Consider the following 72089-nt stretch of genomic DNA (forward strand, 5'->3'; position numbering starts at 1 on the left):
GCACACTGCACCATAGACCAAAATACCCCTTTCTCTGCGCTTATGACCGCCACAACGGGGCAAAGTCGCATCATAAAAGTGATGCTTGCATCCCCGAAGTTATACCTGACATCATAAACCAGGTTTTGCTCTATGTACTTAAAATTTTACTTTGTATTATGACCGCAGCCCTTAAAACTCGACTGACGCCACAAACCACCGTCAAAACCTCTATCCAATGTACTAAAACTAGCACCAACCACTACTGCACTTCACGGCCGCACCACCGGAACACGCCGTATCATAAACCAAACCTACGGACGTGTTTCGCTCTCGCGTTGCCAGCGTTCAACTGCACCGTGAAGCCAGCATCTGCTTTTCCTTAAATCAACTTCTATTTCATTTCTGCACATTTATCTAATGAACTAATATGTGAATATGTTCTGTTAACTCAAAAGTATAATGAGAACTAAACTACATACAGCTCACACACTCTATATTAAAGGGTATAATGTGATCTACAGCAGTATTCTAATTCAACTACTTTGATTACATATATAAGGTAACATATAATAACAGAATAATCTAATATTGAACATGGTGGTATAGAAAAGTCTTAGACATGCTCTTGGCAGACAGGGGAGGTGTGTGTTCAGTGTTTGCTATTATTTGCTCCACTTTTGTTCTGAAACACACAACTTCAGGAGACATTGATGGAGTACCGTTGAGGACCTGGAAAGTGAGGACAAGAATCAAGGAAGTTAGCATGATTATCCACTTGAATGCGTTGAATCTTTCTGACCAGTTGATCACCAAAAGGCAGATCACACGAAGCCCTGTTTAACAGCTCGTTTGGAAGTACTGTTAGTTTTTCAAAGAGCAGCAGGATTGTGGGGTCGCAAATTTTAAAGGCTTTGCAGAATTTCTATAGGCTGGAAAGATGTTGATTCAGGCTTTTGGAACACAATTGAAACCAAAACACAAAATCTACAGGAGATGAGTGAAGTGTGATGCCAACAGTTTTATTGAACATACAAGATTAACAAAGATTTAGAAGAAAGAAAAGCCCACTAGGGTGTTCGCCATAAGTACATGCAGGCCAAACACCAATCAAGATAAATAAAGATGAAGACTCCCGGGACTCTTCTGAGGTCCTTTTACAAAACAACAGCTGGGTATCAACAGGTGTTCACATAACAGTAGTGCAAGCTATGTTAAAAATATGAATAATAAATGACCTAAGTATATGGGTCACAAACAATACGAGAACTTGAATCAACCGCCTAACATTGTCATTCCCTAAAATATTCCCTTTCCATCTACAAAGCACTTCCCATTAATGTCAATCTAGTGTATAAATTCATTAAAAACAAAAACAAAATCCCAACAGGAGTTCTGGCAGTGTGCAAGTTAGCGAACAGTGTACAGTTAGTAAACTGTCTCATGCTTTAAACACCTTCAAACTGTGAACTTCAGAGAAAAAACTGATTTCAATAAAGGCTACCGCATGTACACGGGTAGTTTTTTTAAACTGATATTTCCAAGTGTGATTCTGAGAAATAGTTCTTTTATGTCAAGACCCAAAAATATCTCAAGCACTGTTGAGGCCATGCCAAAGAAAATGAAGAAACTTCAGTAAAGACAAAGCCCATAAACAATAAAAAATGATGTCAGAAAATGTGATAAAGGTGCAAACATTTCATGTTGCGAGACAAACACTTTTTCTTGTCCATGTGTGAAAAAAGAAACTGAGCTTCTGAAAACCTTTTCAGAAGCTCAGTTACGTTCTGGTCCCGGCAAGTAAATAAACGTAACAAATAGTTTGCCCCACTCACTTCCCACCCACGCACAAACCCCAACAACGACACCTTTTTTAAGTATTTAAGCAGCCATTTATTTTCATCAGCAGTGAGCAATGCCAAAACAATAAACAAAACTCCCTATAAAACAATCCCTAGTCTTCCCTACACCAAAATAAAAAGAAGCCAAAACAAAAGACAAGTCACTTACCTAACTATCTAACGAAAAACAGGAGAAAACTTGTTCAACAAAAGAAAACGGCTTCTCACGCCTACTAGGCTGCGACAGTGAAAGTTATACAGCAAAGATACAAAAAAAAAGTGACCGCCACTTGTTAACCTATTTACAATTATTTACATGGCAAGGCTAGAGGTACACGTGAATACTCCAGCCTGCACTACAATAACCACACACACAACTCCGTGATCGAGTCAACGGGGTTCCCCAAAAAACACTGCCAGGTGTCTGTCATCCGGACGTTAAGTACTGGAGGTGGTCCATCAATTATCCAGTCCGAGGATAGGTAAAGACTCCACCCGGATACTTAGCAGCCACGCCCAGGTGTCCACCTCCTAGGAGAGAAAAAAGGGAAAATACCGCCACCATCCTCCGGTGGGAGGCACAACACCAAGGCCTAGGCAACCGGGGTGCAACGCAGGAAATAAAAATAAGGAAAATAAAACCACGAAGGCCCTCCACCAAAATCCCAAAACGAAAGTGTCTCAAAACGAAAGTATTTACAACAGACTATTTATTCACAACAAAACACCAAACTATTTACAACACGGGGGAGATCGCGACCATGACATACTGAAACACAAGGCTTAAATACATAGAAGGAGCAATCAGGGAATGGACCACAGGAGGGAAACACAGCTGGGGCAAATTAGAACTGACGAGACAGGGAAAACGTAAACTGAACACACTAAAATAACACAGACTTTCAAAGTAAAGCAGGAAATACATAACAGTCACGCAAAAACAAAACACTGACACACCGAAACGTAACATTTCCCCCTACCCAAAAATCAAACATGTAACCCCAAGTGAAATGTTTGATCAAACAAACGAAGGCTGAAGTGAAGGCAGACGAGGCTGATGGAGGCTGGAGCGGTCCCACGGACCCTCCAGCAGACGACGAAGGCTGGGGCGGTCCCACGGACCCTCCAGCGAAGGCGGATGAAGGCTGGAGCGGTCCCACGGACCCTCCAGCGAAGGCAGACGAGCAGCCCACCAGCTGCACACACGGACACGCAGCCCACCAGCTGCACACACGGACACGCAGCCCACCAGCTGCAGAAGGCTGGAGCGGTCCCACGGACCCTCCAGCGACGACAAAGGCTGGGGCGGTCCCACGGACCCTCCAGCGACGACAAAGGCTGGGGCGGTCCCACGGACCCTCCCCCCCAGCGAAGGCGGATGAAGGCAGACGAAGCTGATGAAGGCTGGAGCGGTCCCACTGACCCTCCAGCAGACGACGAAGGCGGGAGCGGTCCCTCGGACCCTCCAGCGAAGGCGGATGAAGGCTGGAGCGGTCCCTCGGACGCTCCAGCGAAGGCGGATGAGCAGCCCACCAGCTGCACACACGGACACGCAGCCCACCAGCTGCAGAAGGCTGGAGCGGTCCCTCGGATCCTCCAGCGAAGGCAGACGGAGGCTGAAGCGGTCCTCGGACCCTCCAGCGAAGACAGAAGGCCGAAGCTGTCCCTCCTTCGGACCCTCCAGCAATCCCGGGACCCTCCAGCGAAGACAGACGGCTGAAGCGGTCCTCGGACCCCTCAGCGATCCCGGACGAGCCCCCATATGTTACACCCCGGCCTAGGCAACCGGGGTGCAACGCAGGAAAATAAAAATAAGGAAAATAAAACCACGAAGGCCCTCCACCAAAATCCCAAAACGAAAGTGTCTCAAAACGAAAGTATTTACAACAGACTATTTATTCACAACAAAACACCAAACTATTTACAACACGGGGGAGATCGCGACCATGACATACTGAAACACAAGGCTTAAATACATAGAAGGAGCAATCAGGGAATGGACCACAGGAGGGAAACACAGCTGGGGCAAATTAGAACTGACGAGACAGGGAAAACGTAAACTGAACACACTAAAATAACACAGACTTTCAAAGTAAAGCAGGAAATACATAACAGTCACGCAAAAACAAAACACTGACACACCGAAACGTAACAGAAGGTTTTTTTTCCGAATGCTCATTTTTAAATGATCCAAACACTGTTTATGTGATCTGCCATCACCATTTTCTAAGAATGAAACTTAGCATGTAGGATGGTTTCCGAAATGCATTTTCAACTGTACTAAAGTAATACAGAATGTGGCTTCTCACCTGTGTGAATTCGCATGTGCATATTCAAGTGACTCTTCCTAGTAAATCTTTTCCCACAGGTGCTACAGCAATGTGGCTTCTCACCTGTGTGAATTCGCATGTGTATATTCAAGTGACTCTTCCTAGTAAATCTTTTCCCACAGGTGCTACAGCAATGTGGCTTCTCGCCTGTGTGAATTCGCATGTGCATATTCAAATTAGATTTTACATGAAATCTTTTCCCACAACTACTACAGCAATGTGGCTTCTCGCCTGTGTGAATTCGCATGTGCATATTCAAATGACCCTTCACAGTAAATCTTTTCCCACAACTACTACAGCAATGTGGCTTCTCGCCTGTGTGAATTCGCATGTGTGTTTTCAAATTTGATTTTACATGAAATCTTTTCCCACAACTACTACAGCAATGTGGCTTATCACCTGTGTGAATTTGCATGTGTCTCTTCAAGTGACTCTTCCTAGTAAATCTTTTCCCACAGGTGCTACAGCAATGTGGCTTATCACCTGTGTGAATTTGCATGTGCATATTCAAGTGACTCTTCCTAGTAAATCTTTTCCCACAACTACTACAGCAATGTGGCTTCTCGCCTGTGTGAATTCGCATGTGTTTAGTTAAGTCTGACTTCCAAATAAATCTTTTCCCACAGGTTCTACATAACTTAGCTGTCTTGGAATTTTGAACTGACAAGCCTGATACGATTTGCTCCGACTTATTTCTGTGTGAGTTACCATCCTTGCTTTCATCCTCATCTGTGTCAGAAGAGTTGTGAGAAAGGCACTGGTCACAGCATGGTTCTGATTCACTGTGGTCACTTTTTTCACGAGATGGAAAATTTGCAGTCTCCTGCATTAGTACAAGCGGTTTTTCCTCTTCAGTGGTACTGAGTTCCTCCTGTTCCCCTTTAATCTGTGAAGGATCCTCCTGGCCTAAACTGGAGTTCTTCTCCTGGTTACAGACCTGCTGATTTGTGAGCCCCTCCACATCCTTACAGTCATGTTGTGGAAAATCTGAAGGGACAGATCAAAAAGCATACATTTTTTGCCTTAACCATTAGCAAATCTCCACATGGTAAGCATGTTGCTTAGATATACCAATGAAAATCATGTTGTGGGGAGAAACAGTTTTGCTGACTCAGTGAAAACCATTTTGGCTGCTCATTTACAAACTCTACAAATAATATAAACAGACCATCTACGATGAGAAAATAAAGACGATATATAATCAAACAAAACAAAGTCGTATCCCTGAAAATTTTTAATCAAAGTGCACAAAACATTTAAAAGTTTATTTAAAATTAGTTAAAAACTTTACAGGACACTCACTGCAGTATTTTTTTGTTTATTTTTTAGATTAACCATTCATTACCTGAAAGTTGGGGAGAATGGCAGGTAGAACCTTCACCTTTCAGGTCCCTCTTCTGTGAAAACAGCTGCCAATTTGGATTCGGAAGACAGATACCCTCTCTACTTTTAAGATTAGGCTTAGGTCAGTACTGTTGGGGCAGTTAGCATTCTCTTAAAGTCTCTTTGTATGTTTTCCTGTCTGGTGGCCTCTTGTTGGTTTACATTATGGTTAACACTAGAAATACTGACTTTTTTCTTGGTGCAAGTCCCTACCACTAGATTTACTAACCCCGTGCAAATTTGCGTAAATTCCCTGAACCTAACACCTACTAGCACCCCCAATATATATATATTAGGGGTGCAACGATACACAAAATTCACGGTTCGGTTCGGTTCGATACTTTGGTGTCACGGTTCGATATTTTTTCGATACAAAAAAAATGTTCATGCCTTTTTAATTTGTCATTTATTAAAATTATAAATATATATTTTAACTCAAAAGTACAGTTTTTAAATTTAACCCTAACCCTTGTGCGCGTTTTTTATTTTGACAGCGAATGCGCACCTGTGGACCACTTATGTGCAGCCCTGGTTATATAGCTCGTCATATTGCAGCCACAGAAATTATTTTGTCCATGAAACCATAAAGCTGCACTTTCTTTTTGCCTTATAGTCTGATTTGTCATAACTTCTCCGTTTTGTGGTAAGCTTTTATTTGGCTGTCACTTCTTCACCCTGACCTGTCTTATTTGGCTCAGCAGAACTGAAATGCTTTTACACGCGCACTCACATAAGCTCAGCGATTCTCTGCGCGATCAACCTCTCACATGTTTAAGCTGCGGGAGATTTCACTTGTCATGTTTGCATAGTAAGCTAACGATTAATAAGACGATGTCAGAGGAATTGGTGAGGAATCACTCATCTTTGGAAAAGAGAGTTTATTACAGAGAAATGGCTCTTTCCAAAATAAAAGCTATACTATCCGCTTCTTCTGGGCTATATTCTCAGCAGCATAAGGAGAATCATGTGCTAACAGCTGTCTAAATGACTCGGCTAAAGTTAGTAGCATGCTTGTTGTTTTTGTCTTTGCACTAGGATGATGTCGGTGTAAATGTGCAGTCATATTCGTTGTGTTCCCACTAGTGCTTTCAGGTTAATCTCGTTCAAATGACCTTAACGCCACAACACGGCAAATCTCCGTTAACGAGCTACCGCCGATCGCTCCGTGCATGGGGCTAGACGGCCAACACGTTAACGAGCTAACTGCGCTAACACACTAGTTCACACCCATGTAATTGAGCATTGCGTGGCACATCCAACATACTGTTTTACTTTAGTCCATGACTCGCTTACCTTCAGGGTCATACGTCACATGAAAACCAAAATAATTCCAAACGCCAGATCTGAATGAGGGTCAATTTGCCTGTTGCAAGGAGAGCTTAACTTCTGTCTCGCTAGCTTGCCCTGTGCTCTTCCTTCTGACTATGCTGTCTGTGTGGAGCGCTCAGTGGATCTGCGCTCGACAGTGCAGCCTAGGCGGAGTAGTCGAACGCAGATCCACTGAGCGCTCAACACAGACAGCATAGTCAGAATGAAGAGCGCAGGGCAAGCTAGCAAGACAGAAGTTAAGCTCTCCTTGCAACATGAACCTCCCCCACCCTCATTCAGATCTGGCGTTTGGAATTATTTTGGTTTTCATGTGACGTATGACCCTGAAGGTAAGCAAGGCAAGGCAAGGCAAGGCAAGGCAAATTTATTTGTATAGCACAATTCAACAACAAGGTGATTCAAAGTGCTTTACAGAGACATTAGAAACAAAAACAAATAAAAAGCATGATTTAAAATTGATTAAAACAAGCAAACAAACAAACTAACTAAACACACACATTTCACACCTGTTCGCGCGATCTGAACCCTTATCGTAAGGGGAGCTACCAGTCCTTCTGTGGACGAGCTACTTTCTATTTTAAATTCCCTGAATTTAAAGTACTCTCTAGACCCAGTCTAGACCCAGTTGGGGAGCTACCCAGAGCTCTAATCCCACACCTGTTCGCGCGATCTGAACCCTTATCGTAAGGGGAGCTACCAGTCCTTATGTGGACGAGCTACTTTCTGTTTTAAATTCCCCGAATTGAAAATACTCTCTAGACCCAGTCTAGACCCAGCTGGGGAGCTACCCAGAGCTCTAATCCCACTTAACAAACAAACAAACAAACAAAACAGTATATAAAATCAAAACAGATAAAATCAGAACAGTAGATAAAATCAGTAGTTAATGTAAGTTTTGAAATTTAAGCTTAACTAATTAACAAACAAACAAAACAGTATATAAAATCAAGACAGATAAAATCAGAAATAGATAAGATCAGTAGTTAGTGTAAGTTTTGAAATTTAAGCTTAAAAGTGTGGATTTGGTGCTTTATTCAAATGCAGCTGAGAACAGGTGAGTCTTCAACCTGGATTTAAATAAACTGAGTGTTTCAGCTGATCTGAGGCTTTCTGGGAGTTTGTTCCAGATATAAGGAGCATAAAAGCTGAATGCAGCTTCTCCGTGTCTGGTTCTGACTCTGAGAACTGATAAAAGACCGGATCCAGATGACCTGAGGGATCTGGAAGGTTCATACTGGGTTAGGAGGTCACTGATGTATTTTGGTCCTAAACCATTCAGAGCTTTATAGGCCAGCATCAGAACTTTAAAGTCTATCCTCTGACGGACAGGCAGCCAGTGTAAAGACCTCAGAGCTGGACTGATGTGGTCCACTTTTTTGGTCTTAGTGAGGACTCGAGCAGCAGAGTTCTGAATGAGCTGTAGTTGTCTGACTGATTTTTTAGGTAGACCTGTAAAGATGCTGTTACAGTAATCAAGCCTACTAAAGATGAATGCATGGACTAGTTTTTCCAGGTCCTGTTGAGACATCAGATCTTTTATCCTTGAAATATTCTTGAGGTGATAGTAAGCTGATTTTGTTATTGTCTTAATGTGTTTTTCTAAGTTTAGGTCTGCATCCATCACTACACCCAAATTTCTCGCCTGGTCTGTGGTTTTTAGATGTATAGATTGAAGTTCTCTGGTGACCTGTAAAATTGCAAAGTGAAAGCAAAAAAACAAGCGCAAATTCAAACGGGATTTCAATATGTCACATATTGACAGTGGCTCACCGATGCCAATGACATAATTACCCAGCTACATTTCTGAAAGAATGCAAAAGCATTGACATATATTTTTCCTTCCTACAATAGCCCGACGGGCAGGGCAGAGATAGATTTTGGTAGCCCGACTGAAAAAATTGCTAGCCCCAGGATGTCGGGCTAGCGATTTTGCGAGCCCTGTATCTGATTGAGGAATCACTCATCTTTGGAAAAGAGAGTTTATTACAGAGAAATGTCTCTTTCCAAAATAAAAGCTATACTATCCGCTTCTTCTGGGCTATATTCTCAGCAGCATATTAAACATATCAGGTCCCCATAAGGAGAATCATGTGCTAACAGCTGTCTAAATGACTCGGCTATAGTTAGTAGCATGCTTGTTGTTTTTGTCTTTGCACTAGGATGATGTCGGCGTAAATGTGCAGTCATAGTCGTTGTGTTCCCACTAGTGCTTTCAGGTTAATCTCGTTGAAATGACCTTAACGCCACAACACGGCAAATCTCCGTTAACGAGCTACCACCGATCGCCCCGTGCATGGGGCTAGACGGCCAACACGTTAACGAGCTAACTGCGCTAACACACTAGTTCCCACCCATGTAATTGAGCATTGCATGGCACATCCAACATACTGTTTTACTTTAGTCCATGACTCGCTTAGTGGAGCTGTTCTCATCGAGACGACCCCTCCTAACTACAGTTTTATCAGTGAGGCCAGGGTGAGCAGGAGAGGAGGAGGGGTTGCTGTCTTATTTAATGAATCATTTCAATGTAAGCAGCTATCTCCTGGAAGTTTTCAGTCTTTTGAATATGTGGCTTTACAGCTGAAGGCCCCGTCCAAAGTTGTGTTTCTTAATGTTTACAGGCCTCCCAAATACTGCACAGACTTTTTTAATGACCTCAGTGAACTGCTGTCTGTGATCTGTGTTGATTTCGACTGTGTAATTATTGTTGGGGATTTTAACATCCATGTGGACAACCCTCAGGACAAAGGGACTAAAGACCTGAGTAACACTCTGGGCAACTTTGGGCTGACTCAGCATGTAACAGAGGCCACACATAATAGAGGACACACTCTTGACCTACTGATCTCCAAGAGCCTGAGCATTTCAAACATTACTGTGTCTGATGTGGGCTTATCTGATCATTACTGTGTTTTCTTTGAAAGTAAAATCTCAGCCCACACAAATACAGTGGGGCAAAAAAGTATTTAGTCAGCCACCAATCGTGCAAGTTCCCCCACCTAAAATGATGACAGAGGTCAGTAATTTGCACCAGAGGTACACTTCAACTGTGAGAGACAGAATGTGAAAAAAAAATCCATGAATCCACATGGTAGGATTTGTAAAGAATTTATTGGTAAATCAGGGTGGAAAATAAGTATTTGGTCAATAACAAAAATACAACTCAATACTTTGTAACATAACCTTTGTTGGCATTAACAGAGGTCAAACGTTTACTATAGGTCTCTACCAGGTTTGCACACACAGTAGCTGGTATTTTGGCCCATTCCTCCATGCAGATCTTCTCGAGAGCAGTGATGTTTTGGGGCTGTCGCCGAGCAACACGGACTTTCAACTTCCGCCACAGATTTTCTATGGGGTTGAGGTCTGGAGACTGGCTAGGCCACTCCAGGACTTTCAAATGCTTCTTACGGAGCCACTCCTTTGTTGCCCGGGCGGTGTGTTTTGGATCATTGTCATGTTGGAAGACCCAGCCTCGTTTCATCTTCAAAGTTCTCACTGATGGAAGGAGGTTTTGGCTCAAAATCTCACGATACATGGCCCCATTCATTCTGTCCTTAACACGGATCAGTCGTCCTGTCCCCTTGGCAGAAAAACAGCCCCATAGCATGATGTTTCCACCCCCATGCTTCACAGTAGGTATGGTGTTCTTGGGATGCAACTCAGTATTCTTCTTCCTCCAAACACGACGAATTGAGTTTATACCAAAAAGTTCTACTTTGGTTTCATCTGACCACATGACATTCTCCCAATCCTCTGCTGTATCATCCATGTGCTCTCTGGCAAACTTCAGACGGGCCTGGACATGCACTGGCTTCAGCAGCGGAACACGTCTGGCACTGCGGGATTTGATTCCCTGCCGTTGTAGTGTGTTACTGATGGTGACCTTTGTTACTTTGGTCCCAGCTCTCTGCAGGTCATTCACCAGGTCCCCCCGTGTGGTTCTGGGATCTTTGCTCACCGTTCTCATGATCATTTTGACCCCACGGGATGAGATCTTGCGTGGAGCCCCAGATCGAGGGAGATTATCAGTGGTCTTGTATGTCTTCCATTTTCTGATGATTGCTCCCACAGTTGATTTTTTCACACCAAGCTGCTTGCCTATTGTAGATTCACTCTTCCCAGTCTGGTGCAAGTCTACAATACTTTTCCTGGTGTCCTTCGAAAGCTCTTTGGTCTTGGCCATGGCGGAGTTTGGAGTCTGACTGTTTGAGGCTGTGGACAGGTGTCTTTTATACAGATGATGAGTTCAAACAGGTGCCATTCATACAGGTAACGAGTGGGGGACGGAAAAGCTTCTTACAGAAGACGTTACAGGTCTGTGAGAGCCAGAGATTTTCCTTGTTTGAGGTGACCAAATACTTATTTTCCACCCTAATTTACGAAGAAATTCTTTACAAATCCTACCATGTGAATTCATGGATTTTTTTTTCACATTCTGTCTCTCACAGTTGAAGTGTACCTCTGGTGCAAATTACTGACCTCTGTCATCATTTTAAGTGGGGGAACTTGCACAGTCGGTGGCTGACTAAATACTTTTTTGCCCCACTGTATATTTCTACTTGGAGAAATTTAAGGGGCTTATCCCTCAAAACTTTAAATACAATAAAGTTGCAAAAAATAGTTTCCCACCACAGGAAATTTATTTTGAGTGTCTTCATAGTTTTATTTTGGAGATACAGCAATTTTTATATACTGCAGGAAAAACAAAAAACAATCCTATGATGCAAATTTGCAAAGAAAACAGCATGTGCATCATTTCACTGTGGGAAGTGTTACGAACAGCTGATAGGAACGGCAAAGCGTGTTTCTGGAATATTATGTTTTTGTTCCTGCAAGCGCTTTTTATGCAATTTTTGCAAAGCTATATGTGGAACGAAACCGTGACCGAGGACAAGCTGATGGCATCAGATGTAAGTACAACTCCTCCGGTTTCATATGCAAAACAAATTATTGCGCTAGCTTACACGGTTCAGGTTCTACAGGGATTTAAAAATAGTTACGCAAAACGGAGCGTGCTGCTCTGACCGGCTTTAAAGGGTTAACAATGACTTTAAAAAAATAATATAAAATAGTGTGCAACACCACTGAAGTTTGTTTTTTTTAAACTCTCTTTTCAACCAACGGCAGTCACTCTCCAAATAACTTCTGCTTAGCTTTCCGAGCTTCCCTCGGGTCCTCTTAATCAGCGGTCTCCAACCTTTTTTGCGCCACGGACCAGTTTATGCCCGACAATATTTTCACGGACCGGCCTTTAAGGTGTCGCGGATAAATTAGGGAGGGGCTAATAATCGGCTCAGTCATTTTTAATGATCGTTGAAGGCCCAGATCGTAATCGTGATTAAAATTCGATTAATTGAGCAGCCCTACGTACTATGGCAATGACAGACCTTAGCAGACTCTGTGGGTCCAGCACGAGTGAAGCACGAGCGATTTGCTACTGCACTGGGCATTCCAATGTCCTCCTCTACCCACACAGTGCCGTCTTTTGCCGTGTGGCTCAGACTGGGCTTCCCAGTACCACGGTGCCTCTTCCATGGAGGCATGTTGGGTTCTTGTTCCGTCTCCTTTTTAGATTCTTCTGAGGAGGTATCAGTGGCCTGCTGGACAAATGAAACCTCTCCTCCATCAGAGTCTGCTTCATCCATTTCCTGAAGCAAGGAAATGGATGCGCGCCTGTTGCGCGCAGATGTTCTTCCTGTGAGGCAGTGATACAGAGGCCATCCTGATGTGCCTTGTCAGAAATGCGAAGAAGAAATGATTCTCCAGCCTGGGCTGTCTGCTTTTATGCACAGCACTGTGCTGAAGTAATGCAATGCCACTCCCTCACATACACAGTCACAATGGAAGATCTGTGGTGAGAGTCAAGGAACTGCATTGCTGAATGCTGCAAACAGACTATGACACAGACAGACAGACTGTGTGGGAGAGTAACCTAAGACAAAAGGCAGAAAGATGAAGAGATGAACCAACCTGGAACTGAGGGACAGAATTAATTTTTTATGTTTTGCTATTTTTACATGAACAGGCAAAGGAGAGAACATGCAACGCTGGGGAGATCACACATGTCACTCATGTCATTGTATTAGCAACTTTTCATTCTGTTTTCACACAATTTTTTATAAATAAAACAGACTTGTGTTTCCATATATTGTGAATGTGTCTTACACATTTGCAGGTCAGTCAATGTGTGGGATATTTTGTATAGATACGGCAGGCATTTCTGAAGGTTGTAACACAGAGGTTTGGCCTGCCTTGGATCTGAGCTACTCTGAGTAAACGTGCCAGGCCTCAAAGATAATGGGTGGTTTGCACAACAAAAGCAGGAGAATTGAGCTGACGACCTTTGAAAATCTCAGTAGGGGTGAATAACACCTTGGGTTAGTAAATTTAGTGTAAAAAAAAGTAAGAAAAAATAAACAACATCATTTTAAAAAATGTTTGAAACTCAAGAGGTCAGAAATTTCACCAAGCTGTGTTACGGCTATTCTTCCCATCCCATGCAAGGACACCTGGATTGGCTGGAGGACTGTTTACTTAGCCTGATAGGCCGAAGGACACTGTCTCAGCTAAACTATGGACACGCAGACACACACACTTACACTGATAAGCACTCACTCATCCCCTCTCCCTTTCCAACGCCTTCGATGCTTGTGCCCTACCGGGGAAGATAGCAGTCAACTGGACCAGCACAGATGCTGCAGGACCGGATGCGCTGTCTACACCGGCTCTCTCTTACCCTTTACCCGCCCCTGTTGCTTGTCTTGTGTTTCTATGGTGTATTGATAGTCATGTGCTTTTGTGCTGAGGTATTTTTTCTGTTATCAAACTGTTCTCCCACTAGGAGCTCAGTCTGAGTGGAGTTTTTTTTCTCCTCCTCTTACCTCATGTAGTGTATTTTCGTTGTTTTTTCCTATCAGCCTACCTTTCTGACATGTTAGATTAGATTAGATAGAACTTTATTAATCCCTCGGGTGGGTTCCTCTGGGAAATTCGATTTCCAAAAAAGCACAGCACCGACAGAAGTTACAGAGTTACAGAATATTATATATATATATATATATATATATATATATATACACACACACACACACACACACACACATATATATAAATACAGAGACAATATAAATAAAATATACGAAGGGGATAAATAGAATAAATAGGAATAAAAATAAAAATACAAGTGAATTGCACATTTCAAGTATTGAGTCTATTGCACCGTTGACTATTTACAAAAGTATTGCACAAAAGGTATTGCACAGTGAGGTGAAGAGGCACTACAGCTTAGTTGTTCCCCCCTCCTTTGTCCTCCTGTTTCCCCTCCCTCTCCCCTCCAGGGAGGAGTTAAACAGTCTGATGGCGTGTGGGACAAAGGAGTTTTTAAGTCTGTTAGTTCTTGTCTTTGGGAGAAGCAACCTGTCACTGAACAGACTCTTCTGGTTGTTAATGGCCGTGTGCAGAGGATGCCCAGCATTGTCCATAATGTCCATGTCTGCCCAATGTGATGTTTGTGTAAAGTTGGTCAGAAGGTTCCTTTGTAAGTGCGCATGCGCCATTAGCGTGCTGCCTGCTGTAACCCTAATTTCCCTCGGGATGAATAAAGTATTCTGATTCTGATTCTGAAGCTGAGCATTTTTAAAATCAGGGTCACACCTATACTTCTCTATAGCTCGTAAACATGAAGCAAAGACAGCGCTTTGTATGTTGCAGACATTCATCAGCAGCTGCTTAAAACAAATCCTCCGTATCCAGTGGCCAGAGAGGATTACAAACTGTGGACAAGTACAAACCAGAAACCAATAGCAATACAGTTCTGAGAGAAAGTGGTGCTGGATTGGCCACACAATCAGGAAGTCCACCAATAACATCACTACACAGGCCTTGTGCTGGAATCCAAAGGGAAAGAAGAAGAAAGACCCAGAAACACATGGCACAAGGACACACCTATCATAGTGTTGTGTGGTTTGCTAAAAGCTTAGTTTCAAATCGATATATTTTATTTTTAAATTGATCGTTCAGTCCTCATGGGGATTGTTATGTTATCCACAAAAGGTTTAGTGGATGTACTCAGTCATAATGTACAGGGGCGGCTCCAGAATTTTTTCATATGGGTGGCCATATGGGGGCCACTGAAAACATTGAGATGGCACACCAAAAACATAATTTAAAGTTCTTTTTTTTGTTTTATTTTTTTATATGCTGTTGTCAAATATAGGTCACTTGAAAAATGTGGCCAAAAAAAGAAAGAAAAGTACATGCCTAGTTAATTTCCTGTTATTAAATTTGATATTCACTGTAAGTGTGCCTGCAGGTGCAGGGGCGCAGCACAGGCGAAGGAGTGACGACTGCAATTTGGAGGGACAAACAAAGTGACCATATGAATGACAAATATGAATATGGAGGAATAAATAACAAGCTGACGTTTCAACTCATTGTAGGGTGTCTTCCTCTCTCTTGTACTCAATTATTTTCAACATAAGACAGTCCTGACAGGGGCGACACTGGGAGGGCTAGACATTTTGGCTCTTAGAATATTACGTCAGTTTCCTTATTGCAGTCGGTCTTTAAATTCTTCATGTGCCTCTATAAAGTATATTGGAGGTCTGATTAGGACCCAACATGAGTTAGATTTCTTAATACAAAACTGAATCTATCTATTAAAGTTTTGCATACCTATTCTGTGCAACTTTACTTCAGGGTTCCACATGATGCCCAGCTCCTGCCCGGTCCAGATGATGATGCCTTTGGTTTCCTGCTTCAGTGCAAGCTGCTCTCCTTCCTGATTGGTGGAGATTTCCTCCTGTTCCTCTTTAGTCTGTGGAGGATCTGTGTTCTGCTGGTCCAGACTGGAGTTCCTTTCCTGGCTACAGACCTGCGGGTCATCCAGATCCTCATTTTCCTTACAATCATGTTGCTGTGGGAGATCTTGATGGACAGAACACACAAGAAAAAAGTCACACTGTGAGCAGGTCTCTCAGATATGTGAGCGATATTTAAATATTCTCTCTCATGCAGCGAACAGAGAAGAATTCTGTTTACATGCAGAAAGTCATCATTTATGAGGCGTACAGCTCACTACTCCAACTTGGTCCTTGTGGCCAATAATCCACAGTTTTCATTGTCTCAACATTTTTCTACATTCTGCGTACAGTTCTGGGCTAACATGACTTAAATCTGAAACAGAAAACATGTCTCCAGTGAGGCAGTATCCCAGGCGGTAATGCACGCCATGTGTCTTTGTGACATTTTGTTATAAGTCATATTCATTTCTATATTATGAAATCTGCTTATTACACTTTTACATACCAAATCTGGTCAGCCGTGATCCAGGTTTCCACAACAAATCCAGCTGTTCTCCGGTCCAGACATTAATCCCTTCATCCTCCTGCTTCAGTGCAAGCTGCTCTCCTTCCTGATTGGTGGAGATTTCCTCCTGTTCCTCTTTAGTCTGTAGAGGCTCTGGGTCCTCCTGGTTGAGACTGGAGCTCCTCTCCTGGTCACAGAACTGCTGATCATCCAGACCTTCGTGTTCAACAAAAGGACACAAGAAAATAGTGACTAATGTGATGATAAGAAAGCTCAAGAAGGATGAAAACGGTCACCTATTGAGAATTTAGCTTGCGTTTTATGTTGCCACAGAAACATTCACTGATAGTCATTTGTTCACTGGATGATGTTGATAACCTTACAGCTGTCTGGGGTCTGATTTTTAGATGTGACTGCCAGTGATCATCACACACTGTGAATAAACAAACAAATGAACAGCAGCATGATCTGAATATGATCATGAAAGCTTAAAGTATTTTACGACGGCAGGTAAGATATGCTGTTAATGCTAATCTTTTAACATTTTACTAATAAATATGATGCAAATCTCATGGTCCACTACATTCCAAAGATGCTCTGTTGGGTTGAGAGCTGGTAACTCTGGAGACCCGAGTACAGAGAACTCAATGTCATTTTAAGGGAACTGCATATTTTCTCTTTTTTGGACTACTCTCTGTAAATCATGCAGATGTTTGTGCTGGAAATTTAAACAGATCAGCAGTTTCTGAAATACTCAGATCAGCCAATGTGGCACCAACACCCACACCATGATCAAAGTGATTTCAATCACCGTCACTGATCGCTATATGCTGAAATGCATGGACTGCTGCCATCTGATTGGCTGATTACATTTTGGATTAAAGAGTAGTTGAACGGGTGTAGTTAACAAAGTGGCCGTAAGTATGTTTACATAGATGCAGTGTTAGGGAGTAACGGCATACATGTACCGGCGTTATGCATTTAAAATACAAAACATGAGTAACTGTATTCCGATATCCATCCATCCATTCGCTTATCCTTTTCAGGGTCGCGGGGGGCGCTGGAGCCTATCCCAGCTGTTATAGGGCGAAAGGTGAGGTACACCCTGGACAGGTCGCCAGTCTGTCGCAGGGCTAACACATAGGGACAGACAACCATTCACACTCACATTCACACCTAGTGGCAATTTGGATTATCCAATTAACCTATCCCCACAAGCTGCATGTCTTTGGACGGTGGGAGGAAGCCGGAGTACCCGGAGAGAACCCACGCAAACACGGTGAGAACATGCAAACTCCACACAGAAAGACCCCGGCCTGATGGTGGAATTGAACTCAGGACTTTCTTGCTGTGAGGCAACAGTGCTAACCACCGTGCCGCCGATAGTTACCGATAATTTGGTAATAATTAGAATACAGTTACTTCTAAATAAATGGATTACACGATGGTCTTTTCCTGTTTCATATGTCAGGCTATACCCTCTCTAATTTTGTTGATTTCACGCATTACCGGAAACCCAAACAAAACACGCAACAAGAAGCTCTAGTGTAAGTCTCTTGGTAATGTTGGTGGCGTCAGTTATACAATGGACCCAGAAACCGAGCTGCTCTCAACTATAAAGACTCCACCCGAAAGAAACATCTGGAAGTACATTCTTTTTTTAAAGACTAACATTAGCTAGGGCTGTGCGACATGACCAAAATCTCATATCCCAATATAAGACGTTTCTCGTCTTATATTGTAGTTTTATTTTATAGTGTTTCTGTGTTCTGCTGGTCCAGACTGGAGTTCCTTTCCTGGCTACAGACCTGCGGGTCATCCAGATCCTCATTTTCCTTACAATCATGTTGCTGTGGGAGGTCTTGATGGACAGAACACACAAGAAAAAAGTCACACTGTGAGCAGGTCTCTCAGATATGTGAGCGATATTTAAATATTCTCTCTCATGCAGCGAACAGAGAAGAATTCTGTTTACATGCAGAAAGTCATCATTTATGAGGCGTACAGCTCACTACTCCAACTTGGTCCTTGTGGCCAATAATCCACAGTTTTCATTGTCTCAACATTTTTCTACATTCTGCGTACAGTTCTGGGCTAACATGACTTAAATCTGAAACAGAAAACATGTCTCCAGTGAGGCAGTATCCCAGGCGGTAATGCACGCCATGTGTCTTTGTGACATTTTGTTATAAGTCATATTCATTTCTATATTATGAAATCTGCTTATTACACTTTTACATACCAAATCTGGTCAGCCGTGATCCAGGTTTCCACAACAAATCCAGCTGTTCTCCGGTCCAGACATTAATCCCTTCATCCTCCTGCTTCAGTGCAAGCTGCTCTCCTCCCTGATTGGTGGAGATTTCCTCCTGTTCCTCTTTAGTCTGTAGAGGCTCTGGGTCCTCCTGGTTGAGACTGGAGCTCCTCTCATGGTCACAGAACTGCTGATCATCCAGACCTTCGTGTTCAACAAAAGGACACAAGAAAATAGTGACTAATGTGATGATAAGAAAGCTCAAGAAGGATGAAAACGGTCACCTATTGAGAATTTAGCTTGCGTTTTATGTTGCCACAGAAACATTCACTGATAGTCATTTGTTCACTGGATGATGTTGATAACCTTACAGCTGTCTGGGGTCTGATTTTTAGATGTGACTGCCAGTGATCATCACACACTGTGAATAAACAAACAAATGAACAGCAGCATGATCTGAATATGATCATGAAAGCTTAAAGTATTTTACGACGGCAGGTAAGATATGCTGTTAATGCTAATCTTTTAACATTTTACTAATAAATATGATGCAAATCTCATGGTCCACTACATTCCAAAGATGCTCTGTTGGGTTGAGAGCTGGTAACTCTGGAGACCCGAGTACAGAGAACTCAATGTCATTTTAAGGGAACTGCATATTTTCTCTTTTTTGGACTACTCTCTGTAAATCATGCAGATGTTTGTGCTGGAAATTTAAACAGATCAGCAGTTTCTGAAATACTCAGATCAGCCAATGTGGCACCAACACCCACACCATGATCAAAGTGATTTCAATCACCGTCACTGATCGCTATATGCTGAAATGCATGGACTGCTGCCATCTGATTGGCTGATTACATTTTGGATTAAAGAGTAGTTGAACGGGTGTAGTTAACAAAGTGGCCGTAAGTATGTTTACATAGATGCAGTGTTAGGGAGTAACGGCATACATGTACCGGCGTTATGCATTTAAAATACAAAACATGAGTAACTGTATTCCGATATCCATCCATCCATTCGCTTATCCTTTTCAGGGTCGCGGGGGGCGCTGGAGCCTATCCCAGCTGTTATAGGGCGAAAGGTGAGGTACACCCTGGACAGGTCGCCAGTCTGTCGCAGGGCTAACACATAGGGACAGACAACCATTCACACTCACATTCACACCTAGTGGCAATTTGGATTATCCAATTAACCTATCCCCACAAGCTGCATGTCTTTGGACGGTGGGAGGAAGCCGGAGTACCCGGAGAGAACCCACGCAAACACGGTGAGAACATGCAAACTCCACACAGAAAGACCCCGGCCTGATGGTGGAATTGAACTCAGGACTTTCTTGCTGTGAGGCAACAGTGCTAACCACCGTGCCGCCGATAGTTACCGATAATTTGGTAATAATTAGAATACAGTTACTTCTAAATAAATGGATTACACGATGGTCTTTTCCTGTTTCATATGTCAGGCTATACCCTCTCTAATTTTGTTGATTTCACGCATTACCGGAAACCCAAACAAAACACGCAACAAGAAGCTCTAGTGTAAGTCTCTTGGTAATGTTGGTGGCGTCAGTTATACAATGGACCCAGAAACCGAGCTGCTCTCAACTATAAAGACTCCACCCGAAAGAAACATCTGGAAGTACATTCTTTTTTTAAAGACTAACATTAGCTAGGGCTGTGCGACATGACCAAAATCTCATATCCCAATATAAGACGTTTCTCGTCTTATATTGTAGTTTTATTTTATAGTGTTTCTGTGTTCTGCTGGTCCAGACTGGAGTTCCTTTCCTGGCTACAGACCTGCGGGTCATCCAGATCCTCATTTTCCTTACAATCATGTTGCTGTGGGAGGTCTTGATGGACAGAACACACAAGAAAAAAGTCACACTGTGAGCAGGTCTCTCAGATATGTGAGCGATATTTAAATATTCTCTCTCATGCAGCGAACAGAGAAGAATTCTGTTTACATGCAGAAAGTCATCATTTATGAGGCGTACAGCTCACTACTCCAACTTGGTCCTTGTGGCCAATAATCCACAGTTTTCATTGTCTCAACATTTTTCTACATTCTGCGTACAGTTCTGGGCTAACATGACTTAAATCTGAAACAGAAAACATGTCTCCAGTGAGGCAGTATCCCAGGCGGTAATGCACGCCATGTGTCTTTGTGACATTTTGTTATAAGTCATATTCATTTCTATATTATGAAATCTGCTTATTACACTTTTACATACCAAATCTGGTCAGCCGTGATCCAGGTTTCCACAACAAATCCAGCTGTTCTCCGGTCCAGACATTAATCCCTTCATCCTCCTGCTTCAGTGCAAGCTGCTCTCCTCCCTGATTGGTGGAGATTTCCTCCTGTTCCTCTTTAGTCTGTAGAGGCTCTGGGTCCTCCTGGTTGAGACTGGAGCTCCTCTCATGGTCACAGAACTGCTGATCATCCAGACCTTCGTGTTCAACAAAAGGACACAAGAAAATAGTGACTAATGTGATGATAAGAAAGCTCAAGAAGGATGAAAACGGTCACCTATTGAGAATTTAGCTTGCGTTTTATGTTGCCACAGAAACATTCACTGATAGTCATTTGTTCACTGGATGATGTTGATAACCTTACAGCTGTCTGGGGTCTGATTTTTAGATGTGACTGCCAGTGATCATCACACACTGTGAATAAACAAACAAATGAACAGCAGCATGATCTGAATATGATCATGAAAGCTTAAAGTATTTTACGACGGCAGGTAAGATATGCTGTTAATGCTAATCTTTTAACATTTTACTAATAAATATGATGCAAATCTCATGGTCCACTACATTCCAAAGATGCTCTGTTGGGTTGAGAGCTGGTAACTCTGGAGACCCGAGTACAGAGAACTCAATGTCATTTTAAGGGAACTGCATATTTTCTCTTTTTTGGACTACTCTCTGTAAATCATGCAGATGTTTGTGCTGGAAATTTAAACAGATCAGCAGTTTCTGAAATACTCAGATCAGCCAATGTGGCACCAACACCCACACCATGATCAAAGTGATTTCAATCACCGTCACTGATCGCTATATGCTGAAATGCATGGACTGCTGCCATCTGATTGGCTGATTACATTTTGGATTAAAGAGTAGTTGAACGGGTGTAGTTAACAAAGTGGCCGTAAGTATGTTTACATAGATGCAGTGTTAGGGAGTAACGGCATACATGTACCGGCGTTATGCATTTAAAATACAAAACATGAGTAACTGTATTCCGATATCCATCCATCCATTCGCTTATCCTTTTCAGGGTCGCGGGGGGCGCTGGAGCCTATCCCAGCTGTTATAGGGCAAAAGGTGAGGTACACCCTGGACAGGTCGCCAGTCTGTCGCAGGGCTAACACATAGGGACAGACAACCATTCACACTCACATTCACACCTAGTGGCAATTTGGATTATCCAATTAACCTATCCCCACAAGCTGCATGTCTTTGGACGGTGGGAGGAAGCCGGAGTACCCGGAGAGAACCCACGCAAACACGGTGAGAACATGCAAACTCCACACAGAAAGACCCCGGCCTGATGGTGGAATTGAACTCAGGACTTTCTTGCTGTGAGGCAACAGTGCTAACCACCGTGCCGCCGATAGTTACCGATAATTTGGTAATAATTAGAATACAGTTACTTCTAAATAAATGGATTACACGATGGTCTTTTCCTGTTTCATATGTCAGGCTATACCCTCTCTAATTTTGTTGATTTCACGCATTACCGGAAACCCAAACAAAACACGCAACAAGAAGCTCTAGTGTAAGTCTCTTGGTAATGTTGGTGGCGTCAGTTATACAATGGACCCAGAAACCGAGCTGCTCTCAACTATAAAGACTCCACCCGAAAGAAACATCTGGAAGTACATTCTTTTTTTAAAGACTAACATTAGCTAGGGCTGTGTGACATGACCAAAATCTCATATCCCAATATAAGACGTTTCTCGTCCCGATAATGATATATATGACAAAATAGTGCTTTTTCTGTAAATTTTGTGAATATTGGGCAACTTGACTTTCATGAAGTGTTTTCAGCTGGGTGTCGTGTACCTGGAGTCGAGTATTTTGACCAATGCACTATATATTTTTAGATATATGTTGTAACGGCCGCCATTTTCTTTTTGAGTATTTATTACACGTGGGGGAAAAGCCTGTTCTAACGTATGAGTCTAAGGTTTATTTTGAGCACCTGATGGCTCTTTTTTGCTTCTCATCTATAAACTCTCTCCACAAACTTTCACATGATTCATGCGTAGGTGGTCGAAGAGGTTTGTCGTGTTTGAGTCCGTGGTGGGAACCAGTCTGGGCATAATTTCCATAGTACAGTTTTCTGATCCGTGTCAGACTTTTCATAACCAAACCATGTCCATGCAACAGGGGGAGCCCCTCATTTAGGAATAACATCCTCAATTTGTTTTGACTGGTCCTTCTGTTTGGAGCTACCAGGTTCTGCCTCATCTTTATTGATTGTACAGCCCTAACGTAAGCCTACTACAACTACCTTGTATTAGTTTATGTAGCTATCTAGGTTATGTCTCACTTCAGAATCTTCGATGTACTATTGCTGTGTGACTCATTACTATTACTGAAGGCTGCATTACAACCTGCTACTTGCAAATAATTATGTGCAGTTCTGAAAGCAAACAGAAAGAAAACCTATTACTGATACAGAAATTGTGTTCTATACGAGATCGCTGCAAAAACTGCAGCCTTGCCTAATGTCCACCCTACTGTTACTCATTTTACATCACGATTTAAAAATTTACTTGAGATTGCTTTCAGAACTGCACATGATTGTTTGTAGCTAGCAGGATGTTAATGCTATGAATCAAGTCTAACAGTCTTTAGTCTATGAAATAACTTTAGCTAAAGCCAGCTAACAATGTTAGCTCGGTGGCTAGTAGCCTTCAGTTATAGCAATAATTCACACAGCAATAGTACATTCAAGTAGTTGTAACAAGCAAGTAATAAAGTAATCCGGACCAAAGTATTCAGAATACGTTATTCACATTGAGTAACTTAATGGAATAGTTACAAACTCCATTTGGGCCATGTATTCTGTAATCTTTCGTGGAAAACATTTTAAAAGTAACCTTCTCAACACTGCACAGATATAACTTCATACACTTTACTGTGGTGTATTACTAGTTCAATGCATTTAGATCATGCCCACGTGAATCACACGATGATCCCGCAACCCTCACACCTCCACACCTGTATTGTGTGACTTTATCCCGGGTCTGATATCAAGCAGTCTTAGCTGACGGATCTCTTCCTCATACCGGACGATCGTTTTTTCAAACTCTGAGAAGATTTCTTCTGCAGCAGAAGTTAATCTCTCCTTGATAAACTCTCTAAGATTCTGAACTGAAGACATTATTGCAACAACAACCGACACGGCCAAACCAACATCTTCAAACTTAATTCAGGATCGCGATGTGATCTCTCAATGGCGCCATTGCTGCTATTCTTCTTCTACTGAATTTACGGTAGGCTGGAGGTATAAAAGGCGTAATACTGCCCTCGTCAGGTCTCCTGATTTCTCTAGTACAGACTCTGCTTTGTCTTTCTACAAAGAGTTGATGACATTAAATACAGATGTTTTAACAGTGCTTGAATGTTTTATTTTGTTTACTCTAGCCTCCAACTCAAACTTTGGTTGCTCCTATGCCCACGTCACTTCCTCCACCAATCAGAATGAGGGTCCGGGTTCAGGAAGACGTCTTCCTGATCCCAGTTCCACAAAGGTCGGTGAAAACTTTTAAGTTTGAGCAGTATATAAAAATAAATCCCAATCTGATTGGTATAGTGTTTTTTTGTTGTTGTTGTTGTTGTTTTGTTTTTAATTTCTGTTTAATCGCCGGTCATTGCTCTGCATCCCAGTGAGGCCAACTCCTGCTCTGTGTCGTGGCTGTGTGAGCAGGCAGCTCAGCGTTACTACCAGAAATGTGGCCTCCTGCCTCGTCTCTCTCTGCAGAAAGAAGGCGCTCTGCTCTCCCCGCAGGACCAGCTACTGGCCGTCCTGCACACAAATGAAGAGGTGAGGTGACACTGAGGAGAGCCAGAAGTGACCATACTTGGACCACAGACAATTTAAAAGATGCTGAAGACTACCATGATTGGTTGATGAAGTCTGATCACGAGTGTTTAAGACAAATGTTGTCACTGTTGCTATCTTGGATTTTTTTTTAAAAAAACCCACAGTGACAAGAGGATGGCTATGACTGTGAAACAGCTTGCATGTCAGCCAGTGAGCATACTCCTTTTCTTAGGCAAAGTATGGCCCAAATTCATAAAATAGACTTTCTCATAGACACAGAGGTCTTTTTTAAATCACTGATAGAAGGAATGGAGGTTCTAGGTCCTTCCACAATGACTTCATCTTTCATTACCCAGATGAGGCGTGCAGGTTTTAGACTGTATGATTCTGGTAAGAAGGTGAAGGGCTGATTATGTTAAGCTGCCTGAGAAACTACAATCTGAGAAACTGTAAAGATTAGAACCATTTCTATTACCAGACTGGATGCTGACTTGCTTTTGGAGCCAGCTTCCAGAAGACACTGAAGGAATCACAGTTTTTGGGATTGAATCCTTGGCTTCACTTTCCTGCACCAGTGCAGGATAACTGATGGGTTTGTATTGCAGGTTCTGGCTGAAGTTTGCTCGGATCTCCCTCCTCTCCCTGAGCGATACAAGAAGGCCTGTCAAAGTCTGGCAGTGGGTGAGCAACACAGAGGTAATGCATTATAAAACGCACACAAGTGCATTTTTGTATTCTGTTATGAAGTACCATCTCTTTCTACCTGTAGATGAGAACAAGCGTGTCTCCCGGCTATGAGGTTCGGGACCGGGGTTCCTCCGTGTCAGGACTCCAAGTGTCTCGGTTTGGCCGCCTCTTCCCTCGGCCCGCTCCTCCGTGCCCTAAAACTTCAGGCCAGCCTCACGGAGCTGCGAATTTCTGGAAACCGTATGTCTGACGACCTTCTCCCTGAGCTGATTGCCACAACGCTCACATGCCTCGTCTGCAGCTGCTGGACATTTCTGCCAACTGCATTACAGGGGACGGCCTGGAGAAGGCTGTAAATGCTTTAAAGGGACAGAGTGCACCTGCATTCCCGGTAAGGGCCTCAGCTAGCCAATAGTGGCAGCTCCAGGTTTACCATCTAACCTGTATTTAAGTACCTCTGGTCTTAATAACTACCTTAGATCTTAATAACAAGCTAACCTGATTCATATCAATGATATCTGTCAGAGAGAATTGGCTCTCGTGATCATTTGCTTTTTCTGCTCGTTTCCACTCAAAGTGCCTGGAGGAGCTGGACCTCAGTATGAACCCACTGGGGGACGGCGTGTCTGAGTCTCTGTCCTGTCTGCTGTCCTGCTGCCCTGTGCTAGCCAAGCGGTCTCTGCAGGCCTGCGGCCTCACTGCTCGTTTCCTTCAGCAGCATCGACTGCTGCTAGCCAGCGCGCTCACAGGTGACTCTAACAAGCAGCTGACTGAAGCCTTAAGCTTCACTGAACTCCCACCCATAAGCAAAACTGCAACTAACTTTACATCTTCTGAACGTTCAGGCACAGGCCATTTGAAAGCAGTGTGCCTGTCCCTCAATCCCCTAGGCTCCACCGGCTTTGAGCTGGTGTTAAAAAGACTGCCCCTCCACTGCCTCCCACACGTGGACCTGTCAGCTGTCTGCAGAGGGCCTGCTGATTACCCGGCACTGGAACACCTCGCCAAAGTCCTGTCACAGGTGTGCATGCAAAAATCATGCAATGTCATTTATTGTCGAAAGATATAATTGTGCAATCAGGTTAAGACTTTTGTGTTTTTGCAGGACGAGTGCTCTCTGACCCACCTCAGCCTGGCTGCAAATGGGCTGACAGACAGCAGTGTAGCTACCTTGGCGAGGTGTGCGTGTGTGAGAGTCAAGACCTGGACAGTTTGTCAGAGCTGGTCCAGGATATCCGTCTTTGCTCTCAGGCCCTCAACAAGCTGGACCGACAGACCTTGAAGCAGAGCTGGGACAGGACTCAGTCACACGGACACTTTCTCTGCCACCTCTACTTGAGGGTGGCAGGTGTGTTCATAATAAATAATTAATAATGAATTATTAATTTCCTAATAATTCATAATAAAAGTGGTCATTTTTATAAACATTTTGTTTAATGAGGCTACACCAAAAAGAAACAAGATAAAAACAAAATAAAGTGACATGGCGTCCACCGACAGTCTGTGGATAGCTTGTGTTTTATGCATTTTTGTCTGCCTTATTTATACATGTAAAGCTCTGTATCTGTATAAAGAGTTTGTGTTAGTGTGTGAGAGGTTTTGTGTCACAATGGTCCTGTTTTGGAGGATTTGATTAAAAAAAACCAAACATAATTAAAGTAACCAACGATGCTATACGTTGACATCGTTCTTTCACTGTAAGACTCAGCAGGCTATGGTGAATAATCACAGCGATTTTCAGGTCTCTGAAGAAATCTATCTAGGAGCTATGACAGTGTAAAGACACCCTGCAATTTTAAATGTGTGGCGACATTTGAATGAGGCGCATACCAGTAGAGGGAGCCAACGCACCACGAATGGTACACAGCCACAGATGCGCTAGAAAACTGAGAGAGGCCGACAGTGATCGCTTACTTTTTGTAAGGGGCTTGTTGAGATTAAATAGAACAAGTTACAAAGCATTAAAACATGTTAAAAACACAACAGCCTTATTAAACGCAGAGTAGTTTGGGCCCAGAAGTAGGATTGATCACGTCATCACTTAAAGACCGGATAGACACACGGTGAAGTTACTCATGTTTACTGTTGTTGCCACTTTCTAAATGTAGCAGGATGAATATTATATGTACTGGTTGATCCCACTTTTTTGAGGAGAAATAACTTTGCTCGTTATCAAATTATCAGTATCTCTGGAAACATTTAATACATTGTGATGGTTTAAATGCTCAGTCGTTTTCTCTTGTAGAATTCATATTCATAATAATATTTAGACAGCGGCACTATAGGTGTTGGCAGTTTTTGCAGTTTTACAAGCCCTCACGGTAAAAATATGGAATTAAATGTCACTAATGGGCTCTTCTCAAAAAAATCAGCGTCTGTGTCACACTGATTTTGATTAACTGACTTATTTTATTGTAATCAAACCTATTTTGATATTGTTGTCTTGTTTTTCCTTTAGCGAGGTGGTTTCCTTCCAATTGTAGCAGTACCAGTACGTCTGCCAGCTCCAGGTAGAGCTCCAGTGACCAGGAAGACCTCAGCATTCACCAATTCCTGCTGAATTACCGCAAACAGAAAGAACTGACAGAGGGCATTGGAATAGAGGATGATTATAACACTGAAGACCAAGGTAATAGGTCTGTCTAAGGGCCAGTGGAATATAAGCTATATGTTGTAGTGGTGATTATTTTAGATTAGGGCTGCCACGATTAGTCGACTAGTCACGATTACGTCGACTATCAAAATCGTCGACGACTGATTTAATAGTCGACGCCTCGTTTGAAGCATCACAAAAGACGCAGGAATAAGTAGTAGGATTTAAGAGTGTAATAACGGACTGAAATAGAAGATGGCAGCACTGTATGTACAAGGATGCCAGCTGCCGTTAAACCCCAAAGAAGAAGAAGCTGTATCCCAGAATTCATAGCGCAGCGCAGCTCAGTTTACAACAATGGCAGCAGCTAGTTAGTTTTAATATTACTCTTATTATTCTTTCTGGGTCACAAAATAAACGATTAAAATATTTTCAGGCGAGAATGTAGCTGTGTAAACCTCAAATATTTGCTCAGTTTATCAAGACACCACACGTTTTCGGAGACGTCTGTTACCCACTAGTTCGATAGCTAACTGGGGGCAAGGCTCACTAGGGCTGTATCCCAATTCAGGGTCTGCAGCCAAAGTACGCAGCCTCAACGATCCTCAAGGGCCGCGTACTTAAAGACTGCTAAGGCCGGAAGTGCGAGGCTTGTGAAATGGGACGGTCTAGCCCAGGTTTCCTAGCAACCATGATACTAACAGCTGGAAACGTTTCATACAGCTTTGTTTGACAGAAATGAAGGAGAAAATCTTTTGTTCATTTGTTTGTTTGTTTCTACATGAGCTTTGATCATTCTCTGTAAGATTAAGCTCAGCTATTGAACGGCGTATATTTTAAAGTAAAGGCTTTAAAACCAAGTTAGTACAAACGTCACTAATGTCACATAACTTTGCCGACATGTGGCCAACAGTAATGTTTTAATGTTCTTCGTTATTAAACATTTGCACATAAATAAGTGACATAATATTCAGTACTTAAAGTTTACTCTTCGGGCGCCCCTCATCCGCTGTTTTTTTCGGCAAAATTATCCACACCCACCGCTGCGCTATGCATTCTGGGATATGTTGGGCCAACGAAGTCTACACCGCCACGTCCTTAAAATTCAGGGAAATGAAGGACGCATTTGAGGGCCGCATTTCGAGCAGCCTTCGAATTGGGACAGCCTTCGTCGCGTCGCGGTGACGTAATCGGCCTTAAAATGCGGCCTTTAAGGCTGCAGACCCTGAATTGGGATACAGCCTAGTAGTGATGTGCGATACCACTGATTTCCTTTCCGATCCAATACCAAGTAATATTCAGGGTGGTATCGACGATACTGATCCGATACCGATACTTTATACAAAAACGTATTTTATTTATTGTATCTCAAATTATAGCATCATAATGATTACAGGATATCAGATTACTTGTTCTTATCACTTAATAATGCAGAATTATCATGTAGAAATAAAAAAAACTGAAGTTGTGCGCTATTTGAACACCTTGCCTGCCTGCAGCACTAAAGGACTCCATGAGAGAGGTCTGTCTCGCCCTAGCAGCACCTGTCCCCTCCTCCTCTTCAGTTCGTCTCAACATACGCGCCTCATATTCTGTGATATGATTTACTCTGAGGTGTTTGACAAGGTTAGTGATGTTGCCACAACCATACATGCCAACCCTCCCGATTTTTCCGGGAGAATCCCGGAGCCACCATTCTCCCAAATTTCCACCTGGACAACAACATTGAAAAACCATATTGCAGCATTCATAGCACGGCCCAGCCAATTCCAGTTTACAACAATGGCGGCAGCAACTTAGTTTTAATATTACTCTTATTTCTCTTTCTGGGTCGCAAAAAACAAAAACAAAACTTTTAACATATTTTCAGGTGAGAATGTAGCTGTGTAAACTTCAAATATCTGAGCCGATCGACACATCGTCTTCAAACCCCCGCGATCTTTCACCACTCGGGTTAAACATGATATATAAGTCACTTTGATAACTTAAAAATGTTATTGTTTGGCTTTTTCAGTGTTTTATTTGTTCGTGAGTAAATCGGTTTGGCTGAGATTAAAGTTATTAGATTAGATCAAATTAAATTTAACTTTATTAATCCCTCGGGAGGGTTCCTCCGGGGTTTTCACACAGCTGAATAAACATCAAACAGAAAACTAATTAAACAAAGTGTGAGACGGTCGAGAGTTTACACCAGCGCCCGGTTATATTTTAGATAGCAAGGAGCAGACGGCAGTTTCACTCCACCGAGGGAACTCATGACGTACTACCCGGCTTTCTTTAGACCGCGAAGGGCGGGTCCTCAGGTGGAAGCAGCCTCTGAATTTCGACACCCCCGCTGTTTCCGGGCCGGCTAATAATAACGGTGACATTTAACGTATTTTATCCGATAAATAAACCCTGTAAAATTTATTTATCACCCCCCCAACAGCCCTTTTGAATGTCTCCCTAATTCTGAGGTCTCAAGGTTGGGAAAGTATAGCCACCACACCTCACTGTTGGAGCACTTTTTTGCCACATGTATTGCAAACCATGTCTCAGCTGTTTGTGGAGGTAAAATACGTCCGCACAATTACGCTCTGCCATTGTTGTGAGTGCGCGCGCCAAGGGGCTGCGAGACATTTATACAGCCGTATTTCGCACATGACTATGAAAGGCGGAAGAGGAAGTAGTTCCTTTGAATGTAGACAATCCGAATGTTATAGTTTCTTTCCACTGTGTTGCTGTTAATGATAAACTACAAATTTACCCTAAATTACTAAAAAATATCGATATTTTAATGTGAGAATCGATTCTAGAACATAAATGACTGGTATCGGAGGAATCGATATTTCAGGATTGATCCGCACATCACTACAGCCTAGAGCCTGTGAGAACACCGGACTCCTGCAAATCGTTTTCAAACCCTTTCGCTACTCAGGTTAAACATGATATATAAGTCACTTAGATAACTTAAACATGTTATTGTTTGGCTTTTTTTGATAATTTTATTTATTCCTGAGTAAATCGGTTTGGCTGAGATTAAAGTTATAGTTTTTACACAGCTGAATAAACGTCAAGCAGACAACTGATTATCAGAAGTGTGAGATGCTCGAGAATATACTCCAGTGTCCTGTTATATTTTAGATAGCAAGGAGCAGACGGCTGAGTTTATTAAACTTCACCGAAACAATCTGCAAATTTCATTAAAATTTAATAAACTATCATCTTGTCTTTATTTTTAGTTAGCACAGACCTTAAACACTTAAAGCTGTAAGCTAAAGATAGTTATATAAGAGCAGATGCTGCTGGTGGAATAAGCTGTACGTTTTACGTCCAATGGATGCATGATCTGATTAGTCGACTAATCGCAAAAATAATCGGTGACTAGTCGACTATCAAAATAATCGTTTGCGGCAGCCCTATTTTAGATTCAGAGTGTAGAGGAGATGGATCATTGTAATTAAGAGTCATAGAAATCTGAACCTCACTGCTAAACTGGCGGTCTAACTGTACATGTGCTCCATTGCAGAGGTCCTTCCCCTTGAGTGTGAGGATGTTGAAGATACTGGTAGTCCTGATGTGAAAGCAGAGCTTCCCTCCCACCTCAGCATCACTAAGGATGTTATGGAGCGCTGCATTCATCTGCTGTCTGATCCCAGCCTCAGGCTCCGACTCAAGGTACTGTATCAGTAGTTTTATGTAGAGTCAACTGTTGGACTAATAACAAAAATAATCATTCTTGTGAAGGTAGGACCGCCAGCGTTGGTACAATTCATCCTGTCAGAACTGTGTGGAGGACTGTTCAGTGGTGTAATGCTCATCAAGGAAAAACATTCAGTCTGGTCCAGGAGTGAAACAGAAATAAGTCTGTGCTGAAGTCGTGCCTGCTCAGGAGTTTGGGCTCTCAATGAAGACCTCAATAATTAGTTTCAGCTCACATATAATCAGGATCAAAACAGAGATAATTGTTAGGTGTGTTGTGTTTCTTTGTCCTTAGGTACTGGACGTGCTGGAGTTGTGCGTTCAGGTGCTGAATGACAGGGAAAATGAACTGCTGCCTGTGGCTCATCACTGCTGGCCAGCACTCCTGCAGAGACTCACAGCTGATGACCCATTAGCAGTCCTCAGAGCCTTCAGGGTAAGTAAAACAAACCTCTCTTTTCATTACGTGAGTCAAAATTATTCAAGTCGTCTTTAGTTTTAAACTCTTAGTAGTAGTGATGGGCAGATGAAGCTTCATGAAGCACTGAAGCTTTTCATCCAATTGGTTCACCCCAGTGCAAAGCTTCTTGAAGCTTCATTTGCTCTAGTAGGACACCTACTGGACGTAAAAATATTAGTTGGCATGAATTTGAAGAGTGTGGCCTTTTGCACACAGCCTGTAAATGTCAACAACTAAAGGAGTGTGTAAAACATGTATATTGTAGTGATGGCAGCATACTGTGTATATTTATACTGGCAGTATGGAAAATGATTATTTGGAAATGCTTAAAATGGAAATGATCATTTACTGTGAGGTGTGGTTGGGGGTGTGGACAGTGGTTGTGCTTTTGTAACGTTGAGGTATGGACAGCTACACACTGAGGCTTTGAGCCTCAGTCCTGCCTGTTCACATTTTATTCTGTAAAAACAAAATTTTCACTGCTTTTATGACCTTTTAGTGGGGAGAACATAGCTAGGATTTAATGATTTCACAAATCTTTTGAATCCTTTGTCCTCCACAATGCTAAATGGCTGGGAGTCCTCAATCACCATGCTAACCAGGTCTTCATCTATTTGAGATTGTTCTCCTGAGGAAAGACAATAAAGACAAAGCACAAATATAAATATCACACACGTAACTTATTACAGTTGTATAATATTGTTATATCATTTAGTAACATTACTGCATGCTATATTATCATGACATTTGATGGCTCACCTGGTCTTGCTCCACAATCGGTGTTCCCCTTATTCTCATGCAAAGCTCTGTAGTGCCTAAGCATGGATGAGGTGTTGTTGTTATAGCCCAGCTCCCTGGCACATAGCAAACACTTCACCTTGTACAAAAGTACAGACAGCTTAACATAAATTGTATTGCACCATCAGTATTATGAAAATACATCTTCTGTGGAAATTTACATACCTTGTTGGGAGATATAAGATCAAAATGTTCCCACACAGCGGAGGACATCCTCCTCTTCTTAGCTGGCTCCATTCTCTCCTGACTTTCTCTCTAAACCTCCAAACTCTCACTAACCGCAACTCTCCATCAAACACCCACATTTTGAATGAAGTCTGAGGGGTTTATATCGCTGTCATAGCTCGCGGCAAAGTTCGAACCACTTCATGAACCAGTCACGTGGTACAGCCGGGCAGCGAGGCTTCGGACGTCATCATTTTCAGCTCTTCCCATAAATGAAGCAAGCCTCGATACGCGCATCGCGGAAACGCCCCCTCCATTACTCGACACAAGCTTCGAAGCCTCGATACAGAACGTCACATCACTACTTAGTAGTCAAAAAATGAAAGATGGTGCCCAACAACAGGCTTATTTCATTCAGAAATAGTTCTGTTATTTTCTTTTTTGGGTTGTAATGTGAAGACTCTTTAAACTAACATTTCTTCTATCAGCACAGAAAGATCACTGTGTGGATGCCTTCTTAGAGGCTGCTTTTCAAACTGTCTCAGAGAATCACAAAGTAGGACTTTGTGATAAATGAAGCTGATAGTTTTTTGTGATCTTTGGTGCAAGTGTCAGCTGATTCAACTTGTCGGTGTAAATTAGGCTACTCGTCAGCTCCTGTCATCAGCTGGAATATTTTTAAATTCGTTATTCATATTTTCATTGATGAACTGACAAATACAGACACGTTAAGTCTGTAAACAGTCATTTATTCACTCAGAGCTGCTGCTGGGAAATTGTTTCATCAGCTTTTGGATATATACGAGTTTTTTAAATACTACAATTCATCCAGGAGTATACAACGGTAAAGTTTTATTGAATTTTGACAGCTTGCTGCTTTTGTACATTACATTTTTGTACATTACATGCCAGGTGCTGTTTGTGCTGGGTGAAAGATGTGGGGACTTTGTGAGGAGAACTGTACCTGGGCTCTGGCAATGATCAAAGCAGCCACAACATGGACAAATCAGAGCAAGACAACTATTCTTAGTATGACGCCTCACTTTATGGAGATTGGTGCAACAAGAAGCCCATTTATGTAAAACCACATTGAAGATAGATTACCTCTTATCTTATCTTATCTTATCTTATCTTATCTTATCTTATCTTATCTTATCTTATCTTATCTTATCTTATCTTATCAAAGCCTATTTGATTACACGGCTGTAACTTTCTTGTAGGAATAAACTTAATGGTTCTTCTTAAATGAATGAGTTATAGTCAGCTTTCTTCCTGTGATTGAGACAACAGCAATACAAGTTTGTGTCTGTACTTTAGTACAGAGATGAAGACGTCTCTATACTAAGGTTAACAATTAGGTTGTTAGCCTGATTTGACATTAAAGCTGTGTGTGGGGAGATGCGTCGTCAGAAAAAGCCAAAAAAGTCAAAGAACTCATTGAAACTCTTTCACCACCAGGTGGCAGTCTTGTATAACAATGAAAATCAACCATTGGTATCATCGTCAGGGCATCTCTGTTTTATTATAAAAACCTTAAACTGTGAAACAGTTTGACATCCTAAATGCATGACGGTGATGTTATTACTAAAAATGCCTCTTCACTGTGGCAGCTCTGTCATTCAACATATTTTAAACATGACTTTGATGATACGGACCACAGCCAGCTGTGCCAGCAGGATGCTGCTCAGGTCCAAACTGCACACACAGCTACGACTGCAAGCAGCTCTTCTTATACCCAACTGAGAAACGTGATTGTTCAATCAGCGAATCATGAGGTGACAGCGAAGGAGGCCGTTTAATTGATAAGATCAGAGAAGTTGTTGTTGTTGTTTTTGTTTACTTTGTGCTCAACATACTCCCATTAGCATGTTGAAAATATTCAAGGCCTGCAGGCTTCTGCCATTACATTCCCAATTATGCAATTATGAGCTGCTTGTGTAATTTTTGGTCACCTGCGCAGTGTATTAACACAACTGATCTGAAATCACAGAAAAACAAAAAATCCGAGTAGTAGTTAGTAGTACCACAGACACGTTTAGTGAATTATTTTCATAACTTGAAATGCAAATATAAATTGTAAATTTTGAAAACTTGTGCACAAACTTTGTAAATAAAGTTATATACAACTATTTATCTAAAAATGCAGCCAGTGCATGTAGTGGGGTTTTTTTGGACAACCATTAAAAAGTACTACGATAGCTAAAATGAGAGAACGATCAAGTGTCACAATAAGATGCCACACAAATTATTTGTGCCTGTAAAAAAATAAAAAAATAAAAAAATAGTTTGTCCGCCACAAGACAGAAGAGAACTCCACAGGGATCCAGTTTTCCATTTGGAGACAGTGTTTACATTGCAATCTGCTTTTGTGACATTCATTAGTACCCTCACCGACACTCAAAACAAAGCAACGAACACACAACACACTAACTATAAGCTCCACGCTAAACGTCACAAATCTTTCACATCTCAAAACTCTCTCTCGCTGCCATCACTCCCAAAACTTTCCCCTCTTCCTAAACAACCAAATCTCACGTGTTGCCATTTTTTTTATTGCTCAACATGGTACATTTTTCCACCAATAGGAAAGAGGTGGCTTTTTTTTTCTTTCTTTACTGTTTCAAGTAATAATTTTACACAGGTAAAACCATTACTTGAAAATGATTACAAACACTGATGTGAAGCTATTGGATGCCTGACAAAGGATAAATGGGGACAAAATACAACACGTGGAAATAAAGACAGAGCCTTTAATGGTAAAATAATGTCTTATCACATTATAATTAAAAATCAGAATAATCAAATAAGTACAGTTGAAGATCACATGAAGTTGTCTAAGGAGCTTTGAAAAGAAAGCAACTAGACTTTGAATAGTGGGTTAAAGACCCTCTTAAGTGACCATCCCCACTAGCGTTTAAATACACGGGACTCTGCACCATTTGGTCTTAGAAGAGAAGAAGCCTTCTGAACCAGGTGAAACATAGAGGAGTCCAGTTGTTGTTTTTTTCATGCTCTTAGACTACTGTGACCTGGATGACTGAGAACCTACACTGACATTACATGAAGCTGTTTGCTGATTACATAAATTTTAGTTTTAACCTTTCGGGCCCTACATGGTCAGGCTCCTCAGTATATGTCTGACCTGCTGAAACCTCATTCATCTTCCCGAGCTCTAAGGTCATCAGGTCAGAGTCTGCTAGCTCGTGGTGATCGGGCCTTTCAGGCAGTGGCACCACGGTTGTGGAATTCTCTTCCACTGTTTTCACACTGCACTGACTCCATTGTTTCTTTTAAAAAGCAGCTAAAGACATTTTTATATACACAAGTTGTCAACTAATTAGTTGTTTTTATGTTGTTTTACATTGTTATTTCTTATATTTTCATTCTTATTCATTTTCATTCTCTGTATTGTGAATCACTTTGTGATTTTTATCTGTGAAGCATGCTATATAAATAGATTTTACTTTACTTTTACTTACTTACTTTGCCTTTGTACATAAAAAAACAAACAAACATCCAAACTCTTGCTAACGATAACCATCTTAGCTCTTATCTCCTCACTTTCAATTTTTGACAATTGTTTTGCTTACACCGAAGTGTTGTATGTAATATAGAATATATACAATACCAGTTATTGAACATGAACTGTTGTGCACATCAATTCATGACACAACAGAATGACAGCAGGAAGCCACATACCAGTTACAATACCAGTTATTGAACATTACAGAACATTACAGAGTAATAAAATCCAGCCTCCAATAAACAGATTATCACAGTATGTTGCTTTAATACCTAATACTCCTCTAAACCTGGCTTGTTAGGACATGTCTTCCATCACCCTAACAATGATTATGTGTAATATGACAGAGGGCTGTCATACAGTCCAGTACAGCGATCAAGAAAGGTAACAAATATGTAGTGTTGTCTCCCTCTAGTGGCAGGAAATAAGTCTTAAAATAGCATGTGCCAAGACCTTTTTGTTTTTTCCTCTTAGTCTTCATAGGATTAGTTTGCAAGTTCACTGTTTAAGTTTTTATTGTGAAAATGAGATAAATGCTGAAAAATAGTGGCAAATAAAAACTAGTCCCTTTGGCTAAAATAACATCAGTTGGTTGGTGCACAGCAAGAAAAAAAAAAGGTGTGTGTGTGCAGGGGTGTAAGGCCCCGGGGCCAAGCAAGGACTAATCCGGCCCAAAGGAAAATGTGAGGGAGAACACAAATGTTGGACATTTAACTGTGTTTTATAAGTTTTGCATTTTCCTCTGCTGATAAAGACCTTCCTCACAGCTATTTAAATTATACCAAAGTAATAAATAAATGATTAAATGATAGAAATCTTCCTGTTATTTCACAACTATAGAAATTTCAGATTTTACAGTGATTAAAAGCTTTCTCTTTTTTAATTATAATGAGATATCTCTACCACATCAAGGCACAAGCAATAGAAAAAGCCTTGTTAAAGGGATACCTGAACTTTTACACGTGTATTTCCTACACTTTATGCCCCCAAAACGACTTAAAACTATCTGTGCACAAGTAGTACACAAGAGCATTGATACATTTGATTTTTAATATTCTTTTATTGTCCGCAACTCATAAACTATACTAAAACATAATGACAGCATAACCTTTTTGTCAGTTTGTGCTCATGTAAATGTGTTCATATACATTCAAGTGGCTTCAAAGTGCTTTCTTCAAACATGACACCTGACATACAAAAAAGTGAAACAATATTTGCACATTTAACAATATCCAGACCACTGCTGTGCTTGTTTTGGCTCAGCCAAACAGTTAAGGTGTGCTTTACATCCATGTCTGTCCACTCATGATATACTATACATATGTAGTTAGTTATGGCTAAAAACTCTCCTTTGATTACTGACTTGCATTCGCTTCATCAATGAATCAGAGTGAACATTTGTCCTAGATTAACACTGTAGGGTCTTTACCTTACAATATGACGTGCCTTGATAAAAGATTTGTTGACAGTGGTGCTATATGAATAAAACTGAACACATCTAAAAGTCTTCCGGAAATTTGGCTTTATTAGAACAGGATGGATTGATGACCACAGCCCTCTCAGCACAGGGCTGACAGGACTTTTCCCCATATAGTAAATAAAACACAAAATAGATTAAGACAGAATACTATACCAAACTTAAAGACAAAAGGGCATTAACTGTTTTATCAGCTCTTGCTTTTCAAAGACAATGAGGAGCAAAGTACAGTTAGAAGTGTTTGTTCTGATGGAGACTTTTAAACTGTAAACAGCGACTAAGTGAACAAGAATCTGTGTCCACGAATCCTGGGCAGTGACAACACTTAAACACCATCGTCCAAAATCCTCAGTGCAACCCCTTATCAAAAAGTTTGACATATTTTACAACCATTAAATGTTAGAGAAGCCTCTGAAAAAGAGGTCACAGTTACTACCTGAGCAAAAACCTCTGCTTATGCTCACAGACCCTAAATCGTAACAAATAAGACAATAACAACAACACGAGTGATGACAAAGTGACACCAAAGGTTGGTGAAGAGCAAGCATGAAGTGAGACATTGTGTGCACACTTTCTCTTTTAAAAAGTATAATGCTAACTCTTTTTGGAGCTGGGTAGGTATACTACTGTATATGCTGAATTTACCAAACATGCTCAGCTGCTGGAAATTGATAAGCAAAGTGAGAGTGAAGACGAGGTGAAACCAAAACAATTAGCTGAAAGAATCTAAAATGTCCTCTGGGTTGTTCAACATTTAGAACAACTCCCTAAAATGTTTAGATCACAGATTCTGTGGGTTTAAGATTTGTGATCATTTCTGTGAGGAAAACAGAAGAAAAATGTTTCCCGTGTGAGCTTGGCTACTATTGCCGTGCGAATTGTGAAGACTGTTATTTTTAGATAAACAGTCAAAGTGTCCCAGTGGAGGAAAGCATAGCTGTGACATGTAACATTTTAAAGCTTGTCTTTATTTATTTTTAAGACTGTACATGCCACATTAAAGACCCATGTATTTTGAACATGCGTGTGCCATGTGTGTGCATTCAACCTTTGCGTTTGATAACATTCTCCCATTTCTGTTGTCGGAAATATTTATGGTAAGTCCTCATTTGAGCATGAAGCTCAGACGGACAAGGTACGGCACGTTTTTCTCTTTCTAAACACAGGATCTGGGAGGCCTCCCCGTGCACGCATGATCTGCCTCTCCCCTATACCCTGCCCCAATTTATATGTTTATATTTAGGCCTGATATTAATTTCCATCACCACCATAGCTTGGAGTTATTTATTTTTAGACAGCAAGGAGCAGCTTGAAGTGAGCTGTGATATGTAAATTGTTGTGATCCATTACAGGTGTCTCAGCGCCCACACATGGGACACATGGTCTGATGTTTAGAGAGAAGAAGATGAAAAGGGTTCAGCCAGTTTGGCAGAAATCTCTGCACACGAGTGTTTATGGAAGCTAAATTTGATAACAATGTATCAGAGCTGGAGGTAATTCAAGTTTTGATATAAATATTTCTTGTCACCACACCAGACTGCAAAGCAAGTTTAGCACAGCCAAGGGTTTTCTTTCTTTTTTTCTTTTTCTTTTTTTGTTAGCTGGGATAAACCCCAGTCAGAGCTTCATGAAGACAGTTTTAGCAATTTGATCCATTCTTTGCATAAAGTGGAAAAACCAAGTGCCACCTTCAGTCAAGAGCAGGGGTGGGAATTTAATTTACCCCAAAGGGAAACTGGGACTGTTGTGGAGGGGCACACCGATAAGCTAAACTCAATTCTGCTAAATACTAATTTTATATCTTTCTAAAACTGCTACCGGTAACTGTAGATGTTACAGTTTAGCAATGGAAAAGTGAAATGGGCATATTAAATGGACATATATATATATATATATTAGGCCTGGGAGCTTGAGGGTCCTGCGCAGTATCTTAGCTGTTCCCAGGACTGCGCTCTTCTGGACAGAGATCTCCGATGTTATTCCCGGGATCTGCTGGAGCCACTCGCCTAGCTTGGGAGTCACCGCACCTAGTGCTCCGATTACCACGGGGACCACCGTTACCTTCACCCTCCACATCCTCTCGAGCTCTTCTCTGAGCCCTTGGTATTTCTCCAGCTTCTCGTGTTCCTTCTTCCTGATATTGCTGTCATTCGGAACCGCTACATCGATGTCTCTTTCAAACAGGTGCCGGTCCTCACCTCTGCAGTGCTGCCGTCTCCTGTAGCGCTGCATGGTTCTAAGCTAAGTTTCCTTTCCTTTTTCTGTTCTCTCAGATTTGTCCTCAGGTTAGAAGTGTCTGTGTTGTGCAGCTGGTCTGGTCTGTCTCTAGACAGTTCAGGCTTCACCCACTAGTTAAATGGTGGAGGCTCACAGCGACATACTCAACACACAAGTTTCTGAACTCTGCATGAGGGTTTCTCCGACGAAGTGAGGGCCGTGAGGCACAGCTCCCCGTCCCCCGGTGACCCTGCTAGGTCCACCTTCTTAGGGAAACCCTCTGCAGAGGAGCTGACAGAGCCAGGAACTTGTGAGTTGCGTGTGTCCACTCAGGCATCATTCATGCTTGTTCTGTAGGCAGTTCCTGTCAGAAGGAGGAGGCGCAGCAGGAGCGTCGGGGGGCGGAAGACGGTGCCTCAGTGCCTCTCTCCTTCTGACATTGTTAAAGAAAACACAACAAATTTATAATTATGTAGATAATTACATGTAGATAATGTCCTCAAGTTCTGTATAACCACTTTTTCCTCTCTCTGTGTTTGTTTCTCGTTCGTTGTTGTGTGTGTTTGTGTGCATTTGTCTCTTTCAAACAGGTGCCGGTCCTCACCTCTGCAGTGCTGCCGTCTCCTGTAGCGCTGCATGGTTCTAAGCTAAGTTTCCTTTCCTTTTTCTGTTCTCTCTGATTTGTCCTCAGGTTTGAAGTGTCTGTGTTGTGCAGCTGGTCTGGTCTGTCTCTAGACAGTTCAGGCTTCACCCACTAGTTAAATGGTGGAGGCTCACAGCGACATACTCAACACACAAGTTTCTGAACTCTGCATGAGGGTTTCTCCGACGAAGTGAGGGCCGTGAGGCACAGCTCCCCGTCCCCCGGTGACCCTGCTAGGTCCACCTTCTTAGGGAAACCCTCTGCAGAGGAGCTGACAGAGCCAGGAACTTGTGAGTTGTGTGTGTCCACTCAGGCATCATTCATGCTTGTTCTGTAAGCAGTTCCTGTCAGAAGGAGGAGGCGCAGCAGGAGCGTCGGGGGGCGGAAGACGGTGCCTCAGTGCCTCTCTCCTTCTGACATTGTTAAAGAAAACACAACAAATTTATAATTATTTAGATATTTACATGTAGGTAATGTCCTCAAGTTCTGTATATATTTACATTTAAAGGATGATCATGGTGTTGATGATGGCGTTAAGCCAGAGGACAGTGTTTCAAATGTTGTTGGTAAATCTTCAGTCACTAAAAGCTCATCTAGTGGTAAAGTGAGCACAACTTCTTCTGCCAAAATCAAGGCAAAAGCAGAAAAGGCAGCATTACTCGCTTGTATGGCAGTCTTAAAAGAGAAGCATGCTTTGGAGGAGCAAGAGCTAAAGCTAAGGAGGAAACGTGAACAGCTTGAGCTTGAAGCGCTGCTTTCTGCCTCTTCTGCAAAGTTAGCTGTTCTCCAAGCTGCTGAAGTTCAAAGTATATCTAACATATCGTCCAATGCTATGAATTCATATTATGAAAGGGAAATCAAGAAAACAGCTGCTTCAGCCACAGTCAAGCCTAGTACACCAGTCAATGAAGATAAACCTGCAGTGCAAATAGTACAGACTGAAAGCAACATATCTGCAATGATCCTGCCAGGAACGGAAATTGAAGGTGAGCCACAAGCTGAAACGGTCATCACAATGCAATTTCACAATGTGGATCCTCCATCGCCCAGGTCAATTCCTACAGCGGCAGAAGGACGGTTGGAGGACATTTGTACCATTTTACAAAGACAAAATGAAATAACTGCAACCCTTGTTCAGCATCAGCGTGCATCGTCATTACCATCCAGGAAAATACCTGTATTTGATGGTGATCCTCTTCAGTATATCTCTTTCATTAATGTGTTTGAACAAGGAGTGGAAGAAAAGGCCAATAAGAGGGACTGCTTGTATTATTTGGAGCAGTTTACAACAGGACAGCCGAGAGAGCTGGTACGCAGTTGTCAACATATGGCTGCAGGACAAGGCTATATACAAGCAAAGCAACTGCTCAAAGAACACTTTGGAAATGAATATAAAATTGCAACTGCTTATATTGACAAGGCGTTATCTTGGCCTGCAATTAAAAATGAAGATGTGAAATCATTGCAAGCATATTCTCTTTTCTTACGTGGGAGTTGTAATGTCATGGAAACATTGCAACATATGCAGGAACTGGACATGCCAGTGAACATGAAAATCATTTTGTGCAAGTTGCCATATAAAATGAGAGAGAAATGGAGAGCGTTCGCATATGATATATTGGAAACCTCTAAACACAGAGCTCAGTTTGAAGATTTGGTTGCATTTATTGAAAAGCAGGTGAAAATTCTTTCAGATCCTTTGTTTGGGGACATTCAGAATGTAACGTCAACAATCCCTGTCTCAAAGGTTGACAACAGACTGAAGTCACAACCAAGCAAACAAATTAAAGGGAACAGCTTTGCTGCTACAGCCACACCCATGATCATGAAAAAAACCTACAGTACGGAAAGGCTGATTACTACAACAAGCCATGACTTTACAGTAAAGCCATCTTGTGTCTGCTGTACTCAATGACACACACTGGAGGAGTGTCAACAGTTTCAGCGGAAGAAGCACAGAGACAAAATGCTTTTTCTAAAGGAGAAAGGGCTGTGTTTTGGTTGCTTAGGTGCTGGGCACATAAGCAAGGACTGTGCTAAGCGTTTGATATGTAGAACGTGTGGTAAAGGTCATCCCACTGTCCTCCATATTGATAACGATGGTGTAAGCCCTGAATGCTATGGAGAGCCCTCCTCTTCAAAGAATGTAAAAACTTGTGGTCATACAGGGGCCGGAAGAGAAAGCGGTTTGCTTTCCATTCTGCCAGTTCAAATAAAGTCTGTTAAAGGTAGTCATGTCATACAGACATATGCTTTTTTAGATCCTGGCAGTTCAGCTAGCTTCTGTTCAGAGCACCTCATGCAAAAGCTAAATCTTGTGGGCAAAAGAACTCACTTCCTGTTACAAACGATGGGTCAAGAAAAGGTCGTCTCTGCCCACTCACTTACTGGTCTTGAAGTTTCTGGTTTAGGCAGCAATGCCTTCTATGAACTTCCAGAAATCCTAACACAGGAAAGGATGCCTGTCACCACGGATAACTTTGTAAAGGAAGAAGATCTGATCAGGTGGCCATATCTGTCAAAGGTTCAAATTCCCCACATAATGGCTAATGTGGACCTGCTGATTGGATGCAACGCTCCCAAGTTATTGGAACCATGGGAGGTCATTCATAGCCAGGGGAATGGCCCATATGCTATAAGAACAGCATTGGGCTGGGTCATAAATGGGCCCATGGAAGATGGTAAAAGCAACTTGGACAGCGAGCACCCACCAACAGTTGTAAATAGGATATCTGTTTGTAAGCTGGAGGAGATGCTGAAAAGTCAATATAACTATGACTTTAATGAAAGGGTTACAGAGGAAAAGGGTTTGTCAAGGGAGGACCTTAAGTTCATGAAGATCATGGAAAAATCTGCAACAATGGAAGACGGACACTACTGTTTGAAGTTACCTTTTAAAAAGGATAACATAAAGATGCCAAACAATTTCTCCATAGTTAAACAAAGATTGCAAAGTCTACAACGAAAACTTCTCAACAATGAACAGTTGCATAAAGAATATAAAAACTTTATGGACGAGATGATAAGTAATGGATATGCAGAGCAAATACCTTCACAGCAGCTGTCTTGCGAAAATGGAAAGAAGTGGTACATTCCTCATCACGCAGTTTACCATCCCAGAAAACGATCCATAAGAATTGTATTTGACTGTGGGGCATCATTCCAGGGGACATCATTAAACAAGCAGCTCTTACAAGGTCCTAATCTCACAAGCACATTGCTTGGGGTTTTGCTTAGATTTCGACAGGATCCAGTCGCATTTATGGGTGACATAAAGGCAATGTTTTATCAAGTTAAAGTTGCCAAAGAAGACAGAGACTTTCTGCGTTTTTTATGGTGGCCAGATGGAGATCTGAGCAAGGACATAATTGAGTTTCGCATGACTGTTCATCTGTTCGGTGCAGTATCTTCCCCTAGCTGCGCCAGTTTCGCTTTGAGAAAAACAGCTGAGGACAATAAGACTGAATTCCTAGACAAGGTATGTGAAACGCTGAAAGAGAACTTCTATGTGGACGACTGTTTAAAGAGTGTGGCCTCCACCTCAGATGCTGTCGATTTGGTCAAAGATCTTTCAGCACAGTCAAAGGGGAGGATTTACACTGACCAAGTGGGTCAGTAACAATCGCACCCTGTTGCAAAGTATCTCTGAGGAGCAAAGGGCTAAAGACTTGAAAGAATTAAATCTTGACAGAGACAAACTTCCGGTAGAAAGAGCTCTGGGCTTGCAGTGGTGCGTGGAAACTGATACATTCAACTTCAAAATGGATATCCCTCAAAAATCCTGTACTAGGCGTGGAATGTTATCAATATCAAGTTCCATTTACGATCCATTGGGATTTCTTGCACCAGTCCTGCTGCCTGCCAAAGGAATGCAGCAGGAGCTTTGCAAAAGGAAACTGGGATGGGATGAACCAATACCCCAAACCATGTTGCAAAAGTGGAAAGGTTGGCTCAGTGATTTGCAAATGCTTTCCCATTTCAAGGTTAAAAGGTGTATACAACCAAGAGAGTTTGGACCTCTCTCACATGCACAGCTACACCATTTTTCAGATGCTGGTGAATCTGGATATGGAACCGTGTCATATCTGCGCATGCAAGATAATAGGAAATCCATCCACGTCGCGTTCTTGATGGGCAAGGCAAGAGTAACACCTCTAAAACCTGTCACTATTCCACGTCTGGAACTAACAGCTGCTGTAGTTGCCGTCCGAGTGGATCTCATGTTAAGGGCTCAGTTGAGAATGAAACTCGAGCAATCTATATTTTGGACAGATAGTACATCTGTATTAAAATATATAATGAATGAGGATAAACGATTCCTTACCTTTGTGGCAAACAGAGTCTCATTCATTACAACTGCAACTAAACAATCACAATGGAGATATGTAAGCTCGAAGAAAAACCCAGCAGATGATGCTACAAGAGGGCTCAAGGCTGGGAACGTTGTTCATAGCAGCCGCTGGATCGAAGGACCAAGCTTTCTGCAGAAGCCGGAAAATGATTGGCCAACCAATTTAATGGAATGCTCCTTAGAACCAGAGGACCCTGAAGTCAAAGGTGAGGCCACAGTAAATGTTACTCAGGTAAAAGACTTGCTAGATGCTACATGTCAATTGATGGTGTACTTCTCAGACTGGAGAAGGCTCAAGGTTGCTGTTGCTTGGTTCCTTAGACTGAAGGAAATCCTTCGTTCAATGAGAAATAAGAAAAAAAGACCGCAACCTTACTCAGATAACCCAATTTGTAAAGGTACTACAAAGGAGAAAGTAAAGAAAACGCAACTGTACAGACTATCTTCAAAGGATCTTCTGGAAGCTGAGCTTGCCATTATTAGATTTTGCCAGCAACAACGATTTGGAGAGGAGGTTGCTACGTTGTCAAGTGGGAAAGGTTCTGTGAGCAGGCACAGCTCAATTTATAGATTAGATCCTTATCTTGACGATAAAGGCCTCTTAAGAGTTGGGGGACGACTGACAAAGGGCTCCTTACCAGAAGAAATAAAGCATCCCTTTGTTCTTGCAAAGGATCAACATGTAGCAAGTCTCATCCTAAAGCACATTCATCAACAGCTTGGTCATAGCGGTCGTAACCACACCTTATCCACACTAAGGAGAAGATACTGGATCACAAAGGCCAACTCAGCTGTAAGGAAGGTTATCGCAGAATGTAATTTTTGCAGGAAATATCATGGAAAAGCCTTGGAGCAAAAGATGGCAGATTTACTCAAGGAAAGAATCTTGCCAGATAACCCACCATTCACCAATGTCGGGGTTGATTACTTCGGACCTATTGAAGTGAAAAGAGGACGAGGTACAGCTAAACGCTATGGAGTCATTTTCACCTGTTTAGCCAGCCGAGCAGTGCACTTGGAAGTGGCTAGCTCTCTAAACACAGATGCCTGCATTAATGCTTTGCGTCGTTTTGTGAGTCGAAGAGGTCAAGTCGCTCACATCCAATCGGACAATGGAACCAACTTTGTCGGAGCAGACAGAGAGTTAAGGGAGGCTCTTGAATCGCTGAAACATACCCAAATAGCGGATGCTTTGCGACACATTGGAATAAGATGGAGTTTTAATCCGCCTGGAGCATCACATCATGGTGGAATTTGGGAACGGATAATTCGTATGATCAGAAAGATTCTGAGATCCGTTCTTCAGCAACAACAGTTGGACGACGATGGCTTAAATACGGTTCTATGTGAAATTGAAGCAATTTTAAATGACAGACCCATCACAAAGCTTTCTGATGATCCAAAAGACCTAGAGCCACTTACACCAAATCACATCCTCCTGATGAAAGGAAAACCATCTTTACCACCCGGACTATTTGACCCTCAGGATATGTATCTGAAGAGAAGATGGAAACAGGCTCAGTACATCTCAGACCTTTTTTGGAAACGATGGATACGCGAATACCTGCCTTTGTTACAGGAGAGACAAAAATGGAACCAAAAGAAGAAGAATCTAAAACCTGGAGATATAGTCATTATAATGGATTCTTCTGCACCGCGTGGTTCCTGGCCACTTGGAAGAGTTCTGGAAGCCATTTGTGACAAAAAAGGACTCGTGCGATCTGCACGTTTAAAAACAAAGACTAATATTCTGGAAAGACCTGTAACCAAACTTTGCTTGTTACATGAGACTGTAATCTAAAAGTGTGTTACTTATGTTTATTTATGTGAATGTATAGGTCTAAAGTAGACTCTATTAGTGGCTCCTTATTTTCTTTGTGATTAGAATTGCCATGTCTGATAGCCATTTCAATTAGGGGCCGGGGTGTAGGAGCCATTCTTGGGTTAATACCTTATGTGGTCACTAGAGGTTACCTTTTTCTGTTTTGATTATGTAATGTAAAGGTATTTAAGGTAGACGCACGTAATCGGCGTCAGGTGTGTCATTGAGAAGGCAAACAGTTTGTGACCGTTGCGCTGTTATGCTATGTCGATACGGAATAAAGACCAAAAATGACAAGATACATACTGCTGGATTTATTGGACTGTGAACATTCATGCATACCAGTGACATCGCGTCACCCCCGTTAACGACCACCTCAGTGGCTTCAAGCGTAGGCTTAGCCTCTACACCAAGGAAACTTAAAAACTCCTGAAGACGCCTGGAGACGGAAGAAGCCCCCCCACTCGGAGAAGGAACACCGCTGCGCCTTTTTCTTTTATCAAATCAAATCAAATCACTTTTATTGTCACATCACATGTGCAGGTACATTGGTACAGTACATGTGAGTGAAATTCTTGTGTGCGAGCTTCACAAGCAACAGAGTTGTGCAAATACAATAACGTAAACAAAGCAAAATACAAGGATGGCTAATCTGAAACTAATAAATATATGTACAATATATAATAGTATATGCATTTCTGGATGTGTATACTAAATGTTTTTCTGTGTGTGTGTGTGTGTGTGTGTGTGTGTATACACATTTTTACAAATTAAATAGAGTAAAAATAAAATAAAATATATAAAAATATACAGAGTTGAGACATGTGCAAGACAGTGGCATTACTGTACAGTGTGTAGTGCATAATGTTGAAGTTCCAGTAGTGAAGCTGAGGTGTCTATGATGTGTTTTAACTTCCCGTTCAGTGTTCTCGTTTCTAAACACTACTTTACCCAGAGTTTGTACAAGGCTTCATTCTCACCCCCGAACAGTTAATAAGGTGATAACGAGCAAAAGAAGTTGATAGAAAAGTTAACATCATTTTATCCGTTAGTAAAAATCAGTGTGTTTGGACTCGCTGGCTGATATTTTAGGGAATCGAGCTCATTCGTTCCCTTGCAGAGAGCTCAGTGTGGTATCATTCATCAGTTCGAGCAGCCAGTTTGGTTCTAAAGAACATGCAGCTGACTGAATGAGGCGTTTCATGATATTTAACCCACCGACAGCATAAAACAGAGTCGTTAGCTGATGAGCAGACTCTGGATTTTCTGTTGTTTGAGACTCGGTCATAGCAGCGTTTCATGTTAAAGTAAAACATGTTAGACTGGACTGACCTTGACCTTTGAGAGGTCAAACTGAAGGAAGCCTTTGTGTTTTACCTTCATTTTTCTGTTTATGAACAAAGACACGAGTCTGCAGAACATATCGTCGATCAGGCCTCTGTTCCCTAGATTTAGACACATTTCACACCCCTTCAGTGAGTCTTGATCATTTCAGCTGTGTTCTGAAATGAGAAACTGAACCCTTGAACACATCAGGGAACTGTTCACAGAGGTCCCAGAGACCTCTATAGGGCCAGAAGTCTTTTACAGACGCAGGGGTCGCCCCCTGGTGGCCTGTAAATGGAGTACAGTTTTTTTGTTTTGTTGCTTCACTTTTCCAACCTGGCAGCTGTGTCAATGTTCTGATGTCTGTGGTCCTTTTTGGCAGTGACGTCATTCCCGAGTTTGTGCATTCCAGCAGGAAAGTCAGAAAAGCAAAGTAAGATGGGATTTATTTTAGCTGCAGCACGTTCATTGATAGAATGTGGTAAGTGCTTAGCATGTGGCTTATATCATGAGTCACAAATACAGGTGAGTGACAGAGCAGATTATGTTTATGTTCTCTGTCACCATCTTGGATTGTTGAGGCTGCCTGCTCTGACTTTCCAAGAAGGAAATACTAGTTGAGGGGGAGTTCCAGATGAAAATTACTACTGGGAGCTCAGGAATTCCGACTTCCGACTCAATCTGGAATGCACCGTAAGCCAAGGGCCAACAAGACAACAGCAGATATTTTGACGTCGCCCCCTGGTGACAGGACAAGGTTACAGCACCATTGTACAACCACACCGCTGCCTTCAGTGACCTTGCTTTTTAGGTGTAACCACTTTTCTGTATCTCTGTTGACACTTAATCGCAAAAAAAAATGTTGTTTGAAGTCAAAATACAAAGAAATTGTGAGCAGTAATCGGCAAAAATAGTCTGATAATTATGGGGCGCCGTTTGTAAACTGAAACGTGCTGAAATTAACGGCAACATTTTTCCACATTTAGCTCAAAACCTTACAAAAACATGTTTTTTCGAGTAATTTTTTACAACATTTAGTAAAATATTTGTAACTTTTCATCAAATGTTAAATATTAAATCTAAATGTTAAATATTAAATCTAAATATTATATTTAAATCTAAATGTTAAATGTTAAACCTAAATGTTTAGGCTAATATGCAAATTTATTGTACGAATCAACGGAAATACCAAAATAAAAGCTTCCCGAAAACCTCCGGTGCAAAATTGTGTCTGTTCTCACCCCTCATTTCTCCCCGCCATGTGCTGCTTCACTTCTTGCCTACGAGCATGTCCAGCGATTTTGCTGGACATGCTTGAGGATTTTGTTTAAGTGTGGTAATGAGATGATGATTCTTTTTTCTGTATAGCTGAACAGGCTCTTGAGATCCTACATGTGCTGCCATCACTCTTCCCATCCACCTCTGCTCCTCCAAAGAGGGCACGGGATGCGAGTGAGGCTCTGGTGCATGTCCTTGAGGTGAGTTGTGTAAAATGTAGTAGTTGTTTTTTGTTTTTGTTCTTTTTGGGACAACAGTATTAAAAAATGCTTCTGATGAGTGCCAAAGTATTTTATATTCACATATTATATGTTCTAAGCCTTCAAAAGGCACCTAAAACACATTTTTGGAATGAGGGTTCTCACAGGTTAGATCTCTGTGACCAGTAAATACAAACATGGATGCATTACGTGGTAGCACATTTTTATCACCTCAATGATACCTAATTAAATGTAGCCTTGGTTTTCTGTTTTTCAGGAAGGCTAGACAGATGTGAACAGTAATTCCATCGAGAATAATTAAAAGTAGCAATTTCAGATGTGTTTTCTCAGAACCTCAACTTTTGTTGTAATTTAGCTTTAGTTATGTGTTTGAAACAAAAGTGCATCATCCTTACAAAAGTATGTCTGTGTTATGTGTTAAAGGACCAAGAAGACCCTAATACCTATCTGATGAAACGTCCTCTCTCCTGCCCAGTCCTGATTGTGAGTCCATCCAACTGCATCCTAGCGGTAGGAGATGTGCCAATAACCACATTTCCAAAAGACTTGGTTACCGAGGGTGCTTTATACCTTATGGCCTACTATTACACCCTTCACCTTACATACCCAAAGTGTGTAGCCACTCTGCTTTCCGTCATACAGACGGAGGTTCTCTTGGACAAAATCCATGAGAGAGATCTCACATCATCTTACAAGAAGAGCATGGCTGAGTGGACTGCTTTTATTGGCCAGTAAAGCCAATATGGTCAGATGGACTATAGGAAAGGACTTCCTCTCTCCTTCCACGGCTACTACAGTCCATGTTGGTTGTGATTGATTTTTGTTTGTAATTTGGCCAGGTTAGCCCAGTGTTATAATTAAGGGTGCACGATAATATTGGCTAACATGCCGACATTTTGTGTTTGGTTTGTGCAGTGCAGAGACAGCCTCGCTTTTAGTTAATTTTAAGATTTTTTTTTTTCTTTAATCTTGAGTTTAGACAGAAGACTATTCAGAAAATAGGCTCTACTGTGAAAGAGTAAATTGACTAAGCTGAGACTGACTAGTTTGGTATAAAAGTAAGAATTGCTTTATTGGGTATTGGCTAGTACAACTGTAAAATATTGGATACATCCTTACTCAAACCTATAGACTGTTACCAGACAGAACCGCAGCTGAAATAACAAGGGAGAGTGAAAACTTCCCTTTATTCTTATGGTGTTTACCTAGCAAGAGTTGAAAAGTCCGACATGCGGCTTATTGTGATCTGGTCACCCTGTGTGCATGTCTGGTATGGCTGCTCAGCAGCCATACATTACAGGGAATGAAAAAATCTTTTCAATTTGTTATTGTTGCAATTGCATTCTCTTAATAAAACCCAGTATCTACAGTGCAGGCTCTCCTACTGAAAGTTTTTGAGATACATACATAAAATGTCCAGTTCACCAGCAGTTTAATGCTCTAAAGATTTATTTCAGTCCTTCATGTTCGAGACTCAGATGTTGACACATGGCAGTACTGCACTTTAAAGATTTTACGTGGACTCTGGTGACTCCATTGCTAATTTCAGAACATCCTCAAGTGGCAGGAAGTCACGAGGAAAGGTGTACTCAGTCAGGTTGGAAAGTCCGGACATCACACAGCAGCTCAAGTCTGTGCGGAAAATATCCATGTCGCACGCCTCATACCACTCATTGGTTAAAGCGGTGTAGTACTCGACGTCCGAAGTGGTGGTGAAGCCATTGAAACCCCCGACGACAAAGAGGCGATCATCAATTACCTCAATGCCAAAGTTGCTGCGGGGGGTCAGCATAGAGAACACGAGGTTCCACGTGTTGGTATGCGGGTTGTAAGCCTCAGCGGTGCGCAGATAGTTGTTTCCATCGAAGCCACCAACCTAAAAGTAAATACGTGGCTCAAATGATTGAATGTAAGTGTAACCAGCTTCACCGTACCCCTGTAAGAAAATGCACCTGCTATATGTCTTTAGCTGCTTTTGCACAGATACTCCAGAAAGTGACGGAAGAATTAAGTTGCAATATTGTCCAAAGTTGCCCTTAATATGTAGCAGATACAAGGAAATTGTTTACCTTAGGTGTGATCTGACTACTGGAAATACTCTGATTGGTTTAGGGTTTTACCTGGATAAAGCGAACAGCTACCTGACATATTCTCATGCTGTTATATGGAGTTTACACATAAAAGTTGTTTAAAAAAGGCCCATTAACGTCCCAGTATTTGCATTTTCACAGGCCCGCATTTGTTGGGAATGTCTAGAAAAGATCAGGGTGCAGTGGTGTGTGAAAATGACTTCTGAATTAAAAGGAGAAAGTAAAATAAAGTAGAAGCCAGCTGTTGTGGAAGTCTGTATGAGACCTTTTTTCACTCAAGCCTCAACTACAGCTATTAAAGTGCTGTTGTCTATTACACCACGCTATTATCAACAAAGATGAATAGCCCTCGACAAAAAGTATTTGTGTTTTCAGTATAAATGTCTTCACAGCTCTTTTGCCTTTAGTCCAAAAAGGAACACTGAGTTCCAGTCCTTTCTTCCTATAACAGATTAAAGTAGCCCTGACAGGCTATAAGTGCCTATAAGCCTGATCAAAGACCCTGAGGTCAGCACCAGGGTAAGGTCACTGCATTCTGCTGATGATAACTTTTCCTTTTTTTGAATAGAGACTTAGTCTGAATAGAAAATAAATACTAAACGGTAGCTAGCTAAATAAAGAAGTGTGTCTCAGAAGGTGAGACTAAAATCTTTGCTTTTTACCAAAGGGTGCAGCTGCAAAACAACTAAATAAGTGGTTTTAAGGCAAATAGCAAGATAAATTTACAGCTAAAAGGCCTACCGTCCCCAGAGGATGAGTTCTAATCACTTGGCTTATTCCCTCATTTTTCTAAAGGTATTGCAGGATAAGTTTGAAATTGTCTCTAACATATGTCCTCTATGGAACGATGAGGATGACAATGTTGGTTTTGAATAAGTATTTCTGTTGTACTGAGTGAAATGTGAAATCATCAAAGACACAACATTTTGGGAATGAGGCACATGAAAAAAAAAAGAGAGGCAGAAACATCACTAATCAGTTAAATTAATACATAGAATGAGTAAGAATGCCTTCTCTGAACCTGTGGTCAGGATAGGAATCTGATCATTGATAAATACAAAACAAAGTTAGCCAAATTCTGTGTCAGCCAAATCTGTGTTAAGCCTTGCTGATCAAAGCACATTACAGATTTGATTTGTATGTTACGTGAGTGTCAGCACTACTTTGTGGTCTTACTGCAAAGACATGATCCGCATATGCAATGACACCTATCCCGCTGCGGCGGCTGTTCATGGGACTGATCATCGTCCACTGGTTGCTCTCTGGGTTGTAATATTCAGCTGTCTGCAGACACTCGTTGCCATTGAGTCCACCACAAATGTAAATCTGAAAACAAAAAAGGGACATTAAAAATTTTTACATTTCTTAGATTTCAGTTGGAAACAATGTTACCTGTAAGTGAAATGTTTCCACATCATTTGTGAAGTAAGACCGATACTCAGTACCCAAGTGTCCAACTGAAAAATATGACAATTAACAAATGTGTGTGTTTTACAATTTTTTTAATATCTGTTATATTTTAGTTGACAAGTCAACTCAAATAAAGTACTGTACATAAATGCAAAGATGCACTTGTGATCAGTTAGAAACAAAATAGATATATATTAGTATATTTTTCAACTTTTTAAACTATACTTTTAAATTTGAAAACATGAACATAGAAACCAGTTTGTGACCTATCTTGCACCTCGCTTCACTGTAAAAATGTGTATTCCCTGACTGGTTGGCAAGTGGTTGCTGGAGGTTGATGGCTGTCACTACTGTGAAATTGTAACCAGGAAGGTTTTGCACCACAAGCCTCCTTGTGTTTCCTTTGGTTGTAAGCAGACTGTTGAGGTTTGCATGGAGTACTCTGACTTACTGCAAATACTCAAACTATTTGCTGTAGAAATCTGTAGAGTCTTTCATACAACCACTGCCTAACCAGCTGAGGAGTACACATTTTCCCCTAGCAACTGGTTGTTACCAAAGGTTGCTGACAGGTCTCTAGGCCTGTGTGCCTTAGACCCTACTCTATTTCTCTGCTACTGTTTTACTTCACCCACCCGGTTGTTAAGTGTTGTGCAGCTGGCGTGGCTCCTCTGTTCGTGCATCGGTGCAATAAGACTCCACTGGTTGATTTCAGGTTGATAGCGCTCTGCACTGCTGAGTCGTACATGCCCGTCGTGGCCTCCCAGGGCATAGATGAACCCGTTCAACACAGTCACGCTCACATAGCAGCGGCGGGAGTGCATGGGCGCCACCTCATTCCAGGCGTGAGTGGTCAGGTCAAACCTACGGACGCTGTTGAAATGCTCCACCCCGTCGAAGCCACCAACGGAGTAGACGTACCCGTTGAGGAAGGCGGCTCCATGATAAGCACGAGGACACTCGAGGTTGTTCGTTACGTTGACCCAGCGGTTAGCCCGGCAATCGTAGGCCTCGATGCCGTTAGTTGGCTCACCACCACTCCACCCCCCAATGGCCAGCAGGATGGAATGAGGCAGGCGGGGACGAGCAAGAGGGTGATACAAGGCAGACATGAAGGGTCTGCTTCCTAGATCATGTATGTCTAAGATGGCATTACTTATCATGGACAGGCACTCAGAATTGGCCTCCACCAGCTCACTAGACAGCACATTGTCCTTTAGGTAGTCTGACGTCATCAATCCCAGTCGGACCTATAGAGAGATGACAGAAGAGAATGTGACTATGAATTTCAACTACATCAGTTTTAGTAAACTCAAGCTTCTTTAGGATAATGCTCCTAATGTTGTTTAATTTTCTTATTGCTAGCAAGAGAGCGACCAAAGTCAGACACCATTAGCCTTTTCGTCAACAGGGACAGTTTTTAGTCATAGCCCTAGCAACTATACTTAATAAATATAATTTATTCTATAGTATGTGTGTAGAGATCTGATACGGTTTTAATGCTCTTGAAGAGAATTTCTTAAATGTGGTTTGGCTACACCTGAAAAGAGCAAAATCTCAAGATATTAAAGCATCCTTATACCCAGATGGATCGACTCAATCTATGACTTAAATGCTGAAGATTTAAGTCCAAACTAAATGTAGTAATGAAAGTTTATAGACCTTGGACAACAGAGCGGTGAGGTGTTGTTTCCGTTGTACAGGTACATGGCTAATCCACTTTGTAAGCGCTTCATACAAAGTGGTCTCCCACACATTGAGGTCCTCTCTATCAAGGATGTCAGCAAGTTCCTCCACAGTTAGGTGCAGGAACTCCTCCTCAAGAACAACCTGCTCAAAGTTACTGATGATGTAGTGGTAGGCCTTGGTGCGTAGTTCGGGTGATAAGCATACTTTTGTGAACTGCCAAATGCCAACGCAGTTCTCTGGGCACAGTTGCTCCCCGAGGAAGTCAGAGCAGAGTTTCACAATGTCCATTGCATTGAATTGATCAGCTGCCATGAGAAGTTCCACTACATTTTCCCCCGTTATGGAAACTGAGCCGGTGTATGCAAAGTTAATGATGAGTGCCATCATCTCAGAAGACAAGCCAGGTATGTTGAAGACCTGTTTGTCTGGGTCGCTGCAGTGGGTGAAAAGAGCCCTGAGGGTAGAGATGGAGACAGAGTAGAGAATATTAAAAGGTGTGGAGGCAACAAGATAATAAACTATGTCATGCACAAGTACTCCAAGTAACTCCAAAACAGAGTTTGTACATGTTTAGTGCACTTGATTGTTGGGTTTTCAATGTCTTTATTACATTGGCAGCATGTTTATGAAGCTATTGCCAAACACAATGCAGTCCCACACCATGACAGAGCCTCCACCGTGCTTTAAAGTTAACTCTAAACACTCACTGTTGTACCTCTATGACAAATATTGAAATCAACTCCATAGGGCCAGTTTACCCTGATATTTAGTCTAGTTATTGCGTAATTTGGCATACCTCAGTCTGTTTCCTTTCCTTATGGAAGTTCCAGTGCATGTTGCTTAATTACAGTCTCTGTTTCCCTTCCACAACCATTTCTTTTCTTTTTTTTTCTTAACATTTATTTATTGGTTTTAACAGGTTTTACATGAACCATGAAACCATTTCTGATGAGGATGAGGAAACCATTCCTCTGAAAATGATCGGGTACAAGCACTGGACTAAAAAGGGTGAAAAATGTCCAAACCAAACCTTTATAAGTCTTCAAAAAAACACAGAACTATTGCTCAAGTGGACTTTTAAAAAATCATCTGTTTCAAAGCAAAATATAAAAAAATGAGAGGCAACTCAAAACTTTTGCTCAGCGTATAACTGTATAACACAGTTCAACCTTTTTAGTATCAGGAAGTCTGGTGTGTCTTACTGTCTCAATAACAGTGGGGAAGATATTAATGTAACTTAATAAAACACTTCAATTAGACTTCACACAATCACCAAGTGATTCACAGTGCTTTTTAAATGGCACATTTACTGAAGTGGAATCTGGAGCTCTGTGAAGGTAATGATGAAATCTGCAAATGTTTGCATTATGTTTTGGGTGTATCTGTCAGTTGACCGTGACAAAGTCTTTCTATCAGAAAAGTTTTATGATTCAACCTGTTCCTTTTGGTTGGCACTGTTTCACCAACTAAGACCATGAATTACATTTTTCACAGGTATAAATCAGTCAACTGTCCTTCACATTATCAGGTAAGCAACTCACCTGAAGTACGGCGTACAGTTACATAGGATGATCCTGTGGACCGGAAATTCAACATCCTCCACTTTGATGATTGCATCACAAAATTGTCCCTCCAAACAGAGTTCATTATTTACTGAGCTCGACTTGTATGGCAGCTGGCCTTCTTCACTCATCTTGAGTTTTGTGACTGCTTTTCTTAGTTTTTTTGTCTGCAGTTTGTCTTGAAGTGTTCAAAATCAAACCTAACTGTGGAATTTGGGGAATGGAGCCCATGACATCATCATGACTTGGCAACTGTTGCCATGAATTGTTTTGAAATGTATATTTACATTGCATAAAAAAAAAGCTTTGTTTTGATTTGATTTGGATTTAAGAAATTGCATATGAGCCTCACAGATAGCATACAGCATTTTGTATGTTTGCCTCACAGAGGTCACCTAGTAAAATAAGCACTTCAAAACACTCTTACGAATGGACTACAATATCATATTTAGCTCATATTTAACCTTAATAGGCCATTTTGTTTAATAAAATCACTTTGTAATATCCAAACACAGATATTACAAAGTGTGATTCATGGCTAAGCTGTTTTCTTGGGTTGTATTAGACTTTTATCTAGTTGGAAAAATGGGCTCCTGCACTTTACTGATGTACAATAGTAGTAAGAAAGAAAGAAACAAAACACATATATACACTGTATGTATAGTACAAGACTGTTATAATGACGGTGCTTGACAGTATTACCTCAGACAGGTGCAAGCAGTCACCTGTCTGAGCACAGACTGCAGATCTGTTGTTGAGCAATTTCTTTCCATTCATAGATAAATGCAGCATCCAGCTGCAATGGGTTCTGGTTGCCTCTAATGAACATGCCAGCCCAAAATTACCCAGGCATATTCAGTGGGAGAGACATCAACACTAAATGCTGGCCAAGGAAGTGTCTGGATATGCTAGTGATCTTTGGCAATGTGGAGGCGACACGCAAACTGCCACAGGCCAGGTTGTTGTACAGGTTAGAGAACTTCATCTCGATAGCTCTGTCAAGTCACTTCCACCAAGAACAGTCAGATGGTCATGCAAGGGATCACGCGGGATCATGCGTCATGCATGCTCAGCCTGGCATCAGGATGCTTCAGTCAGTTGCAGCAGGGTGGCAGTGATGACAGTATAAGGCATAGGTGTCAAACTCTGGCCCGCGGGCCAAATTTGGCCCGCAGCCTAATTACATTTGGCCCGCAAAGCCATACCAAATTATTATTAGAGCTGGCCTACTGGTATTATACAACTAATATACATATTGTTTAGTATTAAACTTTGCTTGTTCCATATTCAGTTTTTCAGCAAAACTTGTTTGAGTCCATAAGAAGAGATTCATTCTTAAATCTGGAGGAAGATTTTTTTTTCAATAAATATTAATGTTAGCCCGCGACCTTGTTCCAGTTTTGAATTTTGGCCCACTGTGTATTTGAGTTTGACACCCCTGGTATAAGGCATACACCAGAGAAGTCATTCCTTTGTCACTATCAGTGGCTTCATCCACCTGCAGAGGAAAGCAGCTACCATGCACCTTATCATTAAGCACTCGATAGGCAACTTTACAGGGGTAGAGCACAGACGCAGTTTTAGCAGAGACACTGTTGAGCACGACGGTTTAGAAGTGTGTGTCTGAAAAAGCCCTCTGACTTGTCTTTGTGCTCTGGATGTTTGGCGTCTTAGCTTGTTAAGCTTTAAACTGTCACAAACTTGCACTTTAAGACAGACACGCTGCGGCCTCTCCTCATCACCCACCGCTGCGCAGGTATGCTTCATCTTATCTTCTTTGGTTTGGAAACTGTAAGAAACTCCATTCCGGGTTTCTCTGAGGCGTGGGCTTTCATCATCAGAGTTCATCCTCCTATAACAATTAAAATATTCTCAAGCATGATCAACGGTTAATTACGGCACCGGCCGGAGTACCGGGAGCAGTTTGGAAGAACAAAAAGACGCGGAGACTGTTCTAAATTGTCATCCCAAACTAACTCAAAGTTTATTCTTTGTGCAGCAGTTTTTATAGGCAGAAGGGTTTGTGTGTCAACAAGTTTCAAGTTACAACCATATAAGGAAGTTCCCCCTAGCTCTGAAAGGGGCCTTCTATAATCTCAACATACCTTTGAAAGGTCCGTTAAACACTAGACAGTTAGAATCCTTTAGTGATATAAGTTTGCACATGGTAGAATACTGCATGTAGTTATTTGCATTAGGAAATGTTTAACCATGTATACCCAGAGGCACATAATCAATTGTGTGTGATCCTTAGCAGGCTGCAAGCCTGGTGTGCACTCCAGGAATGCACCCCCACGTCCTGGGAGCATGAGAGCTTGCACCCCGTCCTATTGTTCCACGGCAGGATCAAGCAGCTATGCCTGTTCCAGTTTAAGTGCCTTCTTTACATATAGATGAACTGTTGGATTTTCCAGACCAGCAGGCCAAGGGAAGTCGCCCATGGGGTCACAGCAAGAGGAGATGAGGTTCAAACAAAGGGCATTGCAGAAACAGGGTCCTTTGTATAACATCATCAAAAACAATATCCTGTAAATGCTACCATGTAGAGCTGGGCGATATGAGATTTTTTCATATCACGATATGTTTTTTTCATTTCAGGCGATAACGATATCTATCACGATATAAGCCAAATAACTATATTTGTAAGATTTAAATGTGCCGTTGCTCACAAGTAAAATGTGAAATAATCAGCAGCTTGTTTTTATTTAAATATTTATTTCCCATAATAAGTTCAACAGGGTAGATGTACTTAAGGAACATGAGACTTTTTCAGATAAATAAAGGCAAATATTGCAAACTACACAAAAGGCAGCCGCTGAAGCGTTTAAGTTTCAAAATAGAACAAACGAAACAGACTAAATTGTCAATTCCACTTAGAAACAAAATATTAATTCTAAAAATAAATCTTAGTTTGTTTTACAGAAGAACAGACAAAACTGACAAACTTTTGTCAATATCAAATAAACTGAGAACTAAAAGGAAATTCTCAATCTCTCCTTGTTGTATAGCTGAGCTTTTCAAACAGTTTTGTGCGGTCAGCTGAGCGCACCATCCGCTCCGAGCTCCCTGACCTGCACTCAATCTACAGCAGGCGGTGCTGGACCAAGGCCAGGAAGATCGTGAAGGACCTCAGCCATCCCAACAACGGACTGTTCTCTCTGTTGAGGTCAGGAAAGCGATTCCGCTCCCTGAAGACCAACACAGAGAGACTGAGGAGGAGCTTCTTCCCGCAGGCGATACGGTCTCTCAATCACACCACCACACAGTCCTGACCCACACATACAGTTCTTACACACACACTGGACTTTCTGGACTTTGGTTTTGCACAACACTGGTCACTATATTCTTCATTTCCGGTTAATACTTGTACAGCTGCTGTTAGTGTGTATATATTTATTTATATTTAGATTTCTTCATACATTCTTATATAGTTCTATATTGTGTATTTTGTTGTACAGTTATTTTATTTTCAACTTTAATTTATATATTTATCTTTATCTTATTCTTCCCAGTTAAATTTACCCTTCATTCTAATTTGTGTTGTACAGTTATTTCATTTTTAACCTTAATTTATATTTTATTCCTTCCTAGTTAAATTTACCCTTTTTAATTTTTCATATTTATTTCCTATCTTATTCATAGCCTTTTCCTTTTTTGTTCTCTTTAGGTCACGAGCAGTTGTCCAAGCATTTCACTACATATCGTACTGTGTATGACTGTGTACGTGACAAATAAAATTTGAATTTGAAATTTGAATTTGAGTTTTAACAGTTACTTTAGTCTGACAAAAGCCGAATGACGAATTAGCGCTTCCAGTCAGAGACTGAGGCTACGTCCACACGTACACGGGTATTTTTGAAAACGGAGATTTTCCGTTTTCGTTTTAAAAAATAATCCCGTCCACACATAAAGGCAGAAATGAAGAAAAACGCTGCTATGAACATGCCAAAGCAGCAGGTGGCGCTAGATTCCTAACTGTGCAGAAATGTTGGCCAATCAGAAGTCTAGAAGCCTCGGTGGGAAAAAGTAAACAAAGCTGCGGCATAGAAGCAGAACCGAGTCGTATGTGTGGAGGGACAGTAACTGTGTGTATATGTAAGCATTTAAACACTGCAGAGAGTAGAATTAACAGTATTGTAGAAATTCATTTCACCGAAACAATAACGTGGCGCACAGTGTGACGCATGCACCAGTTTATTGTATTTCCAGACTTGCTTTCGGCACAATTTACAGTGCACGCTGCTCTGTTTTTTGTCAGACTTGAAATAGCCGAAATACCTTCACACTACGGAACTTCTATGGCTCTTCCGTTCGACAATCTCTCCGGCATTGGAACCATCATCTGTTTTCTCTTCGGTCACGCTCGGTTGATTTTTCTAGTCGGCACACTCATTTCCTCCATTACGCGCTGGCTGCTTCCCAAACAAACACGTGCGGCTTGGCACTTGTGCTGAACAAGTCACGCGACGTGACGCTGCGGCTGTGATTGGTTCGGCTCTGCGCTACTTAGTTTGGATTGGCTGACCTTTTTTAAAAAAAATTTTTTAATTTTTTTATTTTAAGAGGACAAGAGCGGCGAGGTCTATCGCGATAGCTTAATTTCTCTATCGAGTAAAAGTTATATCGCGATACATATCGTTATCGTTCTATCGCCCAGCTCTACTACCATGGTATCAAAATATCACAACAGAAACATATTTGGTGATGCTTCATCATCTGCTTTGTGTTTGTGTGCGAGCCCCGTCAAAAGCCTGTGCATTATGCTGGCAGCGTCCAAGATGCAGCTTCTGGTTTTTTTTCTGCATTAACATCTCGGGTTGCATTTCATTTTCTTAGTACTTATTTTAATATCTTTAGTTTTTTGTATTTTGGTCTTACTGTAATTTACCTGCTGTGGGCTCAGAGTTATTTTCCCTGATTTTATTTCATATAAACGTGTTTTTCAACCAAACGGTGAGGACTTACCTTCTTCCTTCAACTTCAGAATAGTTGCATGAAGTATACAGGGCAGGAGGTGACGGGCCAGGTCTGCAGGTTTCTGCATCGCCATGTAGTGCAGAACCTAAAGACAAACCCCCAAAAAGTTTAGTCTTCCTGGCTTCTGTTTTCTTTTTGCTCTTTCAGATCAACAGAATATTTTTGCACAGCCAACAGGCTGCCTCTGAAGAAGACTCCAGATAAACGGTGACCTTTCTCTATGATGGTTATTCACAGAGGGACCGGTCATACCCAGATCTTTAAATCTGTCATAAGACTATCAGTGAGCATTATTTTTAACTTTCTCTTTTTGGATAAACAATGTCTTTAAAAGACAGGCAACATTTTCAGTGATGGTGCAAACTGGAGCTCCGAGCTCTGCTTTCATATGTGCAGGAAGAACATGCAAACGCTTGGCAGGGACCTGCCCGGGTCCAAATCCAGGACCCTCTTTGGGTGAGGAAACAACTAACCCCAGTTACTGTTTGTCCCTTTCCCATAAAGCCGACCGGATCATTAATAGAAGCTGGTTTAAAGTTGTTCTTCATTTAACACCATCACACCACAGAGAGCTGCTGTGTGTCAGTTAAACATCGTGTGTGACAGCATCAGATCCTTTTTCATCAACATGTGAAAATGCTTCAACATACATGAGCCAAAACGGTCCCATGGCAGAAGCTGATCCTGAAAATCAGCAGAAACATTCATGAAAACACTTTGTGATCCACTTAGTAAACACGTTTGGCTTAAAAACACGCATGCGGCAAAACGAACGACCTGCTTCAGACCTTCTCGGCCTCCTTGGTGTCATCAAAAAGTCTTTTTTTGCGTCGTGCAGGTGTGACCCTGGCAGTCTCCCAAGCCTCCACCCACATGTTGCCTGGGATCTTCATCCTGGGACTGAGTGTCCCCGTCACCATCGTGTTGCCCTTCTCATCGACCACTTCCTCTTCTACGTAATCCCGAGGTGAATACCAGCGCACAAAATCCTCCAGGACACAGCCGGGGTTGACTGCCTGTGGACAGAGACACAAACTCGTACTTTAAATGAAGTAATGTGTAAATATATTCACTGACACCTCATGCTGGCACTGACGACTGTAACAGGGCCCACTCACGACACCACTGCATTCATGGACCCAAGCACACCAGGTTGTCACTGAACATAAAATGTCATTTAGGCATCAAAACGATTTCCTTCTGTTCAGGACTGGAAGTAAATACGTGTGATCTGGCAACAAAAATGTTTTACTTTTTTGTGTAAGAGTAAATCTGAAAATCTATGAATAACAAATCAATTGTATTTTAGTTTTAAAACCAGTTCAGACTGAATAAAGAGCTCGTCCACACTGGATCAGAAACATAGAGACATGGTGGGAATAACCAACACTGTAGATTCAGGGCAGCTGCAGCATGACTTACACTGTGTGCTGGTCATTATCACTGCATTACTGCCTCAGGTCTGCAGGTCTCTGCAAAGACAAGGTTCAAATAACCTCTGAAGATGATTTATAAAACTGCAATGAGCTGTTTGAAAACTGATGACCACGTGATCGTCTGGTGATCAGAGGTTTCTGCACTCACGTAGCTTCTCCCAGCATGACTGCATCCATCATGCCACACGTGTCAGTGACAGAGTCACAGCTTTCCACAGCGTAGGCTGATCAACAGTCCTCTTATTTCACACTAGTTTACTTGTAATAGCCTACATGACATTTTTTATTAAACATTTATTTATTGACTGTCTGTCCATGGTGTTACTGTGTCTGCTTGTGAGTCTGTCTGTTGAGTTCAGTGTCTTGTCTGGTTCTTTGTGTCTGTAAGTTTCCTGTTATATTCTGAAGGTCTTTGTCTCATGTGAGTGTGGTCAGTTTACGTTTCCCCTGTCTCGTCAGCTCTGATTTGTCCCAGGTGTGTTCCCCTCCTGTCTCCCATCCCTTGGTTACTGCTGTGTGTATTTAAGCCCTGTGTGTTCTCTTGCCTGTTGCTAGTTCGTCTGCGTTAATTCCCTGTGTCAACCTGTGTTCCTCCCTGCATATTTCTATGTTCCCGGGTCTCCAGTTAGCGCTTCAGGTTCGTTTTGTTAGTTTTCTACAGTTTAGGTTATGCTTAGTTTCCTACACACCTCCGCCGTTTCTGTTTGTATCTCCATCTTCTCAATAAAACTCTCCTGCATCTCAGCTGCCAGCATCTTGGGTCCTAGTTAAATTCCACACAGCTCACCCCACGAGCCATGATACCTCCTAAGGAATTGTTGACTGCATTAATTAAGTCCACTTTGATGTTTAATTGGCTAACTTAATCTGAAAATACCATCGCAGATTTGTTTGATGTTGAATTCTCCCAATTCTTTGAATCTTTGGGCTGAAGGAGGGACAATACTCGGTGTATCAATGCTCAATCAACAATCATTTATTTCCATATAATTCAACAGTCAGAGCATTACAACGTCCGGACGGGAGAGATGCTACCAGAGGGTCAGGCACATGTCTCAAAATGGTGACGGGTTGCTCAGCTTTTTATAGTCTCTAGTGGCCCCCAGCTAGTCGTAAAAGCCAAAACATCACATTTTTTCTCTGTTACAGCGCCTAAGTTATGACCTCGGCAGTTGTTTCTCTGCTTTCTGTAAGGTGGGGGTGTGGAATGTGGTCTATCTATCTCCCCTGTCTTTAGACACAGAGTCTCCTGCTTACAACCTTCTCTTCATGATTCAACAATTAAGCATGTCAAGAAAACAGTGTAACACATTCCCAGCAGATCAAGGATACAGAGTGATGCACATTTATCTAATGAACTAATATGTGAATATGTTCTGTTAACTCAAAAGTATAATGAGAACTAAACTACATACAGCTCACACACTCTATATTAAAGGGTATAATATGATCTACAGCAGTATTCTAATTCAACTACTTTGATTACATATATAAGGTAACATATAATAACAGAATAATCTAATAATTCCCCCTTTTGATCTCTGAAAGAGATCACTTACAACATGCACTCCAGGGTCGCAAGGTCCAAGTTTTCTTGATCCTGAGGCCCTCTGTCCCCCTTTAACGGGTGGACCATATGTGGGATGACCTCTGTGTTCACGCAGTTCAGATGCAAGCAAAGTTAGATTTACAACCATAACAGCAGTTACAGATGACTCTCCCATCACTCCCCAATTCTCCCACAGCTTTATTTTGGTGCTCCAGTTTTCCACTCCCATTTTAATGCCCCCTTATACCTTTCAAATGTACTTAGACTAGAACCTCTGTCTAAGGAGCTTTTAACCTTTATTTTTATTGCTGCAGCTACCAGTGTCTTCCAGTTGGGTGATTCTCAGCTTCTTTCTTCGACCTCCGGGGTTAGACCACCCTTTAGTCATTGCACAGTTCTGGGGATTATTCTGCCCCGATTTCAAACAAAGATCTGTGTATTTTGGGGTCACCGGCGTGTCCCCCTTTTTGCCAAGAGCCTCTTGAACCTCGTTGGTCTGGTGTTCCTGGTTTTCGCCAACCCCTTCATGGTTATTGCTGTGTTTGTGGGATCCATCTTCTCCAGGAGCCCAAACGTCATGACACTTGACCCCAGTTGCTGTCTCGGCAGTCCCTACATCTGTCCCTGCTGTGAAGGGTCCTCACATCTCCGGGTCCCCGTCTGGTGTCTGTTCCTTTCTCTGCAAGAGACAGAAAACCAAAACACCTCTCTCCCTAGCCTTGATATTCTAATATTGTTATCCATTGTTCTTCTAATGATTCAAATTTGGTTCAAAATATTATGTTCAGGACTTATTCTAATCATAATCTATGTGTGTGTAAAAGAAATCAAAAATTAATGAGTCATCTCTAAGTCTAACCCATTATATGCTTAAGTTTTACCATATTATGTTCAAACTCAACTCCCCCGTTTTGACACACTCCCATGTGTCAATTCATTGGAGCTAGACACTTAAAAGAGAAGGTTGGTGACATCATATCTCAGAAAGTATCAGAAATTCTTCTCTCGAGTACCGTTGCTCCAGCCTTGTCATCCCTGAGGATCTTCGATCCCGAAAATGTCCCTTCTCCTCATGTAATAAAGTCTGTCATCCTTCCATGCCCTGGTAACTGGTCCATCCAGAGCCATATGATCTCAAATATACATACAACAAGCCAAACCACACCCTGGTCACACCAACCCTTTTCTGCCCTGAAGATGTCCAACACCATCTTAGTCTGGACCAGGGTTGTAATAGTTTTGCAATTTTCATCAGTTTTAATCAGTTTTTACCAATTGTTTGCTAGTTTAGTTTAGTTTTTATTTTCTGAAAATCCTTAGTTTCAATTTAGTTTTATTTGTGTTTTGCAAAAAATTAAGTGTAACAAAATCCCAGTTCCATCATATCAGTCAAGCTCTTCTGGTTATCCTTGGGTGTTGAGACTAATAACTATTAACTCTTGCCGCACCGAGTGGTCCTAATTTTCGTTGAAGTGAATTGATAACCTTTTGAAGGCGATTGTTTCACACCTTTATTTAGATGTCCCAGTCCTGTTGTCTCGGGATACATCACGCTGCCTTATCTGGGGTTAGCTGTTTTCTGGGGATGCGGGTTGAGTGGGTGAGCTCTTCAAGGAGGGGGAGTGTGCTCCCCCTGATGAGGTCTTCTAGGTAAGCTAGGTTAACCTTCTTGTGTGGGCTTTTCAAGTGCACTTTAAGGTTAGTGGGACTTTTAGTTTTATAAATGTCCCTCATGACCCCCCTGATGACCCAGTATTTCATTTTTTGCACACTGTAGTACACATTTTAGTTTTTGCTTGTAGCTCGCATACTCTACTTGCCACTCCTCTAATTCCTGATGTTTCTTAGAGAGGGCAACAGTACCTTTAAAATTATATCACATGTGTGGGGGTGTGGCCTTGCCAATTGTTTTGCCCACCTTTTCAAAATGGCTGGCGTGCCCACAAGCACATTTCATGGAAAAAGAAAGGTAAGCTTGATATTTACATTTAAAATGTTTTGTTAAACTCAGATTTTTATTTTATTCTTTTTGCAAGTCCCCCTCCTCGGTGGCGAGAAACTGTTGGTGTGGTCAAGTGGGTGCTCTAGAAACAAACGCTCAGGACAGAACAGTTATCAGTCATGTACTTCCTACAAATTTTGCATATGTTTTATTTCATATTGATCCTCTGAGTGTAATGGTACATTTTAATTTGAATTTATCCAAACTAAACACAATATTTTCTTTATTTACTTTGCTCTTGTTCTTTTTCAGTACCACATCCTATCAAATGTCCCTGTCAATTATATTCTACATCTAATAACTTACTATTTCAAGTGAGAACCTAAATCACGTGGACCAATGTTTATTATTGCATATCTCTATTCTGAATGTGGCCAGTCATTCATAGGTATTGTTCAATTTTGGCGATTTTCCTCTATAAAATTTAATTGACTTTTTACAGTGGCCTGCTATGGTTAATAATAACATATTCCAGTCATGAGTGGTATCAAAAGTCTTCTCCACTGTAGCATTTGGCATTCCCAATAATATAACATGATACCTTACTCAAAACACAGCTAATATAGCACAGTTTTCTTAATGCAAACATCGGTAACTCAAAATCAGCAACCACAGTGTTAAGTCTGCAGTTCATACTTATGTGAAGCTAGAGTCTCCTCCTCCAGTCTCTCTTATCCTCCTGCTCCTGAAAAAACAAAACAAAACAAAGCGAAGCATCCACCCTTCTCTTGTCGGCTGGGTGAATTGTTTATTGGCATTTACGAATCCTAAAGTTGGTGCAGTCATTGTCTCAGTATCAAGTCAGTCAAAACTTTTAGTCGTCAGTCCATCACAGTCCATTCACATGCATACCTCCATACACATTCATACCAGATGTTGCTGATAATGGAGTCTCCCGCGCAACCTATTCGAGCCTTCATCACCAGCAAGATGACGTCATCATTTTAAAGGAAAACAATTCCTGCTCCACATCGAAAGGAGCCAGCTGAGGTGGTTCGGGCATCTGGCAAGGATGCCCCCTGGGCGCCTCCTGGGCGAGGTGTTCCAGGCATGTCCCACCGGGAGGAGGCCCCGGGGCAGACCCAGGACACGCTGGAGAGATTATATCTCTCGGCTGGCCTGGGAACGCCTTGGTATTCCCCCGGACAAGCTGGAGGAGGTGGCTGGGGAGAGGGAGGTCTGGACCTCTTTGCTTAGGCTGCTACCCCCGCGACCCGACCTCGGATAAGCGGATGAAGATGGATGGATGGATGGACAATTCCTTGTTGTTTTTTGGGCCGGATTGACTCGGTGCAATCCTTTTAGACTCAGAACTTCTCAGTGTTCCCTATAAGTGAATTTCTCCCAAGCCAATTACAATCATGGAGAAGCACACTTTGCAACTGTTTTTGTAAGAATATTTTATAGCGCTTTAAATTTCAATCTTTCAGGCCTTGTTTAAAGAGCTGATTGTTAAATCATGAACTCACAAAATATCAACATATCACCATATCACCATATCACCACCGGTGGATCACACCTCTCAGATTTTCTTATCTCAGTGCACTGTAACAAAAACGAAAACAGACATAACCAACAAAATACTACTAAAATAACACAAACTAGGGCCCGTTGCAGACATGTCCAAGCATAAAACTATCCCTCTCTCGCTTACGAGAAAGAACACAAGCCAAAGCTCACTGATAAAATCAAGCTAGCGCTAAACAAAACCAAACAATCAACCAGAAATTCACAGGAACATTTTGCTTCCTGCCGGGACAATATTGTGTGGGAATGAGAACCTCAGGTGCCGTAACACCTTTTGTTCCTCCTTGAATTAAAACTCAATCACAGAAAATGCCGTACTCCGACCTAAACTTACACTATTAATTCATCATTTTCACTCTGTGCCACTGTTCCTCATCAGGGCTGTGTGAAGCACAGCAAAGAATTCAGTCAAGGCCTTGAGCCATAAACAGACATCACGCACAGACATTGTTTTCATAACCAAACTTTTTTAGACCTTATTCCTAAAATCTACATAAATGCCCTCTGGGTGACATATAACACATTCTAAGTATTTAATGGTAATCAATGGCTCCTCATAAAAATTATGCATTGGGATGTTTGTGTGCAGCATTTTGCATATCAGCATAAGCAAAGCATTCTTCATTGCATCAGCGTGTATGTGTGTGTGCGTGTGGATCACTCTTCATTGCACAAGCGTGTGCATGTGTATGTGTGTGCATCACTTCTCAGTGAATCAGCATTCCCGTGTGTGTGTGTGTGTGTGTGTGTGTGTGTGTGTGTATGTGTGTGTGTATATGTGTGTGTGTGTCATTTCTCACTCACTCAACGAGTGCACGTGTTCATGTGTGTATTTCACTTCATTCTGAATCTGTGTGTTTGGAGACGTGTGTGTGTGTGTGTGTGTGTGTTCATCACTTTCCTGTTCTGGTGTTCTGGGTAAACCACGGCCTGAAGCATGCCCTGGGGTCCTGCCCCCCTCCTTTTCAGTTTGTTTGCGACCATTGCTGCTGCTGCTGCTCAAAATTCAGTCCGTCCTGGTTCTGACCCCAATTGGGGCAGTCCTTTCTCCAGTGTCGATGTTCACCGCAGGTGAAACCTGCATCTTCTTCTGTGTTTTTGTCCATTCTGAGGTGCCTTCTGTCCTCAGTTACTCCTCTTGTCTCGGTCACGCCCTTTTTCGCCACCCGATCATCCGTGTTGGTCCATCACTGTCCTGCACAGTGTGAATGCAAAGTTATCAAGGTCAGCATTCTTTCGCTCGGCCTTACTTTTCATTCGGGCTTGGCGGGCGTCTCGTCACAGCTCTGTCAGCTGACGCAGTCTGGGAATTTTCCCCCGTGTAGTGAAACGGGCCTTAGGTTTAGTGCTCTCCGTCTCGGCTGCATGAGATCACATTCCTGCAGGTCTGTTGACATTCTCAGGTCGTTGTTGTGGGTCCAGCTGTTGCAGCATTTGGTCAGTGTCACGTATGGGGGAGAGCAGGAGTCCAGTCAGCCTCGGCTTTCAGGGCCGGCAAAGCAGCCTGTAATTAAATATATATAGAAAAAACAAAAACAAAACAAAACAAAAACAAACAAAAACAAACGAACAGGAAAATGATGTTGTGTTGGCTGTGTTATTCAGAGGGGAGACAATGGGGCCAGGCCCTGTGTCAGCCTTCTTTCCCCCTTTTTTTTGTTTTTTGTCTCCCGATATAATCAACTCCTAACCCACCAAGTTGACAGGACAACATGCACCTGTTAAAATTCTTAAGATCATGTTTAAAAGCCCAAAAAAGGAACTTTCTTTCATTCAGTAATCACTTTTATTAATCAATCAACAGAAAACATGTCACAATTTGAATCTTTTAACCACTAAATTTGTTGTGTCTTGCCTGGTTGGTTAGACCAGTGTTCCTTTTTTTTTTTTTTTTTTTTAGTTAAATTGTTGTCCTGCAACCCAGAGGGTTTCTTTGTCAGTAATGTATAGACTTCATCATTTAAGTATGTTAATTTTTCTTTAACCTTGCTGGAAAATCTTCACGTGTTCATGAGTGTAAGCTGTTTCTTCATTGCGTGTATGTGCATTTGTATAAAAGCAGGTTAATTTTATCTTTTCTCAAACTAGGCGTTACCTTAAAAGGAGCCTTTCTCTCAGATTTCTCTGCTTGTGTGTTTTTGTTTCACCTTTTTGTTGTGATGCTCCGGACGCCTTCCCAACCTCCACAAGTCCGTTGGCCCCAATTTTATGTGTTAAAACTTCTCTTAATTTCTCCTCTAATTCTCTCCTCGCTGCTGTCTTTTTCACAGCTGCTGATTCGTGCTGGGTGTGGTTCCCATTACCTATAATTTTGCTTCGACCGCTGTGCTTGTGGGGGCAGTTGGTCCAGGTCCGCAGCTTCCTGTATTAACACACTAAGAGATTTATTTAATTTCATTTTCATCACATGTTAAACAGATAAGCAGGCAACCCGCCTACCTTGACAGCGTAAACTGTACGTCAGTCTCCCAACACATTCCTCTCTGTACTCCTCCATAATTCTCCACTGCACCTCTTACTATCTCTCCTTTTTATTTTTATTACACCACAGAGTAATACACCCAATTATGCCCGTCTATCTCTATGTGGCTCCAAATTCCCTCTTTATTTTAATTTCACACTCGTCAGGGGACAGGCACACAACAATTTCAACCACTGAAACGAGGAATTCAACCTTTTTATATTTCTTTACTAATCTAGACTCAACCTTTGTTCGCAAAATGTGTCTTGTTCTAGTCCGGAATAAATGTGAACCCGTGATTACACGGCCGTTCCAGTGTTATTTCCGTAGCTATGCGGGGGCCCTCACCTCCCCAAGTCACCACCTCGGCACCCGGACGCCGCCGGTCCTGGCCGCGCGTCCACGAACAGGAGGGTCGCCACTCCTAGGGCAAAATTATTTCCACAGGTACACTAGGCATCAACCTTTGATCCTAAAATGTGTCTTTGCTCTAATGTCCTCCTAATCAAACACATCAACCGTCACTGTCACTGTGTTCACACTTCACACACAGAAACACACTCAGCGCGCGCCTCACACATAGCCAGAGCGCGCCTTACACACACAGCGCGTTACACCATCAGTGAGACACACAGAGCGTTCCTCATCAGTGGAAGATTACACAGAAACTTCTGAGCTCAACTGTTAGATCTTCTTAAAGCACACTGCACCATAGACCAAAATACCCCTTTCTCTGCGCTTATGACCGCCACAACGGGGCAAAGTCGCATCATAAAAGTGATGCTTGCATCCCCGAAGTTATACCTGACATCATAAACCAGGTTTTGCTCTATGTACTTAAAATTTTACTTTGTATTATGACCGCAGCCCTTAAAACTCGACTGACGCCACAAACCACCGTCAAAACCTCTATCCAATGTACTAAAACTAGCACCAACCACTACTGCACTTCACGGCCGCACCACCGGAACACGCCGTATCATAAACCAAACCTACGGACGTGTTTCGCTCTCGCGTTGCCAGCGTTCAACTGCACCGTGAAGCCAGCATCTGCTTTTCCTTAAATCAACTTCTATTTCATTTCTGCACATTTATCTAATGAACTAATATGTGAATATGTTCTGTTAACTCAAAAGTATAATGAGAACTAAACTACATACAGCTCACACACTCTATATTAAAGGGTATAATGTGATCTACAGCAGTATTCTAATTCAACTACTTTGATTACATATATAAGGTAACATATAATAACAGAATAATCTAATATTGAACATGGTGGTATAGAAAAGTCTTAGACATGCTCTTGGCAGACAGGGGAGGTGTGTGTTCAGTGTTTGCTATTATTTGCTCCACTTTTGTTCTGAAACACACAACTTCAGGAGACATTGATGGAGTACCGTTGAGGACCTGGAAAGTGAGGACAAGAATCAAGGAAGTTAGCATGATTATCCACTTGAATGCGTTGAATCTTTCTGACCAGTTGATCACCAAAAGGCAGATCACACGAAGCCCTGTTTAACAGCTCGTTTGGAAGTACTGTTAGTTTTTCAAAGAGCAGCAGGATTGTGGGGTCGCAAATTTTAAAGGCTTTGCAGAATTTCTATAGGCTGGAAAGATGTTGATTCAGGCTTTTGGAACACAATTGAAACCAAAACACAAAAT

General features: G+C 41.8%; 3 protein-coding genes across 4 annotated transcripts; 1 reads left to right on the plus strand and 2 right to left on the minus strand.

Moving 5' to 3' along the window:
• Nucleotides 1-1848: 1848 nt before the first annotated feature.
• LOC147300626 (uncharacterized) lies at nucleotides 1849-23904 on the minus strand. The gene is made up of 7 exons (XM_086285055.1): nucleotides 23654-23904; nucleotides 20656-20871; nucleotides 20179-20274; nucleotides 18414-18569; nucleotides 16172-16387; nucleotides 15539-15790; nucleotides 1849-5137 (listed from the first exon to the last, which is right to left on the minus strand). The coding sequence occupies exons 1-7, from the start codon at nucleotides 23814-23816 to the stop codon at nucleotides 4101-4103; spliced, it is 2136 nt and encodes a 711-aa protein (XP_086141181.1). The 5' UTR covers nucleotides 23817-23904; the 3' UTR covers nucleotides 1849-4100.
• Nucleotides 23905-26281: 2377 nt separating this feature from the next.
• LOC147300627 (TELO2-interacting protein 1 homolog) lies at nucleotides 26282-33942 on the plus strand. Its single transcript, XM_086285097.1, has 5 exons — nucleotides 26282-26514; nucleotides 27625-27795; nucleotides 31268-31416; nucleotides 31736-31876; nucleotides 33776-33942. Exons 3-5 carry the CDS (start codon nucleotides 31363-31365, stop codon nucleotides 33842-33844), a joined length of 264 nt encoding a protein of 87 aa, XP_086141223.1. The 5' UTR covers nucleotides 26282-26514; nucleotides 27625-27795; nucleotides 31268-31362; the 3' UTR covers nucleotides 33845-33942.
• A 17138-nt stretch (nucleotides 33943-51080) lies between these two features.
• LOC147300628 (kelch-like protein 10) lies at nucleotides 51081-56723 on the minus strand. 2 transcript variants are annotated; one of them, XM_086285081.1, is made up of 5 exons: nucleotides 56452-56723; nucleotides 55115-55364; nucleotides 53857-54471; nucleotides 52988-53137; nucleotides 51081-51597 (listed from the first exon to the last, which is right to left on the minus strand). In XM_086285081.1, exons 1-5 carry the CDS (start codon nucleotides 56601-56603, stop codon nucleotides 51235-51237), a joined length of 1530 nt encoding a protein of 509 aa, XP_086141207.1. In that variant the 5' UTR covers nucleotides 56604-56723; the 3' UTR covers nucleotides 51081-51234. The 2 variants fall into 2 exon arrangements, with proteins under 2 accessions (XP_086141207.1, XP_086141206.1); XM_086285080.1 differs by having other exon boundaries at nucleotides 51090-51597; nucleotides 54884-55364; nucleotides 56452-56719.
• Nucleotides 56724-72089: the final 15366 nt, after the last annotated feature.

The sequence above is a fragment of the Aulonocara sp. 'chitande type north' Nkhata Bay genome, unplaced genomic scaffold, assembly GCF_057382095.1.
Source record: "Aulonocara sp. 'chitande type north' Nkhata Bay isolate Kocher_YH1m ecotype deep benthic unplaced genomic scaffold, A_spYH_male_GT1.1 unmapped_scaffold_23, whole genome shotgun sequence".
Lineage (NCBI taxonomy): Eukaryota > Metazoa > Chordata > Actinopteri > Cichliformes > Cichlidae > Aulonocara > Aulonocara sp. 'chitande type north' Nkhata Bay.

Coding starts and splice junctions, on each gene's coding strand:
- LOC147300626 (XM_086285055.1), bottom strand. CDS start 23,816: ATGTCTTCAGTTCAGAATCTTAGAGAGTTTATCAAGGAGAGATTAACT. Junction 20,275..20,655: donor ATCACGGCTGACCAGATTTG/GTATGTAAAAGT, acceptor CTGTCCATCAAG/ACCTCCCACAGCAACATGAT. Junction 16,388..18,413: donor ATCACGGCTGACCAGATTTG/GTATGTAAAAGT, acceptor TTGAACACGAAG/GTCTGGATGATCAGCAGTTC.
- LOC147300628 (XM_086285080.1), bottom strand. CDS start 56,603: ATGAGTGAAGAAGGCCAGCTGCCATACAAGTCGAGCTCAGTAAATAAT. Junction 53,138..53,856: donor GCACAACACTTAACAACCGG/GTGGGTGAAGTA, acceptor TTTTGTTTTCAG/ATTTACATTTGTGGTGGACT. Junction 51,598..52,987: donor ATGCGGATCATGTCTTTGCA/GTAAGACCACAA, acceptor ATTTACTTTTAG/GTTGGTGGCTTCGATGGAAA.
- LOC147300627 (XM_086285097.1), top strand. CDS start 31,363: ATGGAGCGCTGCATTCATCTGCTGTCTGATCCCAGCCTCAGGCTCCGA. Junction 31,417..31,735: donor GCCTCAGGCTCCGACTCAAG/GTACTGTATCAG, acceptor CTTTGTCCTTAG/GTACTGGACGTGCTGGAGTT. Junction 31,877..33,775: donor CAGTCCTCAGAGCCTTCAGG/GTAAGTAAAACA, acceptor ATTACATGCCAG/GTGCTGTTTGTGCTGGGTGA.